This window comes from Myodes glareolus, chromosome 1, assembly GCF_982192425.1.
Source record: "Myodes glareolus chromosome 1, mMyoGla1.1, whole genome shotgun sequence".
NCBI classification, from domain to species: Eukaryota; Metazoa; Chordata; class Mammalia; order Rodentia; family Cricetidae; genus Myodes; species Myodes glareolus.
The window spans coordinates 74508987-74579829 of record NC_142026.1 but is presented as its reverse complement, the minus strand read 5'-3'; the positions used below and the strand labels follow the sequence as shown (position 1 = coordinate 74579829).

At 43.0% G+C, this 70843-nt stretch overlaps 4 protein-coding genes across 5 annotated transcripts; 3 read left to right on the top strand and 1 right to left on the bottom strand.

The window, feature by feature from the left end:
- The first annotated feature begins 10997 nt into the window (after nt 1-10997).
- Nucleotides 10998-17984, top strand: LOC146895919 (neutrophil immunoglobulin-like receptor 1). The gene is made up of 6 exons (XM_087909938.1): nt 10998-11295; nt 11891-12190; nt 13120-13404; nt 13529-14350; nt 15323-15383; nt 15548-17984. Exons 4-6 carry the CDS (start codon nt 13993-13995, stop codon nt 15600-15602), a joined length of 474 nt encoding a protein of 157 aa, XP_087766064.1. The 5' UTR covers nt 10998-11295; nt 11891-12190; nt 13120-13404; nt 13529-13992; the 3' UTR covers nt 15603-17984.
- A 4333-nt stretch (nt 17985-22317) lies between these two features.
- On the top strand, nt 22318-27537 carry LOC125398794 (paired immunoglobulin-like receptor B). Its single transcript, XM_087909935.1, has 10 exons — nt 22318-22398; nt 22561-22596; nt 22774-23058; nt 23193-23498; nt 24434-24487; nt 24842-25147; nt 25376-25672; nt 25915-26217; nt 26507-26554; nt 27238-27537. Exons 1-10 carry the CDS (start codon nt 22365-22367, stop codon nt 27366-27368), a joined length of 1800 nt encoding a protein of 599 aa, XP_087766061.1. The 5' UTR covers nt 22318-22364; the 3' UTR covers nt 27369-27537.
- A 6863-nt stretch (nt 27538-34400) lies between these two features.
- LOC146895920 (paired immunoglobulin-like receptor B) lies at nt 34401-41992 on the top strand. Of its 2 annotated transcripts, XM_087909933.1 has the most exons (15): nt 34401-34504; nt 34668-34703; nt 34881-35165; nt 35300-35611; nt 36560-36844; nt 36971-37276; nt 37505-37801; nt 38034-38336; nt 38627-38677; nt 39559-39660; nt 39974-40049; nt 40128-40192; nt 40389-40441; nt 41187-41345; nt 41697-41992. In XM_087909933.1, exons 1-15 carry the CDS (start codon nt 34471-34473, stop codon nt 41874-41876), a joined length of 2544 nt encoding a protein of 847 aa, XP_087766059.1. In that variant the 5' UTR covers nt 34401-34470; the 3' UTR covers nt 41877-41992. The 2 variants fall into 2 exon arrangements, with proteins under 2 accessions (XP_087766059.1, XP_087766050.1); XM_087909924.1 differs by having other exon boundaries at nt 36560-37276.
- Nucleotides 41993-55577: 13585 nt separating this feature from the next.
- LOC148123478 (paired immunoglobulin-like receptor B) lies at nt 55578-69069 on the bottom strand. The gene is given in 11 exon segments (XM_087896520.1): nt 55578-55901; nt 58716-58763; nt 59043-59345; nt 59583-59879; nt 60111-60415; nt 60542-60827; nt 61788-62093; nt 62232-62331; nt 62333-62517; nt 62693-62769; nt 69029-69069. Coding segments are annotated over 11 exon segments (2088 nt in total). The 3' UTR covers nt 55578-55761.
- Between the last annotated feature and the right edge of the window lie 1774 nt (nt 69070-70843).

Genomic DNA, 70843 nt, shown 5'->3' with positions numbered 1-70843 from the left:
CCCCCACCCCCCCCATGTACCTGAGGTTACCTGGCACTCTTGTCTATTTCCAATCTCCAGGAGGATAGCTACATGATTTTCGTCAGTTTCAACCTTCTTATTCAGCTTCTCTAGGATCACAAATTCTAGACTCAAAGACCTTTAACTATGGCTAGAAACCACTTATGAGTGAGTACATACCATATTCCTCTTTTTGGGTCTGGGTTACCTCACTCAGTAAAGCGTTTTCTATTTCCATCCATTTGCATGCAAAATTCAAGATGTCATTGTTTTTTTACCACTGAGTAAAACTCTAATGTGTATATGTTCCACACCTTCTTTAGCCATTCTTCTATTGAGGGGCACCTAGGTTGTTTCCAGGTACTGGCTATTACAAATAATGCAGCTATGAACATAGTTGAACAAATACTTTTGTAGTATGATAGGGCATCTCTTGGGTATATTCCCAAGAGAGGAATTGCTGGGTCCTGAGGGAGGTTGACTCCCAGTTTCCTGAGAAACCACCACACTGATTTCCACAGTGGCTGCACAAGTTTGCATTCCCACCAACAATGGATGAGTGTTCCCCTCTCTCCACATCCTCTCCAGCATAGGCTATCATTGGTGTTTTTGAGTTTGGCTATTCTGACAGGTGTAAGGTGATATCTCAAAGTTGTTTTGATTTGCATTTCCCTGATCGCTAAGGAGGTTGAGCATGACCTTAAGTGCCTTTTGACCATTTGAGTTCATCTGTTGTGAATTCTCTGTTCAGTTCAGTACCCCATTTTTTAATTGGGTTAATTAGAGTTTTAGTGTCTAGTTTCTTGAGTTCCTTGTATATTTTGGAGATCAGACCTTTGTCTAATGAGGGGTTTGTGAAGATCTTCTCCCAGTCCGAAGGTAGCCTTTTGGTCTTACCGACAGTGTCCTTTGCTTTACAGAAGCTTCTTAGTTTCAGTAGGTTCCATTTATTCATTGCTTCTCTTATTGTCTGCGCTCCTGGGGTTCTACCTAGAAAGTGGTCTCCTGTGCCTATATCTTGTAGACTACTTCCCACTTTCTCTTCTATCAGGTTCAAATTGGACAGATTAAAGTTGATGTCTTTAATCCATTTGGACCTGAGTTTTGTGCATGGTGATAGATATGGATCTATTTTCATTCTTCTACAGGTTGACATCCAGTTGTGCCAGCACCATTTGTTAAAGATGCTTTCCTTCTTCCATTGTATACCTTTAGCTCCCTTGTCAAATATCAGGTGTTCATACGTTTGTGGGTTAAAACCCGGGTCTTCTATTCGATTCCATAGGTCGACTTCTCTGTTGTTATGCCAATACCAAGCTGTTTTCAATACTGTTGCTCTGTAATAGAGTTTGAAGTTAGGGATGGTAATGCCTCCAGAAGTTCCTTTATTGTATAAGATTGTTTTGGCTATCCTGGGTTTTTTGTTTTTCCATATAAACTTGATTATTGTTCTTTCAAGGTCTGTGAAAAAGTTTGATGGGATTTTGATGGTAATTGCATTGATTCTATAGATTGCTTTTGGTAGAATTGCCATTTTTACTATGTTGATTCTCCCAATCCAAGAGCAGGGGAGGTCTTTCCATTTTCTGGTATCCTCCTCAATTTCTTTCTTCAAGGACTTAAAGTTCTTGTCAAATAGGTCTTTTACTTCCTTGGTTAGAGTAACCCCAAGATATTTTATGCTATTTGTGGCTATCATGATAGGTGATGTTTCTCTGATTTCCCTCTCTACTTCTTTTTTTTTTTAGTAATTTTATTAAATTATAAAAGTTTCAATTTCCGCCCCACCTCCCAACACCCTCCCACTCTCCCCACTCCCCCTCCGCCTCCCTCTTCGTCCCTAAGGGCAGACAGGGTTTCCTGCCCTGTGGGAAGTTCAAGCTTATCCCCCTCCCTCCAGGTCCAGGAAGGTGAGAATCCAAACAGACTGGATCCCCAAACTCCAGTATATGCAGAGGTTCAACTTTGGTATATGGTACTTATCTAAAAAGATGTCCATTTCTTTAACATTTTCCAACTTTGTGGCATATAAACTTTCGTAGTAAGATCTAATGATTCTCTGAATTTCCTCTGTGTCTGTGGTTATGTCCCTCTTTTCATTTCTGATCTTATTAATTTGCATGTTCTCTCTCTGCCGTTTGATTTATTTGGTTAGGGGTTTGTCAGTCTTGTTGATTTTCTCCAAGAACCAGCTTTTTGATTCATTGATTCTTTGGATTGTTTTCTGTGTTTCTATTTTGTTGATTTCAGCCCTCAGTTTGATTATTTCCAGTCTTCTAGACCTCCTGGGTGAATCAGCTTCTTTTTTTTCTAGAGCTTTCAAGTGTGCTGTTAAGTCTCCAATGTGTGCTTTCTCCGTTTTCTTTAAATGGGCACTTAGTGCCATGAACTTTCCTCTTAGCACTGCTTTCATAGTGTCCCATAGGTTTGAGTATGTTGTGTCTTTATTTTCATTAAATTCAAGGAAGACTTTAATTTCTTTCTTTATTTCTTCCTTGACCCAGGGGTGATTCAGTAGTTGACTGTTCAGCTTCCATGTGTTTGTTGGCTTCCTGGGGGTAGCACTGTTGTTGAATTCTACCTTTAATCCATGGTGGTCTGACAAGACACAGGTGGTTACTAATATTTTTTTGTATCTGTGTAAGTTTGCTTTGTTACCGAGTATGTGGTCAATTTTCGAGAATGTTCCATGAGCTGCAGAGAAGAAGGTATATTCTTTCCTATTTGGGTGGAATGTTCTATAGATGTCTGTTAAGTCCATTTGATTCAACACCTCCAATAATTCTCTTATTTCTCTGTTAGGTTTCTGTCTGATTGACCTGTCCATTGGTGAGAGAGGAGTGTTGAAGTCTCCTACTATTATTGTGTGTGGTTTGATGACTGCCTTGAATTCTAGAAGTGTTTCTTTTACATAAGTGGGTGCCTTTATATTAGGGGCATAGATATTCAGGATTGAGACTTCCTCCTGATGAATTGTTCCTGTTATACATATAAAATGTCTGTCTCCATCTCTTCTGACTGATTTTAGTTTGAAATCAATTTTGTTGGAAATTAGAATTGTCACACCGGCTTGTTTCTTAGGTCCATTTGCTTGAAAAACCTTTTTCCAACCCTTAACTCTGGGTAGATGTCTGTCTTTGTGGTTGAGGAGTGTTTCTTGTAAACAGCAGAATGTTGGATCCTGTTTTCGTATCCAATCTCTTAGTCTGTGCCTTTTTATAGGTGAATTGAGTCCATTAATATTAAGTGATATTAATGATCAGTGGTTTTGACTCTGGTTATTATTATTTTTTGTTTGTTTGTTTAATAGAGTTTGTATGTTTCCCTTCTTTGAATTAAGCTCGTGAAGGGTCACTAGATGTCTGAGTTATTGTAGGTAATGTTGGCAATGTTGGATTCTTTGGGTTGCGATTTTCCTTCTATTACTTTCATTAAGGCTGGGTTTGTGGCTACGAATTGTTTAAATTTGTTCTTATCTTGGAATATTTTGTTTTCTCCATTGATAGTGAATGATAGCTTGGCTGGGTATAGTAGTCTGGGTTTGCATCCATGGTCTCTTAGTTTCTGCAGTACCTCTATCCAGGACCTTCTGGCTTTGATGGTTTCCATAGAGAAGTCCGGTGTAAGTCTTATAGGTTTACCTTTATAAGTTACTTGCCCTTTTTCCTTTGCAGCTCTTAATATTCTTTCTTTAATCTGTATGTTTTGTGTTTTGATTATTATATGGCGAGGGGATGTTTTCTTTTGATCAAGTCTATTCGGTGTTCTGTATGCTTCTTGAACTTTCATAGGAACATTATTCTTTAGGTTGGGAAAGTTTTCTTTTTTTTTCCTCAAAGTTTATTAAAATACAAAAAATACAAATGTCTCCAATTCTGCCCCTCCTCCCAGAACCCTCCCACTCCCCCCACTCCCTCCCCTCCTCCCTCTCCATCCCCAAGAGCAGTCAGGTTCTCCTGCCCTGTGGGTAGTTCAAACTCCTCCCCCCTCCCTCCAGGTCCAGGAAGGTGAGCATCCAAACAGAGTGGATCCCAAAAATCCAGTATATGCAGAGGAAAGAAGTCCCAGTGTCATTTCAGAAAAACTCCGGGCCAGCCCTATTCAGAGAAACCGGCCTCATTCAGAGGATCTGGCTGGATCACGTGCTCACTCATTCCCAGACAACTGGCCTTGGTGAACTCTCATTAGATCAGTCCCCTTGTATCAGTGGGTGGTTGCATCCCTCGCAGTCCTGATTTCCTTTTTCATTTTCTTCCTGCTTGTGCTCCTCATTTGGACCTTTGGGGACTCATTCCGGTGCTCCAGTGTGGGTCTCCGTCTGTATTGCCATCCATTGTCGGATGAAGGTTCGCTCTGATCTTGCCTTCCTTGCTCACGTTCTCTTTCCTTCTGCTTCTCGTTTGGACCTAGGGAGTTAAGTCCAGTGTTACAAAGTGGGTCTCTGTCTCCATCTCCATCCATTGCCAGATGAAGGATCTATTGTGATATGCAAAATATTCATCAGTATGGTTATGGGCCAAGGCCAGTTCAGGCACCCTCTCCTCTGTCCAGAGAACATTCTGGGGATCTCTCCTTGGACCTGGGATCCCATTTATAATCAAGTCTCTAGTAAACTCTAAACTGACTCCCTTAGTTGAGATATATTCTTACCTGATCCCATATCTATCCTTCCTCCCTCCCTCTCTCCCAGTCCCCCAGCATTCCCCATTCCTCCCCTGCTCCCTTCTCTCTAACCCCCTCCCCTTCCCACGACCCTCCCACCCCCCAATGCATCCGAGGTTACCTGGGACTCTTGTCTATTTCCAATCTCCAGGAGGAAAACTACCTGAATTTACTTCAGGTTCACCCTCCTATCCAGCCTCTCTAAGATCACGAAAAATAGGCTCAAAGACCTTTAATTATGGCTAGAATCCACTTATGAGTGAATACATACCAAATTCCTCTCTTTGGGTATGGTTTACCTGACTCAGTAAAACGTTTTCTTTTTATTATTTTTATTATTATTTGCTATTATTTTTTAATTTTTAAATTTTTTTTAATTTTTTAAAAAATTTTTACTGGGAACCCCTCCAGAATCAAGTCTCTTGCAACCCCTAAAATGGCCCCGTTAGCTGAGATATACACCTCCCTGCTCCCACAACCATCCTTCCTCCCTCCCCCCATCCCATTCCCCCAAGCCATCCCCAATCCTCCCCCTCTCCCCTCTCCCTGACCATCTTTCCTTACTTCCAGCCCCCCACCCCCCATGCACCCGAGTTTGCCTGGCAATCTTGCCTAGTTCCACTATCCAGGAGGATAACTATATGATTTTCTTCAGGTTCACCTTCTTATTTAGCTTCTCTAGGATCACAAATTATAGACTCAAAGACCTTTAATTATGGTTAGAATCCACTTATGAGTGAATACATACCATATTCCTCTTTTTGGGTCTGGTTTATCTCACTCAGTAAAGCGTTTTCTATGTCCATCCATTTGCATGCAAAATTCAAGATGTCATTGTTTTTTACCGCAGAGTAAAACTCTAATGTTTATATGTTCCACACCTTCTTTAACCACTCTTCTATTGAGGGGCACCTAGGTTGTTTCCAGGTTCTGGCTATTACAAATAGTGCTGCTATGAACATAGTTGAATAAATGTTTTTGTAGTATGATAGGGCATTTCTTGGGTATATTCCCAAGAGAGGAATTGCTGGGTCCTGAGGGAGGTTGACTCCCAGTTTCTTGAGAAACAGTCACACTGATTTCCACAGTGGCTGCACAAGTTTGCATTCCCACCAACAATGGATGAGTGTTCCCCTCTCTCCACATCCTCTCCAGCATAGGCTATCATTGGTGTTTTTGAGTTTAGCTATTCAGACAGGTATAAGATGTTATCTCAAAGTTGTTTTGATTTGCATTTTCCTGATTGCTAAGGGGGTTGAGCATGACCTTAAGTGTCTTTTGGCCATTCGATATTCTTCTGTTGAGAATTCTCTGTTCAGTTTAGTACTCCATTTTTTAATTGGGTTAATTAGAGTTTTAGTGTCAAGTTTCTTGAGTTCTTTGTATACTTTGGAGATCAGACCTTTGTCTGATGAGGGGTTGGTGAAGATCTTCTTCCAGTCGGAAGGTAGCCTTTTTGTCTTAATGACAGTGTCCTTTGCTTTACAGAAACTTCTCAGTTTCAGGAGGTCCCATTTATTCATTGTTTCTCTTATTGTCTGTGCTACTAGGGTTCTACCTAGAAAGTGGTCTCCTGTGCCCATGTCTTGTAGACTACTTCTCACTTTCTCTTCTATCAGGTTCAATGTGTTCAGATTAATGTTGAGGTCTTTAATCCATTTGAACTTGAGTTTTGTGCATGGTGATAGATATGGATCTATTTTCATTCTTCTTCATGTTGACATCCAGTTGTGCCAGCATCATTTGTTAAAGATGCTTTCTTTCTTCCAGTGTATAATTTTAGCTCCTTTGTCAAAAAATCAGATGTTCATAGATTTCTGGATTAATATTCAGGTCTTCAATTCGATTCCATTGGTCAACATCTCTGTTTTCATGCCAATACCAAGCTGTTTCATTACTGTAACTCTGTAATAGAGGCTGAAGACAGGGATGGAAATGCCTCTGGAAGTACTTTTATTATATAGGATTGTTTTGGCTATCCTTGGTTTTTTGTTTTTCCATATAAAGTTGATTATTGTTCTCTCAAGATCTGTGAAGAATTTTGTTGGGAATTTGATGGGGATTGCATTGAATCTATAGATTGCCTTTGGTAGAATTGCCATTTTTACTATGTTGATCCTACCCATCCTAGAGCATGGGAGATCCTTCCATTTTCTGGTGTCCTCTTCAATTTTTTCTTCAATGCCTTAAAGTTGTTGTCAAGTAGATCTCTCACTTCCTTGATGAGAGTTACCCCAAGATACTTTATGCTATTTGTGGCCATCGTAAAAGGTGAAGCTTCTCTGAATTCCTTCTCTGAATCTCTATACTTTGTGTATAGGAGGGCTCCTGATTTTCTTTAGTTGATCTTGTAACCTGCCACATCACTGAAGCTATTTACCAGCTGTAGGAGTTCTTTCGTAGAGTTTTTTTTTTCTCGTAGAGTTTTTTGGGTCACTAATATACACTATCATACCATCTGCAAATAACAAAAGTTTAACTTCTTTCTTTCGGATTCGAATTCCTTGGATCTTCTTATGTTGTCTTATTGCTGTAGCTAGAACTTCAAGCACTATGTTTAAGAGATATGGTGAGAGTGGATAGCCTTGTCTTGTTCCTGATTTTAGTGGAATGGCTTTGAGTTTCTCTCCATTTAATTTGATATTAGCTGTTGGCTTCCTATATATTGCTTTTATTATATTTGGCTATGATCCTTGTATCCCTAACCTCTCCAAGACCTTTATTATAAAGGGGTGTTGAATTTTGTCAAATGCTTTTTACACATCTAATGAAAAGATCATATGGTTTTTTTCAGTTTATTTATATTATGGATTACATTGATAGATTTTCATATGTTGAACCAGCCCTGCATCTCTAGTATAAAGCCTACTTGACCATAATGGATATTTTTTTAATGTGTTCTTTGATTCTGTTTGCCAGAATTTATTGAGAATATTTGCAACTCAGCAAGTTAATTTCCACATACCCAAACCTTTTATCTGAATCTCCCCAAAAGAGACAAGTTCCAAAGCAAATCTTGTACCAGAATATCTCTGTTTTCTGATTTATGCATAGTTTTGCATTGGTTTGAATCTTTCAGGAAAAACTCAGATAAGATTTACACACTTCAAACAGAGGGATGTGAACACAAAAGGCAACAATCACAATAGTTCAGTCAAAGCCAAGGGTTAACACTGGGGTATACAAGCCAGCTGCAATGCTCTGCAGGAACACTGCACACAACCAGCAGAGAGCAGCACCTCTTCTCATTGTCAATGAGGCCTGTGGTTAAGGAGGTGTGAATGAGCTCTCAGCACTCAGTAAAACTCCTACTGGTTCAAATGGAATGACCCATCACTTAAATCAGGTCAGGAACAACAACTGCCAAAGAAATCAATAGGAAGGAGACAATGTAGCCATGTACTTGGCATGAGAACTCTCAAGGGGGGAATGAAAGCAGGGTCTGGGATGGAAATATCTCCTTGGAAATGGATGAGGTGAAATACTTGGTACATACACCCAATGTGGGAGCTTTACAGCAAATATATTTTCATTATTTATTGAAGGTTATTAGATGCATGAAATATGGTTGATCATGTTCATCACATACTCCACAGGAATTTTTCTTTCCTTTTATGAGATAAGACTTGACATAGTTCAGGCTGACCTGAAACTCATTGCATTATAAGAATTTCCTTAAAACCGTGGTACTCTTACCTCTACTTCCTGATTGCTGAAGTCCAAGACTTGAGTCCCAGCATCAAATGTATGCAGTACTGGGGATTAAACCCAGACATCTAAGAATGTCATACAAGGACTCTATGAACTGAACATTTTTCTGATTTAGCAAAGGACATACATAGAGAGACTTACAAGATGGTAATTATTCATATTAACATTTATACAAAGAAGAAATTAAAGGTGTCTTTTAGGCTCTGTAACTAAAAAGGAAAATACTCCGTGACCTTTATCTCATTCTCTATGTGACAACCAGGACTTTTGTGTGCCCTGGGCACAATCTTTGAAGTGATGAAAGGTAAAAGAATTGTCCCCATGTGACACATTCATGACACAGAATCTTTACTGAAGAGAATGTTGAAAGAATGTAAGAGGCAGAGGTGATAGATGATGTCAATAAACAGTTTTCTGGACACTGAAGAGTAGTGGATCATCTGAGTTCAGAGTGATTGTAAGGATATCTACAAGCCCAATGTAAGTTCAATGCACAATACATCCAGCATGGGGATGGGGGATAGGCACAAAGTCCTATCCATAGAATAAGAGATATTGGCATTGATGCCTACTGGGAGAGGGAAAGCCAGTTATCTTCAATGGTGTGGCCCCAGATACTATGTCCAAGATTATGAGAAGCACAAATTGAACTGCATGGGATGAAGAGAACAGAAAGTTTGGTAAGTAAGACAGGAAAGTGGATTTTCAACAATTACCAAGACCCAGAAGGAATACAAACAAAACAAGTCAGTGAGGAGGGATCCAATAAGAGAGGGTAAGGAGGAAGGGGAAGGGTAGAGGGTAAACTCATCCAAGACACAATGCATATTGATGTGACATTTTCAAACAAGCCATGAACTAAACCCATGGCCACATGTGGTGGCCCACATTTAATCTAAACAGAAAGCAGTGGTGGAGAATTTCTGTGAGTTCCCGACCATCCCCTCCTACATAACCAGCTCCAGGACAGCCAGGGTTCCACTGTGAGAACCTGTTTCTAATCAACATCAGTAATAATTAAACATATAAGCATAAGAAAAATTTAGCATGTGAAATAAATTTAAAGTAAGATCAGAAATTGAAAATTGCAGGAGAAAGTGGCTGTGATTCAAGGGTGGAGTATGGCTCAGGAGAAGTAGAATACTGGAGGCCCTGCCCTCAGTACCTAGAACCAAAAGTAAAGGGAAATAAACTATGTTTATTGAACTTTCTTTTTCAACTAGGTGGTGGAACAGACACCAAGATGGAGATCTTTGTCAATTTTGAAGTCTCTTGAATGGCAAGACCATCACCCTCGAGGGCCAACCCAGTGACTCCATGAATAGTGTCGATACTGAGAACCAAGATCACTCCTGATGATCGGTGGTTGGTATTTGCTGCCAGCAGATAGAGAGGGGCTGCACCCTGACCAACAGCAAAGTCGAGAATGTTTCCCACCCTTTACCTGGTGCTGTACATGGGTGATAATAGAGTCATTCCTTTGCCAGTTTCTCTAGAAGTAAAACTATGACAAGACCATGCACTGCCACCCACAAGTTGTGCCCAAACCTGCACCTCTGTCTGCATCAAATGACTCCAGACCAACAACATGCATGTCAAGAAAATCAAATAATAGTTGGACCTTGGTTGACCCAGGACACCCATTAACCTACACATTTTTCTTTCTCTTGAGCAGAAGGACAATGGAAAATGATGATGCTAAGACTGAGCTACTGTCAAGGATCAGTGTAGAAGTGCTACTGCCAACCTTAAATTCTGACTCGGGTCCACATTGCACAAGGAGAAAACTGCCTCTGTAGCTGTCCTCTGACCTCCAAGCAGTACTGTGGCAAATGTAAATATACATGCATGGAGAAAAAGTAAGTGTAATATATTATTATTAATTATGTGTAATTTAAAGAAACAAGTGTAAATAAATAAGTATAATTTAAAATTGTAAGAAAAAGTACACACATCATAAAAGATCACCCAGTACATGAATGTATTGGCTTTTGGTGACCCTAGTATAATTGGATGCAAAGCTTCCTAGGCCTGGTTGTAGTGGGGAGAGCCTTGGACTTAAGAAAGGGGGGAGGAGGAGGGTGAGTGGGGGAGCGGGAGGGGAATGGGAGCAGGGAAAGAAGTGTAAATTTTTGAATGGAAAAATAAATAAAAAAATTCTAAAAATAAAAGAACTTCCAAATAGGGATTCACATTTGTAACTCAACATTTGAGACTAGGATGAAGGGGATTATAAATTTTATTCCATGCAGATATACACAGCAAGATCCTTAACAGAAACCTTCAAACATGAAAAAGTATTTCATGTAAAAATGTGAAAAGGAATAATACAAACCCACATGTAAATTTGTATTTCTTGTATCTACTATCCCCATATGTCTGATAATTTGCCAGCTCCATCTGGAACTGGCAAAGATTAGTACAGATGAAACAGACACTGTCAGGATTATTGAAATGTTACCCATAAAAGAACTGATTGCAGAGTCTACTCCCTGACCTAGTCACAGCCTGGAGGAAGACAGAGTCTGGTGCCCAAAGAGGGCAGTTCCCCTTCCTGTGGGGCTGCACCAGTACAACCATGTCATGGAGAGTGCCTGCATAGGAGGCCACACCCTGTGTTTCCTGTATCTCTAGGCAGTCTCTGTACCTCTGCCTATAAAAACAGTAGCAGCTTCCAGGAGGAGATGCCATGACCTTCACGTTCACAGCCCTGCTGTGTGTGGGTGAGATGCGGAGACGGGGAGGGGATCCTGTGGTCTGGAATTGATGTTGCCCCTCATCCCAGCACTGGCCCATCAGGAAACAACACAGTCTCAGGAGGTCCTGCAGAGGGGAGGACCTGCTCAAGCTTCAGGGACAAACCTCTCGCAGGGAACTCTCTTCCAGGACTTACTCTGGGCATAGGGACCCCAGTGCTGGCAGGTGAGTGACTGCAGATGTCATGATCTTCACTTCCCATCATTCCCAGAAGCCATGCCTGGGCAGGTAGGCTGTAAAACAACAGATGTGTGCTGAACCTGGGGGCAGCTGGGCGGTTGATGTTGGGGCCCACAATCTGAGGATGGCTGTCCTTGGCCCTAGCTGCTCATTTCCATGCAGGATCCCTCCCTAAACCTATCCACAGAATACAGCCAGAAACCGTGGTCTCTGAGAATACTATAGTGACCATCATGTGTAATGGTATCATGGGAGCCAGAGTACAGTCTCCATAAAGAGGTAGACCAACGTTTACTGCGAACAAAGATTCCACACAACCCTAAGAACCAGGCTGAATTCTCAATCTCAAAAGTATGCCATCAACATGCAGGGTAATATCACTGTCGCTATAGGACCTATGATGGACAGTCCGAGTACAGTGACTCACTAGAGCTTGTGGTGACAGGTGAGAGGACACACAGGTTTCCGAGCCTCAGGCTTGACTATCAAGAAGTGGGTCTGTTCACAGGAATGCCCCCTTCTTGCCATAGAAGATAATGAGCCCTTGAGGAAATTTAACTGATTCTTCCTTCCCTCCTAGGAGTCTACAGTAAACCCAGCCTATCAGCCCTGCCCAGTCCTGTGGTGACTGAAGGAGGGAATATCATCCTTCAGTGTGCCTCAAGTCAGCAATATCACAGGTTACTTCTGACTAACAAAGGATCACAGAATCAGTCCTTCACTACATAGTATAACCACTCCACTGGACTGTTCCAGGCTGTTTTCTCTGTGGGTCCTGTGACCTCCAGTCAAAGATGGACATTCAGATGCCACAGCTATCACTGGTACAGCCAACAGGTGTGGTCAGAACCTAGTGAATCCCTGGAGCTACTGGTCTCAGGTGAGGAACCCCAACTTTTCCATTTATTGCTATTGAAATTATACAGGTGGTCAGGGAGGACTTGGTGTGTGTGAGCCCATTGACACAAAGCACATGAGATCGTACGGCACAAGATACAGAGTCCAAGGCAGAGAGTAGCAGAAGTTACAGGTCAGAAATGAATCTTCATGGAGCCTTCTGTTATTCTGGATCAGTTCAAGTAGCATCCACAAGAGCTCAGAAAAACCTAAGAAGACAGCAAGTAGGAGCCAAAGTACTCAGGGCACCAGAAGAACATGAACCACAGAATCAACTAAGGAAGAATCATAAGGACTCACAGAGACTGAGGCAACAAACTCAGAGGCTGCATTGGTCTGCCCTAGGCACTCTGCACACATGGAGTAGTTGTTTACCTTGGATTTTTTGTTTTGTTTTGTTTCATCTTTTAGAGGTTCGCTGTGTAGTTATGACTGTTCTGAACCTCACTCTGTAGGCCAGGTTTGCCTTGACCTCACAGAGATGGGCCTGCATCTACCTCCTAGTGCCAGGAATAAAGGCCTTCACCTCTACTGCCTGGCTAGCTTAGGGTTTTTGTTAGAACCATAATAGCTGGAGTGGGGAAGTCTTTGACTTTTTTTCATGCACTGGTATCTTTTTTCTTATACTGGGTAGCTTTGGACAGCCTTAATATGAGGGTCTGTGCGTAGTTATTAAATTGTTATGCCATATTCGGTTAATATCAGTGGAAAGCCTGCTTCTCTCTGAAGAGAAACAAAAGTGCAGTGAATCTCCAGGTAGGGTAGAGAAAGGGATATGGGGAGGCTGCTATCGGGATGTATTGTATGACAGAAGAATAAATGTAAAGGAAAACAAAATCCCATCTGCAAGCATGTCTTTTTCTGTGCCAACTTCCAGACAGGAACAACTCTTTTTCACCTACTCCCTTGCAGGGACCCTCCACAAATCCACAATCAAGGCTGAACCAGGATTCATTGTAACCTCAGGTATACTCATGAGCATCTGGTGTCAGGGGACCCTGGATGCAGAAATATATGTTCTCCATAAAGAGGGAAGCCAAAAACCCTTGGAGATGCAAACCTCAGAGAAGCCTGAGAACAAAACCAAGTTCTCCATCCATTCTGTGACACATCTACATACAGGGCAATATCAATGCTACTGTTACAGCTCAGCTGGCTGGTCAGAGCGCAGTGACACCCTGGAACTGGTGGTGACAGGTGAGTGGACAGCCAGGGTCTCAGACACTGGCTCTGCTCTCAGGAGTATTCCTCTCCAAGTCTCACCCTGGAAATCACTGAGGCTGTGTGAGCACATGTAACAGTCTGCCGCCTTCTGTTCTAGGAATCCAAACAGTAAACCCAGGCTGTCAACCCTGCCCAGCCCTGTGGTGACTTCAGGAGGGAATATGACTCTCCAGTGTGTCTCGGGGAAGAGATATGACAAGTTCATTCTCACCAAGGAAGATCAGAAGTTCCTCAGCTCCGTGGACTCACAGTAAATACGCCATATTATGCAGTACCAAGCCTTGTTCTCTATAGATCATGTAACACCAAACCTCACAGGAACATTCAGATGTTATGGTTACTACAAGCAGACCCCACAGCTGTGGTCAGTGCCAGTGACCCTCTGGAAATACACATCTCTTGAGTCACTCCCATCATTGACCAATCATATTTGACACCCTATACCCTTTGCCATGGAAGTGTCCCACTGTGTAGATTCAGATAAAGAGTGAAAAAGGAAGAACCTGGTTGATGATCCAGATCCCCACTCCTCGGGAGAAGCCGTGACTTGTGCAGGGCAGGATGGGAGGAGACAAGTGTTTGGTAACAACCATCTCCACAATCTCTAGTTTATCATCTTCTAGGCCTATCCAAGAAGCCATCCTTGCTGAGTCACCAAGGCCATATCTGCACCCTGGGAAAAACTTCACCCTGCAGTGTTGTTCTGACATCAGCTATGACAAATTTGCTTTGTACAAGGTGGTGGTAGCTGACTTCACCCAACACTATGGCCATAGGACACAAGCTGGTCTCTCCTTGGCCGGCTTCATACTGGGCTCTGTGAGCATCTCTACTGGAGGCCAGTACAGATGCTATGGTACACACAACCTCTTCTCTGAGTGGTCAGCCTCCAGTGACCCCCTGGACATCCTGATCTCAGGTGAGGAACTAAATAGATTCCCTTGGGTCCCTAACCTCTAATAGGGCTCTCTTTGGGAAATTAAGGAAGTGATGGCTGGGATGAGGGACAGGTATATTATTTGAGAATAGATTCAGATACAGGGGAGCAGGAGAGAGGCTCAGACAAAGAAAAGAAACAGAGTCCTAGGTGTTCATGGAAGATCTGGGCATTGTTTAGTTCAGAACATTGATGGCTGCCTCTCATCATCTTTCTTTTCTTTAGGATAGTTTCAGGTCCGTCTTTCCCTCTCAGTGAAGCCAAACTCCATGGTACACTCTGGATACAACATGACCCTGTTGTATAAGACAGCAAACACAGTGGACACTTTCATTCTGTCCAAGGAGTGAGCAGCAACCCACCCCAGCACCTAAAATGAAAGTCCAAATTTTGGAAGTTCCAGGCAGAATTCTCCATGAGTGCTGTGACCTCTGACTTCTCAGGCACCTACAGGTGCTATGTTTCTGAAGGCTCATCTCTCTATCTGTTGTCATATGCCAGTGCCCCTGTGGAGTTCACTGTCTCAGGTGAACTGTCATGGTGACTTACGATCCAAACCCTTGGAGAGACCTTGACTTGTGTGAGATCAAGGGGACAATAGAAAATGTTAGTCAGAAGACACTATCCCTGCCTGGGAAGTGGATGTTAGCCACAGTCCTTCAAGTAATATCCTGTCCATCCTCTATTGCAATCTGGGTTTTAGGTAAACAGCATGTGGGTGTTGGGGAGTTAACAGGGCAAGAGAAGGACAGTAAGCAGAGTCAGGATCCCTGGGTTAACATCTAATCCTCTCCCTCCACTGTTGGGGGAGACCACTCGTTTGTTTCCATTTACTTACACCCAAAATAATCACACATCAATTTTGTTACTTGCAATACTCGCTGACCAATAGCTTAAACGTATTTTTAGCTAGCTCTTATATCCTACTCCCATTAATCTGTGCATCACCTCAAGGTCGTGGCCTATTGGCAAAGTTTTGGTGGACTCCAGTTGATGCATCTGTCTCTGGCGGAGGGTAAGTGGATTCTCTCTTGCTCTACCTACTCTCTCTAAATATATCTCTGCCAGTCTGGCTATATTCTGTTAAGCCATTGGATGAAAGCAGCTTTTTTATTAACCAATAAAAGCAACACATACTGAGAAGGAGTTTCCACATCACTTCTCTGTTCTGTTTCCTAGGACCCATTGGAGTCTCAACCCCACCACCCTCAAGGCCTATGACAACAGATGGTGAGTTTCATGCATATCAGTGCAGGGAGTAAGCTCCATCCCCAGGCTGCCTCACTGCTCCTACTCCACTGAAGTCCTCATTTCTCTGTCACTTCAGCTTGTGAGATAAGGAGGCAAACAGATCCCAATAGAGACCCCAGGCACCCAAGACTTAGAGGTTGAGATAGAGAAAGTGGTGTTGAGAGATAGATGTTCTGAGTCAGTGTAGTGACTCTGGATCAATGCCTGTAATGTCAGGACAATTTTTTCTACTCTGAATTTTGTGTTTTCACTGGTGTTTTACAGTGGTGCTGAAGGAAATAATAAGAATAAGACTGGGAAGTCAGCTATGCCAAGGAAAAAAGATTCATTCCAGAACTTCATTGGTTTATAGAATGAGAATGATGGGTATTTAAATTGAATGAGCAAGCAGAACACAGAAAAAAAAATTCTCAGGTCATATGCCCACATCATACTCTTCTCCTGTTCACAAAATCATTGAAGACTATCAGCCCATCCTAGAACATGCCTAAACCCAGGACAGTTGAGTAAAGAGAATTCAAACTCAAAGCACTGAAAGCATAGGGGCCAAGTTTTGTCAAGGAAATGTAGGGATCAATGGTGGACATTCAGTTATCTGGGAGACAGTTAGTTATCTTGGGATTGTTTAGTTTTCTTGAGTTAAACTCTGAAACTTTAACTTTTAACTTTAAGAACTTTAACTTTTAGCTTGTATATATTTTTAACACACTGTAAAACATTTAGGGGTTTCCTTTGTCTTTGAATCTCTATTGTATATTTCTCTCTTTTTCTCTCTCTCTTTTTTTTTTACCACATGAGTCTAAATGGTGTTTATGAAAAGTTGAAGGCATGCTTTTCGGTCTTCAGCCATAGCAGGAAAAAAGCTGTGCAGGTGGTCTGACTGAGTGTGGTCTGTGAGCAGAATGCTGCAGCTTGCTTCCTGGCAAGGACCTTGAAACACCATAGAGTTGTGGAGATAAAACTTGGCTACAGTTGGTACCTCTGCCTTGAGGCTGGAAAGCTAAGGAATGGTCAAAGCCACAGCTCTCCATATTGCTTAGCAAATTAAAGACTCTTGTGGTCAAAAAAAGAGAAATATACAATAAAGAGAGATTCAAAGACAAAGGAAACCCCTAAATGTTTTATAGTGTATTAAAAATATATGCAGGCTAAAAGTTAAAGTTCTTAAAGTTAAAAAGAAAGAGAGTAGTTGGGTGTGGTGGTACACACCTTTAATCCCAATGCCTGGGAGGCAGAGGTATATTGACCTCTGTGACTTCAAGGGGCAGAGGTAGATTGACCTCTGTGACTTCAAGGTGTGGTAGCACACACCTTTAATCCCAATGCCTGGGAGGGGAGGCAGAGACAGACAGATCTCTGTGAGTTCAAGGTGTTGTAGCACACACCTTTAATCCTAGCACTGGGAAGGTCGAGACAGAGGGATCTCTGTGAGTTCAAGGACAGCCTGGTCTACAGAGTTATTCCAGGACAAAGATATACAGAGAACCTGTCTCAAATAGTAAAAGTAAAAATAAAAGAAATAGAGGTTAAAATAAAGCCACATAAAGATGGAAAATACACAGAGAATCTTGATACTGTATGCTATTATGCTCTCTTTGAATTGTTTGAATGCTGAGGAAGGAGCAACAGCTGCTAAAGGACTTTTGTTTATAAATACTGCTGAATTAACCCGAGATAGGTATTTTGAAAATACCTTGGCTTCAAAATTGAAGTCAATAGATATGTTACTTTGGAGAAGAGATTTTGCTTTTGTTTCCACAGAAAATGAGAGGCTGTGGATTTATTCTGAGCTAAGAAAAATCAGGTTCAATCAAGGAAGACCACCTGAGAAATCTCCCGTAGGAACAGATGGCCTGGATACAGAGTTCTACATCCAAAACAGATTCAGGACTGCTGACTGTGGTGATCAAGACTCACAGAATACCCAGTCAGGACTTGATGATAATTTTCTTTAGTTCCCCATAAGATTATCAGCGCCCCCAACCAGCAAGAAGTAGCCTGGAATACTATACCCACATTCCCAAAAAATGGACTATGAATATTTTCCTGGGGGAAATGGTGCGGGAGAATTGTCTGTAATATGTCAATTATATTTAAATAAATGCTGATTGACCAGGCAGGAAGTATAGGCTGGAAAGCCAAACAGGAAGTAGAGGTGATGCAATGAGAACAGGAGAATTCTGGGAAGCAGGAAGCTCCCTCTGCCATTCCTGCCCAGATCACCAAAGAAGCAACATGTGAACTGACAGCTGAAAAAGGTACCAAGCCATATGGCTAACACAGACAAGAATTATGGGTTACTGTAAGATGTAAGAATTAGTTAACAAGAAGCCAGAGCTAATGGGCCAATCAGTTTATAATCTTATGAAGTCCTGTGTGTGATTTTTTTTGGGGTTTGCCGGTTGTGGGGTACTGGGTGGGACAGATACCCCAACAAGTCGGCCTTCATGTTACATTCAAGCTTCAATTAAACATATAAATCTACAAACTCATTTTGTGTGTGTGTGTGTGTGTGTGTGTGTGTGTGTGTGTGTGTGTCTGTATGTGTACATATGTGGTGGGATATGGGTGTATATGCTTTATTCACAGGGAATAAATAATGGGAAATATGTTACCATGTTGATGAAGAAGAAACAGAGTTGGGCCAAAAGTCAGTAACCAAGATCTAGCCCTACTTGAAAAGATAGAAAATTACTCACTGCCACAAACAACAAAACACTAGATGTGATATCCGTGAAGCAGGAGTCATACAAACACAGAACCTGCACTCAAGATCCTGCCTCTTAGTGTCTGCCCAGTACTGAAGAAGATTCAAGGCAGAGATTCTTCTACATGGTGCCATGAGTTGTTTGTGAAAAGCAACAGGAACAGTACTCAGCTGGGCAAACTCTGAAGGGCACATAGGTTTAAAGGCAAAACCAAGAAGAGTCCATTTGACTATGTGGTCAGTAATCGTAGTGCATGTGGAGTGCTATGGAAAGAAGCCATGGGGCACTTCTGGAGAAGAACCATGATCCTATATCCTGGGGAGTTAATATCCACAAACAAATGTGATGCTTCTGATAGAACTCTACATCTAACCCATCAGTATCAGAGAGGATTGATGAGATGCTATGTGTGACTTTCAGTCATCTGAGGCAAGGTCATCATATGTAGCTCATCCAACCATGTCAGTCCTGCTGTTCAGTTTTTCTCTCTTCCTTGGAGAACCACGGTCACACTAGGATGAATTTTACTTTACTGTGAAATGGGAGTCTGGTGAACTGACTAGCTTTTGTTTCATAAAAGTTTTTTATTTTGGCTGGGTGGTGGTGACACAGAACTTTAATTCCAGCACTTGGGAGGCAGAGGCAGGCAGATCTCTGTGAGTTCGAGGCTTGCCTGGTCTACAAGAGCTACTCCTAGGAAAGGCTCCAAAACTCCAGAGAAACCTTGTCTCAAAAAGCAAAAAGAAAAAAAAAGTTATTTTTATTTTTTTAAATTTAAATTTTTTTTAAATTTTTAAACTGTGTGCACCTTAACAAGTTAATTTCCACATACCAAACATCTTATCCGAACATCCTCAAAAGAGACAATTGCCAAAGCATTCTTGTACCAAAATGCTTCTATTTTCTAATTTCTGCATTGTTTTGCATTGGTTTGAACCTTTCAGGAAAAACTCAGATAAGATTTACAGACTTCAAACAGAGTGTAGTGAACACAAAAGGTAACAATCACAAAAGGTAGATCAAAGCCAACGGGTTAACACTTGGGTATACAAGCCAGCTGCAATGCTCTGCAGGAACACTGCACACAACCAGAAGAGGGCAGCACTTCTTCTCACTGTCAATGAGGCCTGTGAGAAGGAGGTGTGAATGAGTTCACAGCACTCAGTAAAACCCCTACTGGTTCAAAAACCCCTATCACTTAAATCATGTCAGGAACAACAGCTGCCAAAGAAATCAATAGGAAGGAGACTGTATAACCATGTAACATGCTTGGCATGAGAACTCACAAGGGTGAAAAGAAGGCAGAGTCTGGGATGGGAATATCTCCTTAGAAAAGAATGAGATGAAATACTTGGTACATATACCCAATGTGAGGGCTTACAGGAAATATATTTTTATCACTTACTGAAGATATTACATGCATAAATATACTTGATCGTGTTCACTACATACTCCAGAAGAATTTTTCTTTCTTTTTATGAGATATTGCCTGATATAGTTCAGACTGACCTGAAACTCATTGCATAATTAAATTTTCCTGAAAATCTCAATACTTTTACATCTACCTCCTGAATGTTGAAGTCTAAGACTTGAGTCACAACATCAAATGTATGTAGTACTGTGAATTAAACCCATCAAATGTACGCAGTACTGTGAATTAAACCCAGACATCTAAGATTGTCACACAAGAACTCTATGAATTGAGCATTATTCTGATTTAACAAAGGACATGCAGAGACAGACGTGTAAGATGGTAATTATTCATATTAACATTTATGCAAAGAGGAAATTAAGGGTGTCTTTTAGGCTCTGTAACTAAAGGGGGAAATACTCAGTGACCTTTATCTCATTCTCCATGTGACAAGCAGGACTTGTGTGTGCTTGACACAATCTTTGAGGTGATGATAAGTAAAAGAATTGTCCTCATGTGACACATTCCTGACACAGAATCATTACTGAAGAGAATGTGGGAAAACTGTAAGATCCATAGGTGATGGATGCTGTCAATAAACACTTTTCTGGTCACTGAAGAATAGTGGATCATCTGAGTTGAGAGTGATTGTAAGATATCAACAAACCCAATGCATGTTCAATGAACAACACATCTAGCATGGGGATGGGAGATGGGCACAAAGTCCCATCCACAGATGAAGAGCTATTGGCATTGATGCCTACTGGGAGAGGGAAAGCCGGTTATCTTTAATGGTGTGTCCCCTGGAACTATGCCCAAGATTATGAGAAGCACAAATTGAACTGCATAGGAGGAAGAGAACAGAAACTTGGTTTTGTAAGACAGGGAAGTGGATTTTCAATAACTAGCAAGACCCAGAAGGAATAAAAGCAAAACAAGTCAGTGATGAGGGATCCAATCAGAAAGGGTGAGGAGGAAGGGGAAGGCTGGAGGGTGGACTCATCCAAGACACAATGCATGGTCATATGACAGTTTCAAACAAGTGAAAAACTAAACCCATGGCCACGTGTGGTGGCCCACATCTTTAATATAAATGCAAAGCAGGGGCAGAATTTCTTTGAGTTCCAGAGCAGCCTGTCCTACATAACCAGCTCAGGATAGCCAGAGCTCTACCAAGAGAACCTGTTTCTAATCAACATCAGTAATAATTAAACATGTAAGTATAAGAAAAATTTAGCATGTGAAATAAATTTAAAGTAAGATCAGAAATTGAAAATTGTGGCTCAGGGTGGAGTATGGCTTAGGAGAAGCAGAATACTGGAAGCCCCGCCATCTGTCCCTAGTACCAAAAGTAAAGGGGAATAAACTACTTTTATTGAACTCTCTTTTTCAACTAGGTGGTGGAACAGACACCAAGATGGAGATATTTGGAATTTGGAAAGCTCTTGAAGAGCAAGACCATCACCCTCGAGGTCAAACCCAGTGACTCTATGAATAGTGTCAATACTGAGATCCAATATCACTCCTGATGATCAGTGGTTGGTATTTGGTGCCAGCAGATAGAGAGGGGCTACACCCTGACCAACAGCAAAGTTGAGGATGATTCCCACCCTTCACATGGTGTTGCTCATTTTTTGATAATAGAGCCACCCCTTTGCTACTTTCTCTAGAAGTAAAACTATGACAAGACCATGCACTACTGCCAACAAGTTCTGCCCACACCTGCACCCTGTCTGCATCAAATGACTCTAGATCAACAACATGCATGTCAAGAAAATAAAAAAATGCTTGGAACTTGGTAGACTCAGGACACCCGGGTTGCCGCACATTTTACTTTTACCTGAGCAGAAGGACACAGGAAAATGATGATGCTAAGACTGAGCTACTGACAAGGTTCAGTGTAGAAGTGCTGCTTCCAAACTACAATCCTGACTCGAATCCACATTGCACAAGGAGAAAACTGCCTCTGTAGCTGTCCTCTGACGTCCAAGCAGTGGCACATGTAAATATACACACATGAAGAAAAAGTAAGTGTAATATATTATTATTAATTATGTGTAATTTAAAGAAACAAGTGTAAATAAATAAATATAATTTAAAACTATAACGAAAAGTACACACATCATAAAAGAACAGACAAATAGGGATGCACATTTGGAACCTAACACTTGAGATAGTGAGGAAGGGGATTATAAATTTTATTCCATGCAGATATACACAGCAAGATTCTTCACAGAAATCTTCAAACATTAAAAAATGTGAAAAGGAATAATGAAAACCCACATATAAATTTGTATTTCTTGTATGTAATATTCATATATGTCTGATAATTATCAGCTCCATCTGGAACTGGCAAAGATGAGGACAGATGAAACAGACACTGACAGGATTGTTGAAATGTCATCCATAAAAGAACTGATTGCAGATTCTACTCCCTGACCTAGTCATAGCCTTGAGGAAGACAGAGCCTGGTACCTGAAGAGGGGAGTTACCTTTCCTGTGGGGAATACAACCAAGTCATGCAGAGTGCCTGCCTCCAGAGGCCACACCCTGTGTTTCCTGTCTCTTCAGGCAGTCTCTCTAGCTCTGCACATGAACACAGTTGCAGCTTCCAGGAGAGGATGCCATGACCTTCACGTTCACAGCCCTGCTGTGTGTGGGTGAGATGTGGAGATGGAAAGGGGGTACTATGGTTTGGGATTGATGCTGTCCCACAGCTCAGCACTGGCCCATCAGGAAACAACACAGTCCCAGGAGGTCCTGCAGAGAGAAGGACCTGCTCAAGCTCAGGGACAAACCTCTCACAGGGAACTCTCTTCCAGGACTTACTCTGGGCATAGGGACCCCAGTGCTGGCAGGTGAGTAACTGCAGATGTCCCGACCTGCACTTCCCATCATTCCCAGAAGCCATGCCTGGGCAGGGTGGCTGGAAAACAACAGATGTGTGCTAAACCTGGGGGTGGCTGAATGGTTGGAGTTGGAGTTTGCAATCTGAGGATGGCTGTCCTTGGTTCTAGCTGCTCATTTCCATGCAGGATCCCTCCCTAAACCTATCCTCAGAGTACAGCCAGACTCCGTGGTCTCTGAGAAGACTACAGTGACCTTCCTGTGTGATGGAACTACGGGAGCCAAAAAGTACTGGCTCTATAAAGAGGTAGACCAAGGTCTACAGCTCACAGAGATTCCACAGAATCCTAAGGTCCAGGCTGAATTCTCAATCTCAAAAGTACACCGCCTGCATGCAGGGAGATATCGCTGTCACTATAGGACCCATGATGGATGGTCAGAGTACAGTGACTCTCTGGAGCTTGTGGTGACAGGTGAGAGGACACACAGGGTTCCTAGCTTCAGGCTTGACTGTCAAGAAGTGGGTCTGTTCACAGGAATGCCGCTTCACACCATAGAAGATATTGAGCCCTTGAGGAAATTTAACTGATTCTTCCTTCCCTCCTAGGAGTCTACAGTAAACCCAGCCTGTCAGCCCAGCCCAGTCCTGTGGTGACTGAAGGAGGGAATGTCATCCTTCAGTGTGCCTCAAGTCAGCAATATCACAGATTACTTCTGACTAACAAAGGATCACAGAATCAGTCCTTCACTAAAGACCCACAGTATAACCACTCCACTGGACTGTTCCAGGCTCAATTCTCTGTGGGTCCTGTGACCTCCAGTCAAAGATGGACTTTCAGATGCTACAGCTTTCACAGTTATAGCCCACAGGTGTGGTCAGAACCTAGTGAACCCCTGGAGCTCCTGGTCTCAGGTGAGGAACCCTACCTTTTCCATTTAACGATATTGAAATTATACAGGTGTTCAGGGAGGACATGGTGCGTGGTGTGTGTGAGGAGCCAGGCTCCTGAGCCCATTGACACAAAACACATGAGACAATGGGGTACAAGATACAGAGTCCAAGGCAGAGATTAGTAGGAGGTAAAGGCTAGAAATGCATCTTCATGGAGCCTTCTGTTATTCTGGATCAGTTCAAGTAGCATCCACAAGAGTTCAGGAAAACCTACAGAAGACTGAGAGGAAGGATTGTAGGAGCTGAAGTACTCAGGGCACCAGAAGAACATGAACCACAGAATCAACTAAGCAGAAGTCATACGGGCTCACAGAGACTGAGGCAACAAACTCAGAGCCGGCATTGCTCTGCTCTAGGCCCTCTGCACACATGCTGTGGTTGTTTACCTTGGGTTTTATTGTTTTGTTTTGTGTTTTGACTGTCCTGGACCTCACTCTGTAGACCAGGTTGTCCTTAACTCACAGATGGTCCTGCCTCTACCTCCTAGTGCCAGGAATAAAGGCATGCACCACCCTTCCCTGTCTAGCTTAGGGTATTTGTTAGAACTGTAATAATTGGAGTGGGAAAGTCTCTGACTCTTTCATGCATGTGGGATTTCTTTTTCTCCTACTGGTTTGCCTTGGTCAGCCTTAATATGAGGGTGTGTGCCTATTTATTGTATGTTGTCATGTCATATTTGGTTAATTTCACTGGGAAGCCTGCTCTTATCTTAAAAGAAAAAGAAGAGCTGTGAATCTGGGGGTGGGTGGAGAAGGGGATATGGGGAGGCTGCTATCAGGATGTATTGTATGACAGAAGAATAAATTTAAAAGAAAACAAAGTCCTATCTGCATGCATGTCTTTCTCAGTGCCAACTTCCAGACAGGAACAACTCATTCTCTCCTACTCCCTTGCAGGGACCCTCCACAAGCCCACCATCAAGGCTGAACCAGGATCCATTGTAATCTCAGGTAGACTCATGACCATCTGGTGTCAGGGGACCCTGGATGCAGAAATATATGTTCTCCATAAAGAGGGAAGTCAAAAACCCTTGGACATGCAAATCCCAGGGAAGCCTGAGAACAAAACCAAGTTCTCCATCCCTTCTGTGACACATCTACATGCAGGGAAATATCACTGTTACTGTTACAGCTCAGCTGGTTAGACAGATCGCAGTGACTCCCTGGAACTGGTGGTGATTAGTGAGGGGACAGTCAGGGTCTCAGACACTGGCTCTGCTCTCAGGAGTATTCCCCTCCAAGTCTCACCCTGGCACGCATTGTGTCTCTGTGAGCACATGTAACAGTCTGAGTCTTCTGTCCTAGGAATCCACATCAGTAAACCCAGGCTGTCAGCCCTGCCCAGCCCTGTGGTGACCTCAGGAGGGAACATGACTCTCCAGTGTGTCTCAGGGGAGAGATATGACAAGTTCATTCTCACCAAGGAAGATCAGAAGTTCCTCAGCTCCGTGGACTCACAGTATATACCCCATATTATGCAGTACCAAGCCTTGTTCTCTATAGATCATGTAACACCAAACCTCACAGGAACATTCAGATGTTATGGTTACTACAAGCAGACCCCACAGCTGTGGTCAGTACCCAGTGACCCTCTGGAAATACACATCTCTGGTGAGTCACTCCCATCATTGACCAATCATATTTGACACCCTATACCCTTTGCCATGGAAGCGTCCCACTGTGTAGCTGTAAATAAAAAGTGCAAAAGGAAGAACCTGGTTGATGAACCAGATTCCCACTCCTCAGGAGAAGCTGTGACATGCACAGGGAAGGATGGGAGGAGATAAGTGTTTGGTAACAACCATCTCCACAATCTCTAGTTTATCATCTTCCTTCTAGGCCAATCCAAGAAGCCATCCTTGCTGAGTCACCAAGGCCATATCCTAGACCCTGGAAAGAACCTAACCCTGCAGTGTTGCTCTGAAATCAACTATGACATATTTGTTCTGTACAAGGTGGGGGTAGCTGACTTCACCCAACACTATGGCTATAGAACCCAGGCTGGTCTCTCTTTGGCCAGCTTCACACTGGGCTCTGTGAGCAGCTCTGCTGGAGGCCGGTACAGATGCTATGGTGCTCACAACCTCACCGCTGAGTGGTCAGCCTCCAGTGACCCCCTGGATATCCTGATCACAGGTGAGGAACTAAATAGATTCCCTCGGGCACATAACCGCTACTTGGCTCTCTTTGGGGGATTAAGGAGGTGATGGCTGGGATGAGGGGCAGGGATTTTAATATGTAAAGATATAGCAACAGGGGAATGGGAGAGGAGCTCAAGCAACGAAAAGATACAGAATCCTAGGTGTTCATGGAAGACCCAGGTTATGTGTCAGCTCAGAATATTGATGGCAGCCTCTTATCATCTCTCTTCTCTTTAGGACAGTTTCAGGTCATTCCTTCCCTCTCAGTGAAGCCGAACTCCACGGTACACTCTGGAGACAACGTGACCCTGTTGTGTAAGACATCTGACACAGTGGACACTTTTTTTCTGTCCAAGGAGGGAGCAGCACACCCACCCCAGCGACTAAAATCAAAGTTTCAAGTTCAGGAGTCCCAGGCAGAATTCTCCATGAGTGCTGTGACCTCTAACCTCTCAGGCACCTACAGGTGCTATGTTTCTGCAGGCTCATCTGTCTACCTGTTGTCATATGCCAGTGCCCCTGTGGAGCTCACTGTCTCAGGTGAAGTGACCCTGAACTGTCATGGTGACTTAAGATCCAAATGCTAGGAGAGCCCTTGTCTTGAGTGAGATTAAGAGGACAATGGGAAAGAAGGCATTTCCTCTGCCAGAGAAGTCGATGCCAGCAGCAGTCCTTCATGTAACATCCACTCCATCCTCTATTGCAATCTAGGTTTGGAGTAAACAGCATGAGGATGTTGGGAGGTTACCAGAAAGATGTAGGGCAGTGAGCAAAGTCGGTCTCCCTGGGTTAGCATCCAACCCTCACCCTCCTCTGTTCTGTTTCCTAGGACCCATTGGAGCCTCAACTCCACCCTCAAGGCCCATGACAACAAATGGTGAGTATCAGGCACATTAGTGCAGGGAGCATACTCCATCCCGATTGTCTCACTCTCTTACTCCACTGACGTCTTCATTTCTCTATCACTACAGCTCGTTAAGGGAGGAGGTAAACAGATCCCAATAGACACCCCAGACACCAAAAGTTTGAGGTTGAGATACAGAATGTGGTGTCGAGTGATGAATGTTCTGACTCAGTGCAATCATGATCATTGTCTGTAACTTCAGGACAATTTATTCTTCTCTGAATTTTCTGTTTTTACTGGTATTTCACAGTGGTGCTGATGGAAACAAGAGAGGGAACCCAGCTATGCCAAGGAAAAAAGATTCATTCCAGAACTTCATTAGTTTATAGAATGAGAATGATGGGTATTTACATGAAATGAGGAAGAAGAACACAGATAAACCCTCAGGCCATATGCCCACATCATACTCTTCTTCTGTCCACAAGATCATTGAAAACTCTCAGTTCCTCCTAGAACATGCGCAAACTCAAGACAGTTGAATAAAGAAAATTCAAACTCAAAGCACTGAAAGCATAGGGGCCAAGTTCTGTCCAGGATATGCAGGGGTTCATGGCGGACATTCAGTTATCTGGGAGACATTTAGTTATCTTGGGATCATTTCCTTGTGGAAATTTTCACCATCACTAAACTCTGTAACTTCTTTGTCCACATCACAGCCTCAAAAAAACAAGATCACACAGTGGAAAATCTCATCAGGATGGGTTTTGCTGTCATGGTCCTCATAGTCCTTGGGATTCTGGCCTTTGAGATTTGGGGCAGCCAGAACCTGGCCTCACGGTGTCCTTAGGAGAGGCCAGGGCCCTACTCATTCCATCATGAAGATGGGTGGATAATCTCTTCCTGTCTAGGGAAAGAATAAAAATCCTGAACTAAGTTTTAGCAGGGAACACATCTTGGCATATGGATGGAATGATAGACATGATCAGCATGAGCATACGCCAGAATTCAAGGTTCAATTAAACATATAAATCATGTGTGCATGTGTGTGTACATATGTGGTGGGGTATGGGTATTTATTCTGCATTCACAGGGAATAAATGATGGGAAATGTTATTGAGAAGAAACAGAGTTGGATCAAAAGTCAGTAACCAAAATCGACACTTACTTGTAAAGATAGAAAATTACTCACTACCACAAATAGCAAAACACTAGATATGGTATGGGTGAAGCAGGAGTCATACAAACACAGAACCTGTACTCAAGATCCTGCCTCTTAGTGTCTGCCCAGTACTGAAGAAGATTCAAGGCAGAGATTCTTCTACATGGTGCTATAAGTTGTTTGTGAAAAGCAACAGGAGTCATCCTCCATTGGGCAAACTCTGAAGGACACATAGGTTTAAAGAACTAACCCAGAAGAGTCCAGTAATTGTAATGTGGTCAGTAATTGTAGTGCATGTAGGGTGCTAGGGATAGAAGCCATGGGGCACGGTTGGAGAAGAACCATAACCCTACACCCTGGGGAGTTCATATCCACCAGCATATGTGATGCCTCTGCTGGAACTCTACATCTAACCCATCTGTGTCAGAGAGGACTGATGAGATGCCTTGTGTGGCTGTCAGTCATCTGAGGCAAGGTCATCGTATGTAGCTCATCCAACCATGTCAAGTGCTGGTGTTCATTTTTTCCCTGTTCCTTGGAAGAACCAGGGTCACACTAGGATGAATTTTAACTTTTGTTATGGAAGGGGAGTCTGCTCCTGGTGAACTGTCTAGCTTTTGTTTCATAAAAGTTTTTTATTTTGCCCAGGCTGTGGTGGCACACCTTTAATTCCAGCACTTGGGAGGCAGAAGCAGGCAGATCTCCATGAGTTTGAAGCCTGCCTGGTCTATATGAGCTAGTTCAAAACAGAGAAACCCTATCTTAAGAAATCAAAAAGAAAAAAAAATTATTTTTATGTTTAATTTATTTTAATATTTATTCTGTTTAAACCTTAGCAAGTTACTTTCCACATAACAAAATCTTTTATCTGAATCTCCCCAAAAAAGACAAATGCCAAAGAAATTTTCATACTAGGATACGTCTATTTTTTGATTTATGCATAGTTTTGCATTGGTTTGAACCTTTCAGGAAAAACTCAGATAAGATTTGCACACTTCAAACAGAGGGATGTGAACACAAAAGGCAATAATCACAAAAGGTAGATCAAAGCCAAAAGATTAACACTGGGGTATATAAGCCAGCATGGTGCGGGAGAATTATCTGTATTCTGTCAATCATATTTTAATAAAACGCTGATTGGCCAGGCAGGCAGTATAGGCGGGAAAGCCAGACAGGAAGTAGGGGTGGAGCAAAGAGACTGGGAGTATTCTGGAAGCAGAAGCTCTCTCTCAGCCACTCCTGCGCAGATCACTGAAGAAGCAACATGTAAGCTGCCCCCGCTGGAAAAGGTACTGAGCCATTATGGCTAACATAGATAATGATAATGGATTAATATAAGTTACAAGGACTAATAAGAAGCCTGACCCAATGGGCCAATCAGTTTATAATCTTATGGAGTCTTGTGTGTGATTTTCTTTGTTGCTTGCCGGCTGTTGGGGTACCAGGAGGGACAGAAACCCCAACAAGCCGGCCCTCATACTACATATGGCGCCAACGTGTGGACAACTGTATCCACATAAAGCCTGAGACAGCTTGGCAAGTAATTCTAGAACAAAATGACAACATTGTGTGTGGTTTCTTGGTAGCAGCAATTTCTCGGGTCTGCTCTGCTTGCTAGAGGCAAGCAAGCACTCTCATCTAAGAGAGGCTTCCTGACTCAGCTTTAGCTGCAAAACCCTGCAGCTCTTTTAAGAGGTCCTGCCGCGAAGCACTTAAACGGTGTTGATGAAAAGCTGAATGCATTTCGGTTTTCAGCCGTAACAGGAAAAAAACTGCGCTGTTTTAAAATGCCGTCTTTCTGGGCCGTCCTGCCAGGGCAAACTCTGACTCTTTCAGGCAGGCGGTCCGACTGAGTGTGGTCTGTGAGCAGAATGCTCCAGCTTACTTGCTAGCAAGGACCTTGAAACGCCATAGAGTTGTGGCAACAAAAATGGCTACAGCCAGTACCTCCGCAGAGGCTGGAAAGCTAAGGATCTAGCCGTCAAAGACACGGCTTTCCGTATTGTTTTGTAAATTAAAGGCTCATGTGGTCAGAAAAAGAGAGATACACAGTAAAGAGAGATTCAAAGACGAAAAAAACCTCTAAGTGGTTTATAGTGTGTTAAAAATAAATTCAGGATAAAAGTTAAAGTTCTTAAAGTAAAAAGAGAGGAGTTGGGTGTGGTGTTACACACCTTTAATCCCAATGCCTGGGAAGCAGAGGTACGTTGACCTCGGAGACTTTAAGGGGCAGAGGTAGTTGACCTCTGTGACTTCAAGGTGTGGTAGCACACACCTTTAATCCCAATGCCTGGGAGGCAGAGACAGACAGATCTCTGAGTTCAAGGTGTGGTAGCAAACACCTTTAATCCCAGCACTGGGGAGGCAGAGACAGAGGATCTCTGTGAGTTCAAAGAAAGCCTGGTCTACAGTGTTATTCCAGGACAAAGATATACAAAGATCCTGTCTCAAAAAGTAAAAGTAAAAATAAAAGAAATAGAGGTTAAAATAAAGCCACATAAAGATGGAAAATGCACAGAGAATCTTCATACTGTATGCTTTTATGCTCTCTTTAAATTGTTTGATTGCTGAGGAAGGAGCAACAACTGCTAAAAGACTTTTGTTTATAAATGCTGCTGAACTAACCCAAGATAGGAATTTTGAAAATACCTTGGCTTCAAAACTGAAGTCAAAAGGTATGTTACTTTGGAGAAGAGATTTTGCTTTTGTTTCCACAGAAAACGAGAGACTCTGGATTTATTCAGAGTTAAGAATAATCACCTTTGACCAAGGGAGGCCACCTGAAAAATCTCCGATAGGAACAGATGGCCCAGATGACAGAGGTCTACATCCAGAACTGATCCAAGACTGCTGCCTGAGATGATCGAGACTCACAGGATACTCCAGTCATGACTTGATTATAACTCTAAATTTTCTTTAGGTCCCCTTAAGACTATCAGCGCCCCCAACCAGCAGGAAGTAGCCTGAAATACTACGCCCACATTCCCAACAAATGGATTATGGGTATTTTCCTTTGTTTAAAAAAAAAAAGAGGGAAATGGTGCGGGAGAATTATCTGTATTCTGTCAATCATATTTTAATAAAACGCTGATTGGCCAGGCAGGCAGTATAGGCGGGAAAGCCAGACAGGAAGTAGGGGTGGAGCAAAGAGACTGGGAGTATTCTGGAAGCAGAAGCTCTCTCTCAGCCACTCCTGCGCAGATCACTGAAGAAGCAACATGTAAGCTGCCCCCGCTGGAAAAGGTACTGAGCCATTATGGCTAACATAGATAATGATAATGGATTAATATAAGTTACAAGGACTAATAAGAAGCCTGACCCAATGGGCCAATCAGTTTATAATCTTATGGAGTCTTGTGTGTGATTTTCTTTGTTGCTTGCTGGCTGTTGGGGTACCAAGAGGGACAGAAACCCCAACAAGCCGGCCCTCATACTACACCAGCAGCATTGCCCTGCAGGAACTCTGTACACAACCAGCAGAGGGCAGCACTTCTTCTCACAGTGAATGAGGCCTGTGAGAGGGAGGTGTGAATGAATTCACAGCACTCAGTAAAACTCCTACTGGTTCAAATGGCATGACCCATCACTTAAATCTGGTCAAGAACAACAGCTGCCAAAGAAATCAATAAAAAGGAGACAGTATAGCCATGTAACATGCTTGGCATGAGATCTTACAAGGGTGGAAAAAAAGCAGAGTCTGGGATGGAAATATCTCCTTGGAAATGGATGAGATGAAATACTTGGTACATATACCCAATGTGGGAGCTTTACAGCAAATATATTTTCATTATTTATTGAAGGTTATTACATGCATAAAATATACTTGATCATGTTCACCACACACTCCAGAAGAATTTTTCTTTCCTTTTATGAGATATTGCCTGACCTGAAACTCATTGCATAATAAAAATTTCCTTAAAATCCAGATACTCTTACCTCTACCTCCTGTATGTTGAAGTCCAAGACTTGAGTCACAACATCAAATTGTGCAGTACTGTGAATTAAACCCAGACATCTAAGATTGTCACACAAGGACTCTATGAATTGAGCATTTTTCTGATTTAACAAAGGACATGCATAGACAGGCTTTTAAGATGGTAATTATTCATATTAACATTTATGCAAAGAGGAAATTAAGGGTGTCTTTTAGGCTCTGTAACTAAAGAGGGAAATAGTGAACTTTACCTTATTCTCCATGTGACAAACAGGACTTGTGCATGCCTGACACAATCTTTGAGGTGATAAGTAAAAGAATTGTCCTCATGTGACACATTCCTGACACAGAATCATTACTGAAGAGAATGTGGAAAAACTGTAAGATCCATAGATGGTGGATGCTGTCAATAAACACTTTTCTGGTCACTGAAGAATAGTGGATCATCTGAGTTGAGAGTGATTGTAAGATATCAACAAACCCAATGCATGTTCAATGAACAACACATCTAGCATGGGGATGGGAGATGGGCACAAAGTCCCATCCACAGATGAAGAGCTATTGGCATTGATGCCTACTGGGAGAGGGAAAGCCAGTTATCTTTAATGGTGTGTCCCCTGGAACTATGCCCAAGATTATGAGAAGCACAAATTGAACTGCATAGGAGGAAGAGAACAGAAAGTTGTGTGAGTAAGATAGGGAAGTGGATTTTCAACAATTAGCAAGACCCAAAAGGAATAAAAGCAAAACAAGTCAGTGATGAGGAATCCAATCAGAGAGGGTGAGGAGAAAGGGGAAGGCTGGAGGGTGGACTCATCCAAGACACAATGTATGCTCCTATGACATTTTCAAACAAGTGAAAAACTAAACCCATGGCCACGTGTGGTGGCCCACATCTTTAATCTAAACAGAAAGCAGGGGCAGTAGAATTTCTGTGAGTTCCAGACCAGCCTGTCTTACATAACCAGCTCAGGACAGCCAGGACTCCACTGAGAGAACCTGTTTCTAATCAACATCAACAATAATTAAACACATAAGTATGAGAAAAATTTAGCATGTGAAATAAATTTAAAGTAAGATAAGAAATTGAAAATTGCAGGAGAAAGTGGCTGTGGCTTAAGGGTGGAGTATGGTTCAGGAGAAGTAGATTACTGGAGGCCCCACCATCTGTCCCTAGTACCAAATTAAAGGGAAATAAACTATGTTTATTGAACTTTCTTTTTCAACTAGGTGGTGGAACAGACAACAAGATGGAGATTTTTGGCAAGTTGGCAAGCTCTTGAAGGGCAAGACTATGACTCTTGAGGTTCAACTCAGTGACTACATGAACAGTGTCAAGACTGAGAACCAAGATCACTCCTGATGATCGGTGGTTGGTATTTGCTGCCAGCAGATAGAGAGTGACTGTACCCTGACCAACAGCAAAGTCCAGAAAGATTCTCCCCTTTATCCTGGTGCTGTACACGTGTGATAATAGAGCTACCCGTTTGCTAGTTTCGCTAGAAGTAAAACTATGACAAGGCCATGCACTGCTGTGTAGAGGGAGGAGCTTCTTGTTCATCCAGGCAGCCCAGAACAGAAAAATTCACACAGTAATTGTATTAATTAAATCACTGCTTGTCCCATTAGCTCTAGCTTCTTATTGGGTAACTCTTACAACTTAATTTCACCCATTTCTATTAATATATATATCACCACAAGGTCGTGGCCTACCAGCAAGGTTCCAGCATGTCCACTCCGGCGGCAGATCCCTGGCATTCCCTGACTTCATCTTTCTATCTCCCAGTATTCACTCCAGTCCCTCCACCTACCTATGTTCTGCCCTAACAAAAGGCCTAGGCAGTTACTTTATTCATTAATGTTAATCACAGCACACAGAAGGGACTCCCACATCACTGCTGCCCACAAGGTCTGCCCATACCTGAACCCGTGTGCAGGCGAATGCCTCTAGACCAACAACAGGCACACCAAGATAATCAAAGAATGCTTGGACCTTTGTTGACCCAGGACACCCGCACCCAGCACCTTTTTTATTTTTTGCCTGAGCAGAAGGACACAGGAAAGTGATGATGCTACGACTGAGCCACTGACAAGGATCAGTGTATAAGTGCTGCTGCTAACCTTCAATCCTGACTCAGATCCACATTGCACAAGGAGAAAACTGCCTTTATAGCTGTCCTCTGACCTCCAAGCAGTACTGTGGCACATGTAAATATACATGCATGAAGAAAAAGTAAGTGTAATATATTATTGTTAATTATGTGTAATTTAAAAGGAATAAGTATAAATAAATAAATATGATTTAAAATTGTAACAAAAAGTACAGATATCATAAAAGAATATCCAAATAGAGATGCACATCTGGAACTCAACACTTGAGATCATGAGGAAGGGGATTATAAATTTTATTCCATGCAGATATACACAGCAAGATCCTTCAAAGAAATCTTCAAACATTAAAAAGTATTTCATGTAAAAATGTGAAAAAGAATAATACAAACCCACATGTAAATATGTATTTCTAATATGTACTATTCATATATGTCTGATCATTTTCCAGCTCCATCTGGAACTGGCAAAGATGAGGACAGATGAAACAGACACTGACAGGATTGTTGAAACGTCATCCATAAAAGAACTGATTGCAGAGTCTACTCCCTGACCTAGTCACAGCCTGGAGGAAGACAGAGCCTGGTACCTGAAGAGGGGAGTTACCTTTCCTGTGGGGCTGCATCAATACAACCAAGTCATGCAGAGTGCCTGCCTCCAGAGGCCACACCCTGTGTTTCCTGTCTCTCCAGGCAGTCTCCGTATTTCTGCCCATGAACACAGTAGCAGCTTCCAGGAGGAAATGCCATGACCTTCACGTTCACAGCCCTGCTATGTGTGGGTGAGATGTGGAGATGGGAAGGGGGTACTGTGGTCTGGGATTGATGCTGTCCCACAGCTCAGCACTGGCCCATCAGGAAACAACAAAATCTTAGGAGGGCCTGCAGAGGGGAGGACCTGCTCAAGCTTCAGGGACAAACCTCTCACAGGGAACTCTCTTCCAGGACTTACTCTGGGCATAGGGACCCCAGTGCTGGCAGGTGAGTGACTGCAGATGTCCTGACCTGCACTTCTCATCATTCCCAGAAGCCATGCCTAGGCAGGGAGGCTGGAAAACAGCAGATGTATGCTAAACCTGGGGGTGGCTGGACGGTTGGGGTTGGGGCTTGCAATCTGAGGATGGCTGTCCTTGGTTCTAGCTGCTCATTTCTATGCAGGATCCCTCCCTAACCCTATCCTCAGAGTACAGCCAGACTCCGTGGTCTCTGAGAAGACTACAGTGACCTTTCTGTGTAATGGGACTGCGGCAGCCAAAGATTATAGGCTCTATAAAGAGGTCTACCAGGATCTACTGCACACAGAGATTCCACAGAATCCTAAGAACCAGGGTGAATTCTCAATCTCAAAAGTACACCGTCAGCATGCAGGGCGATATCGCTGTCGCTATAGGACCTATAATGGATGGTCAGAGTACAGTGACTCTCTGGAGCTTATGGTGACAGGTGAGAGGACACACAGGGTTCCTAGCCTCATGATTGACTGTCAAGAAGTGGGTCTGTTCACAGGAATGTCCCTTCATGCTGTAGAAGATATTGAGCCCTTGAGGAAATTTAACTGATTCTTCCTTCCCTCCTAGGATTCTACAGTAAACCCAGCCTGTCAGCCCAGCCCAGTCCTGTGGTGACTGAAGGAGGGAATGTCATCCTTCAGTGTGCCTCAAGTCAGAAATTTCACAGGTTACTTCTGACTAACAAAGGATCACAGAATCAGTCCTTCACTAAATACTCACCGTATTTATATACTCACTCTAATAGACAGTTCCAGGCTCAATTCTTTGTTGGTCCTATCACCTCCAGTCAAAGATGGACATTCAGATGCTACAGCTATCACAGTTACAGCCCACAGGTGTGGTCAGAACCAAGTGAACCCCTGGAGCTCCTGGTCTCAGGTGAGGAAACCCAACTTTCCATTTAATGCTATTGAAATTATACAGGTGTTCAGGGAGGACATGGTGCGTGGTGTGTGTGAGGACACCACCTGAGCCCATTGACACAAATCACATGAGACAATGGGGTACAAGATACAGAGTCCTAGGCAGAGAGTAGTAGGAGGTAAAGGCTAGAAATGAATCTTCATGGAGCCTTCTGTTATTCTGGGTCAGTTCAAGTAGCATCCACAAGAGCTCAGGAAAACCTAAAGAAGACCGAGAGAAAGGATTGTAGGAGCTGAAGTACTTACAACACCAGAAGAACATGAACCACAGAACCATCTAAGCTGGAATCGTGGGCTCAAAGAGATGAGCAACAAACTCAGAGCGTGCATTGGTCTGCTCTAGGATCTCTGCACACATGCTGTGGTTGTTTACCTTGGGGTTTTTTTGTGTGTTTTTTAGAGGTCCGCTGTGTAGTTCTGACTGTCTTGGACCTCACTCTGTAAACCAGGTTGGCCTTAATTCACAGATGGGCCTGCCTCTACCTCCTGGTGCCGGGAATAAAGGCCTGCGCCACACTTCCCTGTCTAGCTTAGGGTATTTGTTAGAACTGTAATAATTGGAGTGGGAAAGTCTCTGACTCTTTCATGCATGTGGGATCTTTTTTCTTTTACTGGGTTGCTTTGGTAAGCCTTAATATGAGGGTTGTGCCTAACTATTGTAAGTTGTTATGCCATATTTGGTTAATATCACTGGAAAGCCTGCTCTTATCTTAAAAGAAAAAGAAGAGCAGTGGATCTGTGTGTGTGTGTGTGTGGGGGAAGGAGATATGGAGAGGCTGCTATTTGGATGTATTGTATGACAGAAGAATAAATTTAAAGGAAAACAAAGTCCTATCTGCATGCATGTCTTTCTCAGTGCCAACTTCCAGACAGGAACAACTCATTCTCTCCTACTCCCTTGCAGGGACCCTCCACAAGCCCACCATCAAGGCTGAACCAGGATCCATTGTAACCTCAGGTAGACTCATGACCATCTGGTGTCAGGGGACCCTGGATGCAGAAATATATGTTCTCCATAAAGAGGGAAGCCAAAAACCCTTGGACATGCAAATCCCAGGGAAGCCTGAGAACAAAACCAAGTTCTCCATCCCTTCTGTGACACATCTACATGCAGGGAAATATCACTGTTACTGTTACAGCTCAGCAGGCTGGTCAGAACGCAGTGACCCCCTGGAACTGGTGGTGACAGGTGAGTGGACAGCCAGGGTCTCAGACGCTGGCTCTGCTCTCAGGTGTTTTTTCCTCCCTCAGCCTAACCCTGGAAATTATTGTGGCTCTGTGAGCACATGTAACAGTCTGCCGTCTTCTGTTCTAGGAATCCACAACAGTAAACCCAGGCTGTCAGCCCTGCCCAGCCCTGTGGTGGCCTCAGGAGTGAACATGACTCTCCAGTGTATCTCAGGGGAGAGATATGACAAGTTCATTCTCACCAAGGAGGATCAGAAGTTCCTCAGCTCCGTGGACTCACAGTATATACCCCATATTATGCAGTACCAAGCCTTGTTCTCTATAGATCTTGTAACACCAATCCTCACAGGAACATTCAGATGTTATGGTTACTACAGGCAAATCCCACAGCTGTGGTCAGTACCCAGTGACCCTCTGGAAACACACATCTCTGGTGGGTCACTCCCATCATTGACCAATCATATTTGACACCCTATACCCTTTGTCGAGGAAGTGTCCCACTGTGTAGCTCCAGACAGAGAGTGAAAAAGGAAGAACCTGGATGATGAACCAGATCTCCACTTCTCAGGAGAAGCATTGACGTGTTCAGGGCAGGATGGGAGGAGATAAGTGTTTGGTAACAACCATCTCCACAATCACTAGTTTATCATTTTCTTTCTAGGCCTATCCAAGAAGCCATCCTTGCTGAGTCACCAAGGCCATATCCTAGACCCTGGAAAGAACCTCACCTTACAGTGTTGCTCTGACATCAACTATGACATATTTGTTCTGTACAAGGTGGGAGGAACTGACTTTACCCAACACTATGGCCATAGGGCCCAGGCTGGTCTCTCCTTTGCCAACTTCACACTGGGCTCTGTGAGCAGCTCTGCTGGAGGCCGGTACAGATGCTATGGTGCACACAATCTCTCCTCTGAGTGGTCAGCCTCCAGTGACCCCCTGGATATCCTGATCACAGGTGAGGAACTAAATAGATTCCCTCGGGCACATAACCGCTACTTGGCTCTCTTTGGGGGATTAAGGAGGTGATGGCTGGGATGAGGGGCAGGGATTTTAATATGTAAACAGGGGAATGGGAGAGGAGCTCAAGCAACGAAATGATACAGAATCCTAGGTGTTCATGGAAGACCCAGGTTATGTGTCAGCTCAGAATATTGATGGCAGCCTCTTATCATCTCTCTTCTCTTTAGGACAGTTTCAGGTCATTCCTTCCCTCTCAGTGAAGCCGAACTCCACGGTACACTCTGGAGACAACGTGACCCTGTTGTGTAAGACAGCTGACACAGTGGACACTTTCTTTCTGTCCAAGGAGGGAGCAGCACACCAACCCCAGAGACTAAAACCAAAGCTCCAAGTTTGGGAGTCCCAGGCAGAATTCTCCATGAGTGCTGTGACCTCTAACCTCTCAGGCACCTACAAGTGCTATGTTTCTGCAGGCTCATCTCTCTACCTGTTGTCATATGCCAGTGCCCCTGTGGAGCTCACTGTCTCAGGTGAAGTGACCCTGAACTGTCATGGTGACTTAAGATCCAAACCCTAGGAGAGCCCTTGTCTTGAGCGAGATTAAGAGGACAATGAGAAAGAAGGCATTTCCTCTGCCAGAGAAGTGGATGCCAGCAGCAGTCCTTCAAGTAATATCCCCTCCATCCTCTATTGCAATCTAGGTTTGGAGTAAACAGCATGAAGCTATTGGGGAGGTTACAGGGCAAATGTAGGACAGTAAGCAGAGTCAAGATCCCTGGGTTAGCATCTAACCATCCCCCTCTTCTCTTTTGTTTCATAGGACTTATTGGAGCCTCTAGCCCACCACCCTCAAGGCCCACGAGAACAGTTGGTGAGTATCAGGCTCGTCAGTGCAGGGAGTATGCTCCATCCCCAGGCTGTCTCACTGCTCCTACTTTACTGAAGTCCTCATTTCTCTGTCACTTCAGCTTGTGAGGCAAGGAGGAAGACAGATCCCAATACAAACCCCAGAAACCTAGGCCTTAGACTTTGAGGTACAGAATGTGCTGAACGTGGTGTTGAGAGATAGATTTTCTGACTCAGTCTGGTGGACAGAACAGGTGGGTGAGGTAGAGAGGAGGGATCCCAAACATTCACCTCCCCATCCTGTCTCTAAGGCCCTGAGAACAATCTTCTCACCTTCATGAATCAGGCCCCCAAAGGCTAATAAACACTCTATTGGAATGTGGGGTCCTGATGGAAATAGCTTGTTATGGGCTTGATACATGTGCTTGCTGAGATGTTAACTTGGACAAGCCCTTCCCATTCTGTGCTGGTTGCTGTTTCTTTGAATATAAAGGGGGAGAGGCCTGCACCACATGTGTAAGTTTTTTTTTCAATTCTGGCCTTGGATGGCAGCCATATTAATAAAGGAGGCTTCTAGAACCTGATTCTATAGTGGGTCTGTCCCACAGTGGTGGTGACATATGCAAGAGTGGGGCACAGAGCCATGGCAGGGCACTCAGGCTCCTTCCTTCCAGCTCATGGGGCTCAGCTTATGTGGAGAGAAGAGCTGAAAGTCAGAGTCCCTGGGTTCATCTCTCAGCTCTGTCACTTCCAGGCAGGTGCTCTGAGGCAGGTGAACTCTGTGGAGAGAAAAAGAGACAATTACTTGTTGTGTGATTGTGAGGATGGGAGATGATGATACACAGACCCAGCATGGGTCAGGCACACAGTACACAGTCCCCACTCATGATGTCACTTGTGCCTCAGGACTGACTCTCATTGGAGTGTCTGTGGCCTTCCTCCTGGTCTTCATCATCCTCATCTGCCTTCTTCTCAGACGAAAGTATCAGAGAAAATTCAGGAAGGAAGGTAAGAATGGTCTGGTTGGCCTGGGTCACATGTGGTGATAGATCCCCCTGTGAACATTCAAGCAGGGGATCAGGACCCCAACCCCAGGGAGACCTCAAACTGTGGCTGGATCATTTAGAAACACTTGCAGATCTCAGATATAAAAGAACATGATATTAGAACCTGTGCAACGTCAGGTATTCAGTGAGCTTTACCATGTTCTGTTACATTGGCTCACTCACCCATGTTGTAAAGGTCCCTTCCTTCCTTCCCTGTACGTGCCTGGGGGAGAGGCTTCCTCCTCTCGTAGGTGAGACTCTGCTCTCTCTTGCAGCCCATGAAGAGACAGAATTGCAGTTTCCTGCAGGAACTGCAGCACCAACAACCAGAGAGAGGGGCCCCCAGAAGAGGTAACTCATGGCCAGAGACCTAGAGCCTCACCTCCTAGACACACCTCACTGCCAACTGACATCTCCTTGTCTTTCCAGATCCAACCCAGCTGCTGCCACCCAGGAAGAAAAAGAAAGCCTCTGTGAGAGAAAGAGGGTCCTGGGTAGGGAGATGTCTGAGGTCTCAGCACTGCAGGGGTGGTGCCCAGGCTCTGGGGTCTTTTCTGTTTGTGTCTGAACTTCACACTATAAACCCAGGTGTATCTAAGCCCTGGTTCTCTGTCCCTACCTGGGCAAGGCAGGAAACTAGGGGCCCTACACTCTGGTTGGGAGACATTCTGTTTTTTTCTGCCATGACAGATGCTTCAGTGGAGGACATGAAACCTAAGGATGGTGTTGAGCTGGACAGTTTGGTGAGGTCCCTGTCCCCATCTGCAGTGCTAATAACTTAGGGTCCAGTTTAGTCCAGGGGGCCATCTTTGTTCTCCCTCTCTTGGCCCTCAACAACATCCAGAGCTGACTACTCTCTTCTGCAATCACCCGCCTCCTGTGTGCTGTGGCCTCACCCTCTCCTGGTTTTCCCAGCTTCATGTGTCTCATCACACCTGTCTGCTTTCTGTCTTCTTGGTATCTGTCTGGTTGTCTTCTGAGGGGACATCCAGAGAGAAAGGTCCAAAGATACATCTAACAACTGCAGGCAGGAACCAAAGGAGCTTGGGCAGAAACATGTGGGTGTTTTGTTTTGTGTGTGTGTGTGTGTGTGTGTGTGTGTGTGTGTGTGTATGTTTTACAAACATGAATGTCTCTGCATCACATATCTGCATGGGGCTCCCAGAGGCCAGAAGAAAGTGTGAGATACCCCGGAACTAGAGTTACAGATGAATGTAGGTCACCATGTGGTTTCTGGGAACCAAACCTGGATCCTCTGTAATATAGTCAGTGCTCATAATCACAAATATATCTACTGTCCTCCAGCCAAGACAGCAAGAGTTAGAGTGTCAAGATAAGAGGCCAGAACTATAGGAAGTCCCAGAATATTCCATCAGGGATGCTATCATCTAAATGGGTCACTCTGGCCATGTTGTGGAAAACTGACCAGAGAAGAGCCCTAGGGGAACAAGGTGACACTATCTGTACCTCACTACTTCCCTGCTACAGAGACCACCTGAGGAAGACCCTCAGGGAGAGACATACGCTCAGGTGAAACCCTCCATGCACAGGAGGGCAGAAGCTGGCCTACCTTCTGTCCTGTCAAGAGAAGTCTTGGAAACAAAAGATGGAAACAAAACAGAAAAGGGAAGAGAGATGGACACTCAGGTTAGTCCTGTCCTCCACAGGCCTTCAGCATCCCCAGGCCTTCAGTATCTCCCAGGCCTTCAGCATCCCCCAGGCCTTCAGCATCCCCAGACCTTCAGCATCCCCAGACCTTCAGCATCCCCAGGCCTTCAGCATCCCCAGACCTTCAGCATCCCCAGGCCTTCAGCATCCCCCAGGCCTTCAGCATCCCCCAGGCCTTCAGCATCCCCCAGGCCTTCAGCATCCCCCAGGCCTTCAGCATCCCCAGGCCTTCAGCATCCCCCAGGCCTTCAGCATCCCCAGGCCTTCAGCATCCCCCAGGCCTTCAGCATCCCTCCCATATGCCCTCCCCTCCTCTCTCTCCCACTCCAGGCTGCTGAATCTAAGGAGCCCCAAGATGTGGTCTATGCCCAGCTGTGTAGCAGGTTGCTCAGACAGGGGACAGCTGTACCTCCCCGCTCCCAGGCAGGAGAAGCCACAGAGGAGTCCAGTGTATATGCTGCCCTGGCAGTCACTCAACCAGGTTCTGTTCCCAATGACAAGGAGCAATGACCTTCGCCTGCCAAGAGTCCTAACAGAGACCTCCAGACATTCTGGGAACCCTTGCAAACCTGACTGTGCTATAACTAACATCATACATTCTGGAAATAAAATAGATTTCTTAATAATCAAGTGAAATGAGAAATGAAATAGAATGGAAGGGTTTACACTGACTATTAATTTTAATGACATTTCTCATCAAAGCTGTGCTATGAGAAAATGTACAGGCATGGTTGCCCAGATCCATAATCCCAATCCCTGGGAGGCTGAGGCAGGAGAATTGCCTTTGTTTTGTTGTCTTCTTGGGATACCTAGTGAATTTCATGCCAGCCTGGGCTACAGAGAGATGTTCAAACAACATTAACCACCAAAGGCCAGGGTGGAGGTACACACCTGAAATCCTAGCACTTTGGAGGCCTGAATAGGAGATTAAGAAGTCAAGATCATCTTCACCTACATAGTAGAGGAGTTAGCCTCCAGCCTGGAACACAGGTGGCACTGTTTTAAAATAAATAAATAGGCTAGGCGTGGTGGTGCACGCCTTCAATCTCAGCACTGAGGAGGTAGAAACAGGCAGGTTGCTTTGAGTACAAGGCCGACTGGTCTATAGTGAGTTCTGTGTAGCCAGGGCAATATACAGAAACCTTGTCTCAAAGAATAAACAATAAAATAGGGCCAGTGAGATGGTAAATTTATCCTGTTGTGGAAGTTATTGATTCACAAGGACAGAGGATGCGGCAATATAACCCTCTGGCCTTTAAGGACATTAAACAACTAAGAGAAGCTTTTATGGCCTGTGGAATTCATGTTCCCTTCACTGTGGCTTTAATAGACTCCATTGTGGAACTTAACCTTACATCCAGTGACTGGATGCAGCTTTGCAGGGCTTATCTTTCGGGGGGAGATTATTTGTTATGGAGAGATGAAATGCAGGAAAATTGCACAAATACCTCACTGCATAATACCACTGTGGGTTTCCCCCAATGTAACCTTGACAGGTTAACTGGTGCAGGATAGTATGCGGGCTTAGCAGCACAGATTACTTATGATCCTGCTGTTTGTGCTCAGATATCTGCCGTGGCTGTTAAAGCAGGGAAAGCTTTATTTACCTAATAAGGAGCAGGGAAACCACTGTCTAAGGTCCTTCAAGGACCCTCAGGACCTTATCCTGAGGTGACTGCCTGTTACAGCGGGGATGTCACATTTTTTGGGGATGTGGACATAACTATGCCTGCCATAAAACAATTGGCTTATGAAAATGCTAACAAATACTGTCAGGAGGCTATCTTTATAGAAATAGGAGTTAGGCAGGGACATTGATGGCACTCATGTGATGAAACAGGTAAGTGTTTCTGCCCTTAGGGGGACTCAAGTTGTAACGAGATCAAGTACTTGTTTTCAATGTGGGCAACGGGGACATTTCCAAAGGAATTGCCCTGTGGGTAAAGGGATGGTTTTTCATCCCAGGTAAAATCCAGGTGTTTGTTCAAAATGTCCAAAGGGGGCCCTTTGGGCTAATGACTGCTGCTCTAAAACTGACATTCAATGAAATCCCATTCCCATGTCAGGAAACGGGAGGAGGAGCCATGAGCGGACCAGTTGTTTCCATCAGATTTGTTCCTCAAATAGAAACCTCACTGTCCACGACCTTGTCTGGGGCACCTTAGGAAGTGCAGGACTGGACCTCTGTACCTCTGCCTGGGCAGTATTGACTCCACAAATGGATGTGCAGGCCTTGGGGACTGGAGCATATGGACCTATTCCAGAGGTTTCAGCGGTATAGTCTTAGATAGGAGTAGTTCAGCACTTCAAGGAGTTAAAATTTTACCAGGAATTATAGACTGTGATTATACTGGAGAAATTAAAGTTATGATTGAAGCTGGGGTGGGAGTCCTTGTCATCCCTCAAGGAACGAGAATAGCTCAAGTGTTGCTTTTATCCATGTTTTGCTTTACTAATCTATTCCTATAGCAAGAATGGGGGAATAAGGGGTTTGGCTCCATGGGACTCCCTAGAACTTTTTGGGTTTCTAGTTTAGGAAACCACCCCACACTTACGTTAACAATTAATGGCAAAAGTTCCAAGATCATCCAGATACAGGGGCTGATTCTTCTGCTAAAAAACATTGGCCCATGGCCTGGCCCCTACAACCAGCCTCTATGGCATTGCAAGAGGTAAGAATGGCCAGTTTTCCAGAGTGCAGTGCTCAATATTTAGGTTGGAAGGATGAGGAAGGTCATAAGGGGCATTTTTAGACCATTTGTCCTGGAACACCTTTCTCTCAATTTGTGGGGAAGAGATATTTTGCAAGCTATGGGAGCAGTTCTGATCACTAAACCTGTGCAGTGCATGTTAACAGACCAGGGCTTTGTCCATGGGCAGGGGTTGGGCAAGATCTGCAGGGAGACCCACAAATTTTAGCAGACAAGAAAATAATACAACAGTCACCTGGACAGCGTGCAGGGTTGGGGAAATTTTCTTAGGGGGGTCATTGCAGAGCAGCCAGAAAGCATTCCCATAAAATGGAAAACTTAAAAACCTGTATGGATAGAGCAATGGCCCCTGAATAAGGAAAAATCACAGGCTACTTATACCCTGGTCCAGGAACAGCTAGAGACAAGACACATAGTGATACCCACTTCTCCCTGGAATACCTTATAATCTCAAGAGCCAATTTGTAAATTGTACACCCCAGGTCTGTAAATAGCAGCATGAAGCATTTTCACTGTACCTGTTAAATTGTAACCTAGCAGTGGTCTTGAACCAAAACCAATCGCAAATTTAACTGCAGTACTTATTTTGAGTGACCAAGGCATTTGCAACCTGCCCTGATAAGGTATCTACTGTGCTAGCAGAAGCAACTGACTAACTAATGGCAACTCCAGCAGCAGTAGCTGCTTTGGCAGTCACAGCGATGGCTGCCATTATGGCTGCTATAAAGCCAAAATCTCTTCTTGCTTGATGCAGGATGAGTTGATCATCATGGGATGTTTTGACATGTAGAGGAACAATCTCCAGCACTTGGACCAGTACAGCCAGCTTCTCAGAACCCAAGCAGCAACTCCTCAGTTGACAAACATGCTTAGAACATTTTAAAACTCCAGAAATATTAGCAGGATAATAAAGTACTTTTTTTTTGCTGAATGGGAATTAGTTTTTCAAGACAGGGTTTCTCAGTAGGTATGGAGCCTGTCCTGGAACTTGCTCTGTAGACCAGGCTGACCTTGAACTCACAGAGATTCGCCTGCTTCTGCCTCCCAAGTGCTGCATTCCCCCTTTTAAAAACAAGAACCTTGAATCTAATTTCCCTTGTTTAGCTTTTTTTCTGACCGTTAGCCACAATAACTTGTAACTGACACATTAAACAAAAATAAACATCCACAATTCATTTTTTTGGGGGGGGGGAATGTAGGCATAGTTTTCTATTCTACTTTCTGCTGATTGAGGGCACTGATAATCTTATGGTGACCCAAAGAAAATTTAGGGTTATAGTCAAGTATATGAGGCTGTGTCATCTCATCTGGCAGTCTTGAAGCTGTTCTGGATGTAGAACTCAGAGGAAACTGCAGCAGATGCGCTCTGAAACATTGGAATGTCTGGGTCATCTGTTCCCATTGGAGATTTTTCAGGAGGTCCTCCTTGGTCAAACCTTATTTTTCTTTCTTTTTTATTATTACTTAAAATATACCAATCCAAATTTCCACTCCCTCCCCTCCTCTCAGTCCCCATCCTCTCCCTCCACAGACCTTCCCCCTACCCCTCCAACTCTAAGGGAGTGTAATGCACCCTGCCCTTGTAAAGTCCAAGGCCCTCCCTACTACATCTTGATTGAGCAAGGTTTACATCCAAAGAGAATAAGATCCCATTAAGCTTGTATATGCAGTAGAGACACATCCCAGTGTCACTGTCAGTGGCCCCTCAGTCTGCCCCAGCTGTCATCCCCCTTCAGAGGGGCTTGATTGTTCTCATGCTTATTCACTCCTAGTCTAGTTGGAGTTGGTGAGTTCCCATTATTCAAGCAAATTGTTTCAGTCTGAATACAGGGTGGGGTCAGTTCAGACAGCCTCTCCTCTATTGCTTAGGGTCTCAGGTGGGTTCATCTCTGTCAGTTCTTGGGCATTGTTCTAGAATCAGGTTTCTTGCTAACTCCATAATGGCTCCCCCAACCAAAAACTTTATTTTTCTTAACCCAGAATGAATCCACAGCCTCTCACTTTCTGTGGAAAGAAAAGCAAACCTCTTTTCCAAAGTAACATATCTTTTGACTTAATTTTGAAGTCAAGACATTTTCAAAAGTTGTAAATTGGATTAATCCAGCAACATTTATAATCAAAAGTCTTTTAGCAGCTGTTGCTTCTTCCTCTGCAGTCAAGTAATTCAAAGGCAACACAATAATATGCAGTATCATATAAAAGCAGATGTGTACTTTCCATCTTTACATGGAAGCTAAGCTGTGGCAAATGGAAGCTGGGAGTGCTAGTTTTTCTCCTGAACCAAGGTCGATAGGTTTGGGTTCCAATTCCTCGAGCTGGAATTCTAATTTCATCTCTGGCTTGGGCTGGTGGCTAGAAAGCCTCAGGCAAATGGCTTTTTCATAAATATGTGTCCTCAAAAGTTGGGCACCAAGTATAGAACTAATAATAAAAGCTCAGGGTCAGAATCCAAAAAGCAAAATAGTCAGCCACTGGCTCTAATCTTGACATCAGTCTGAAATGGTGATCCTGACTCCAGTAATCTCAGAATGAGACTATTTGTCTGAGAACTATCTTCCACCATTTTATATTCCTCTCTGGGGCTGGGATTAAAGGTGTGTACCACTAGCTTTAAAGGTGTGTCATTGTGGTTACTGGATTAAATGTATGTGCTATTGTGGCTACTGAGATTAAAGGTGTGTGCTACCATAACCTGTTCTGTAAGGCTGACCAGTGGGACTGTTTTACTCTCAGATCTTTAGGAAGTCTTTATTTATTAAAATACAATAGAAATGCGACTACAATGGAAGATGTTTCCCTTTTCTGATATCTTTTTAAATTTCTCTCTTGAAACCCTTAAAGTTATTGTCATTCAGGTCTTTCACTTGTGTGGTTAGAGTTACCCCAAAATATTTTATATTATCTGTGGCTATTGTAAAGAGGGATATTTCACTGATTTCTTTCTCAGCCTGTTCATCATTTGTATATAGGAGGGCTACTGATCTTTTTTGAGTTGATCTTGTAACCTGACACATTATGAAGATATTTATCAGCTGTAGGAGTTCCTTGGTAGAGTTTTTGGGTTCACTTATGTATACTATTATATAATCTGCAAATAGCGAAAGCGTGACTTGTTTCTTTCAAATATGAATCCAATTGATCTCCTTTTGTTGCCTTATTGCTCTAGCAAGTACTTCGAGAACTATGTTGACTATATAAGGAGATAGTGGACAGCCTTGTTGTGCTCCTGATTTTATTGCAATCACTTTGAGATTCTCTTCATTTAATTTGATGTTGGCTGTCAGCTTGCAGTATATTGCTTTTATTATTTTTATATATGTTCCTTGTATCTCTGATCGCTCCAAGACCTTTATCATGAAGTTGTATTGGATTTTGTCAAAGGGTTTTTTAACATCTAATGAGATGATCATGTGGTATTTTTCTTTCAGTTTGTTTATATGGTATATTACCTTGACAGATTTTTTTTATATCTTGAACTATCCCTGTACCTCTGGGATGAAGCCTGCTTGATAATGGTGTATGATTTTTTGATATGTTCTTGGGTTTGGTTTGCCAGTACTTAATTGAGTATTTTTGCATCAATGTTCATGAGGGGGATTGGCCCTGTAATTCTCTTTCTTAGTTTTGTGTTTGTGTGCTTTGTGTATCAGGGTAACTGTAGCCCCATAAAAGAATTCGGCATTGTTTCTTCTGATTCTATTGTTTGGAACAATTTGAGGATTGTTGATATTTGTTATTCTTTGAAATTATGGTAGAATTATTTTGTACTGAAAACATCTGGTCCTAGCCTTTTATTTGTTGGAAGACTTTTAATGACTGTTTCTATTTTTTTAGAGGTTATAGGGCTATTTAAGTTGTTTATCTGGTCTTGATTTTGATATGTGGTGTCTATCTAGAAAATTGTTCATTTCTTTTACATTTTCCAATTCTGTAGAGTACAGGTTTTTGAAGTATGACCTGATGATTTTCTGAATTTTCTCAGTTTCTGTTGTAATGTCTTCTTTTTCACTTCTGATTTTGTCAATTTGGATATTCTCTCTCTGCCTTTTGGGTATTTTGAATAGAGGTTTGCGTATATTGTTCCTCCTCCCAAATAACCAACTCTTTGCTTCCATTTTATTGATTCCAGCTCCAAGTTGGATTATTTATTGCTATCTACTCTTCCTGGGTGGGTTTATGTCTTTTATTCTAGATGTTTCAGGTGTGCTGTTAAGTCATTATTGTGAGAGTTCTCCAAATTCTTCATGTAGGCATGCAATTTACAACTTGTAGTTCCTCAGTCAGTCAGAGACATCAGGAGAGGAACTCAAGCCAGGAACCTGAAGACAGAAAGTGAAGCAGGGACCATGAAGGAATGCTACATACTGACTCTCTCCTTCTCACTTGTTCAGTCTTCTTTCTTATACAACTCAGAACCACCAGCCCAATGTTGGCACCACCCACTGCCAGCTGGGAGCAGTGCCCTCCCATGTCAGTCATCATTCAAACAATTACCTGACTGCCATTCCCACATGCCAATATGGTGTGGATATTTTCCTTAATTGATATTCCCTCTTCCCAAATGATTCTAACTTGTGTCAGGTTGACATAAAACTAACAACACAGGAAAGTAATGAATAAAGTGTTTATTCCATTTTTATGAAAGATCCAGGTAACACTGACCAGGTTCCTCCCACAACAGTTAAAATTCTACCTGGAGGGATATAATGAGAACATGATGGTTAGAGACTTGGCTTTATCAAAATGCAGACAAGAATCTGAATCTGGGAAGGCCTAATTAAGAAGAAGAAAAAGGGTTTACAATGTTCCTACAAAGGCTAAGGGATCATTAGTAAAGGGATGATTAAATTATTCTTTGCAACTAACAATGACCAGACATACTAAAAACATTTCAAAGCATTTAGTCACAAAGGGACAGGAATCTGAAAATACTGTTGAAAGAGGCTCAAAATATCTATGTAAGAAGAAACAAAGGAAAATAGAGGCAAAAGGCTAAATATTAATTTGGATAAACCATACTAATGGAAGTGGACAAGGATCTGGGAGATCAAGGTGCAAATGTACAGAAAACAAATACTATCAATTCAGGAAAAGAGTTTTCCCATCTTAATATTAGAGCAGAAATTGCATTCCTCATGGCTTTTGATGAAGATTAAGAGACAGTGAGTGATGTCTTTTGTCATCTAAAACTGCAATCACATGGTTAACTGTGGAGCTGTTTGACTCTACTTTCCTTCCTGTCTTTTTCCTTTGGTGTACAGTTCCCTCACATCACAATAATTTTGACAATGTTCCACGTGTCTTCTTACAAGTTTTTCTAACCACAGGGAGGGAAAAAAATAGAGATGTGACATTGCAAGTGGAAGAAAATGACTTCAGCCTTACTACAAAACAGGTTTGTTTTGGGAAGGGCCCTGGGAGTAAAGAGGGCTATTTGTCCTTACAGAAGGACTCAGATTAAACTCATAGGTCCTAAGTGGTGGTTCACAAGCATCCATACCTCCAGTTCCAGGAGATCTGCTTCCCTCTTCTGCATGTATGTACAAGCAGGCAGGTGTCTCACAAATAAAATACAATGAGTAAATTTAAGTCTGTGTGTATATTGTGGATTCCAATTTACTGTCTTTTTGGGATTTATGAGTGTTCAAATGAGTGGGCCTCTGATTCTTGTGCCTTCGTTTTGACTCCTTTCCTTCTCTTGGTTTTTCTATCTAATTTGATGTGGTAGTTATTCTTCTAATCAAATTGTATTTTGTTTAATTATATTTTGATATTATCTATTCAAATTCTATTCTTTTATAATGAGATAGAGAAAGGAAGTGGGAAGGGGAAGGATATAGGTTCTATGAGGAAATGAGGAGGAAACTGTAACTATGATATACTATATGTGAAAAAAGCTATTTTCAATAAAACACCTCTGTGTTTGATTCTAGATCATCATCTCTATATTACAGAAAATCCTCATGTTTGCCATTGGGTATGATCAATGTCTGTCTTTTCCCATGTTATGCCAGACACCTTCTTCTTCCTCCTTCATGATGTCTGAGCTATAATTGATAAATTCAGGATAAAGATCTTCTCCCCTTGACATCATGCCCCAGCCATCATGTCTCAAATCCTGGATGGTCACAGGGAATGTGGCACCAATGACTGGACAGTGGACTGTGATCTGGACTTCTTCATGGTAACGTAGACCACATCCTTGTATTCCTGTAATTTCCTGGTGAAAATCAGAGCTTGAAACAAACCTATGCAGGTTGGGCACAAACATCAAGAACTGAGTGTTTGTTTATTATGAGAGCAGGTGGCTGTAAAGTGTCCTTTAAAAGAAATAAATCTGATTGTGCTAATGTGTGAAGTGGAAATAAAGTGTCCCAAGGAAAGGAACTCAGTCAGTCTGTCTTGTTCTGAAGGAGGTGAAGGTGAAGGCAACTGCAGATGTGTTCACAACCAGAACCTGCTCCTTCCCTGAGACTCAAATATTCTCAATGTAGGAGGGTTGGTTGCTCTAACTTTCTGAGAACCTCTGAATGTGTCCTTCATTTTTTCAACCTGTCCACTTCAACAACACTAGGCTTCTTATGACAACTAGTCTTGAAGATGGTTTGGTGAAGGGCACAGGCTGAATCTTTCCAGGGCAACAGAGATTCACTGAACACATTACTACAGTTCATGCAGGGCCAAGCCCTTTCTTCCAGACCTGTGTTTAGTTTAAGAAGTTTTTCTTCTGTCTAATACCCATGCAGGGATGATTAATCACTAAGGATGCGTCATATGCACTTAGACATAGGCCAGAGAGTAGCTGGTGTCACCAACTCCTGGGGCTGAAGAGGGCATATTTACGAAGGTGCAAATTGTGAGTAAATTAGTGTTAACTTATTACAAATCGTGGAACTAAATAGAGGGGGAAGTTATGTGTCTTTTATGGTGGAAGTCAAGAGAGTCAAGGACTGAGGCTGTATTGAAGATGGGTGGGATCTAGTCCTGATCAGAAGGTAAGATACTCTTACGAATGCTTTCCCATCAAGGAAGATCATCATTCTTTCTGAAAAGTGAAGCTCTCACTAGGTGCTTTTACCTCTGTGCAACGTAGAGATCTGTGCTTTCATCTTTAAATAAGAAAAATATTTAGGCGAGAGAATATTTGACCTTGTTGCTGCTCTAGGGATTCAGTTGTTATTGAAAGTTGAGAGTAGAAGGAGTCTTTTTCACTAATTTGTAACATCTTCAGCAGTAATCTGAACTCAGGCAGTGTGTCCATCAATGTAGTAAATTGTGTGTGAGTTCCCAGTGTGTACCTAATAAAGGCCTAAGCTCGTTAGCATGTATCCATTGGGGGAGGTCATCATAAGCACATTTCTTTGCCATTGTCACTGTTCAGAGGGCATAGTGGTATTTTCTAGTTTCTTATTTTCCCAGAAAAGTAAACACGAGAGATACAGCCCATTCTCTCTCTCTCTCCCTCCTTCCTTCCCTCCCTCCCTCCCTCCCTCCCTCCCTCCCTCCCTCCCTCCCTCCCTCTCTCTCTCTCTCTCTCTCTCTCTCATTGTCTTCTCTATAATCCTTCTTACTCTCCATTTCTCTCTTTCTTTATCTCTCTCTTTCTCTGTATATAAGATGCAGTGTTGCTTGCACTTTTCTGTGAATTCCCACACCCGATTCAGGTGCGCGCCTCCCGAATCATGTCCACGAGAATGGATAAATATCCTAAGGGTTGAACAGACACACACAGAGAGATCAGGCTCATTTACCAAAGGAATAAGTGGCAGCTTTATTAAGCACAAGTTGGGTATATATATTAGGGGGCAGAAGGACAAAGCCCCCTTCCATCCGGAACAGGGAAAAAGGGTGTCAGGCGCCCAGAACCACCAGCCAGAGAGCAGTTGTGGTGGCAGACGTATTAGGCGCCATGGTGGGAACCTTGCTTGCAGGTGGAATTACCATAACAAAAGAGGGCCAAGTTCTCTCTAAGCTAATACCTTAGGTGAGCAGAGAAGCCAGGAAGTCAGAGGAAAAATGGCCCTGCATAGCACCTCGAGCAAAGGGGGAAAAACCCGGGTACTGACAATGCAGCTTGTGCTTTCTATTGAATTTTCAATGTGGGAAGAATGGGTTTGCTGGGGGAGAGAGTATCTCTGTTGACTGTGAACATCAGGAAGGGATTCTGTGATACTTCAGGAGGAAGAGCCCTTAGGAAGGATTCAGCATAGAGGAAGGCAGGGAACAGGGTGGAGTGATAGAAGAGGGACTGAAGTGTAGAGAAAATGATATAGTGGGGACAGGGGCCTGGAGTGCTGGAGAATGTAGACTGATCAGGAGTATTGACAATTGTTTGAGTCTTCACTGCACTTGGGCTGTGCAGTATCCTGGAGACAGTGACAAAACAGCTCAGTTTGGAAATGTTTAAGGTTAGTGTCAGAATGAAAATGGAAGGATAAAGAAACGGAAAAAGGTGCTTCACTCCCAAGATTGAAAGAAATATCATCCATGGTCATCAGAGGTAGTGACAGAGAAGTTTAGAAGCAGTTATGCAAGCCCTAGGTGACTCACTGGGGAAGCTGACTTTCCTGCTTGCCTGTGCTTGTGGTGTGTAACTAGTAATTTCCTTATTCCGGTAACTTCTTCATTTCTGTCACAGGTAGGCCTTCCTACTCCCTTCTCTGTTTTGAAACCTCCTCACTGTGTTTTTCCCTCTGTTCCTTAGTTTATTGACCACAGTTCCTGCAGTATCACACTGCAGAACCTGTCTCAATACCCTCAGTATTAACACTCAGTGTATCAAATTATCTGGCTGCTATGTGATGTACCACAATATCATTTGCCAACATTCAAACAGAAGATGGTAATAATCTCCCTCTGTCCTTCCTTGAGGTACAATGAGGGCAATGACCTCTCTTTCAGGATTAGTGTGTGAATCAACTAGTCCAGCAACATGGGAGCGTTCATACAGGGATTCTTATTTCTGAGAATATGTATTGTGGTGGGAGAGTGCATCGAATATTTTTTGTCCTTTAACATAGACTAAAATCACTTGGGAAACAGGGTACATCAACTGAGCATATGCTTTTATCAGATTAAACTGTAGTCATGTCTGTGGGTGTACTTAATGATGCTAAATGACATCAGAACCAAAGGCTATTCCTCTCAGAAGAACGTATATGGAAGCAAAGCTTGGGACTCCTGACAAGGTCATTTCCACCCCATGATCCCAGCATGTAGTTTTCTGACTTATGTATAGAAGAAGGGTCTATAATTTCAAAGGTATTGGAAATCTCTGCTGGATCGATTCAGCCCTTTCTCTTCTGGTTCACATTGGTGTTTTTCATTCTTCCCCACACAGCTTCATGCAGAAGCATCAGAAGTTTTAGAAACTTTTGGTAATAGTTGAAGTTAGGACAACCATTTCTTTTTCCTGAGGCAGAGACAATAGCTTCCACTAGCAACCTGTTCCCTTCACCATATATATGACTTCCTGTGAACTAGTATTGTGCACAGAGTGAAAAGGACATTAGAGCATCTGAACTGGGTGGTGTCGTGTGGCAACCCAGCTCTTTGTACCCCTTCCACTGACCTCAAATGTAGCAGTTATTAGAGTATCAATTTATATAGTTCACTCTAGACACAATGAATTCAGACCAGGACATATATCCCTTCATGAGCCTTCCAGAGTCAGATGAAAGTATGACAGGTCCAGGAAATATTTTCCATGAGGACAGAGTAAAGTGGTATACCAATGGTGTGGGCAAGTGTAGTCTCCCAAGGTCTGCTCATCTGCTAGCTGTGGTGTCACATCATTTTTAGTCCAGTCCTTCAGAGACTGGGGAAGCTGGATATCTGTGAGTTTCAGACCAACCATGTGTGCATCGTGAATTCTAGAACAGTCATGGCTCCTTATAGAGACCTTTTCTCAAAAAAACCCCCACAATAACAGCAACAACAACAAAAACCTAAGCAAAGGAAAACAAAAGAAAAGGATCAAGTAGAAGAAGAAATTGAGTTCAGCCTATCCAAATAATGAACACTCAGGTCTAGAGAACGGATCATATAACCTAAGTCATGTTGTAAGGGCAACATTACCTAAGTGTAAACCAAGACAAATAAACTAAATGAAACAAATTATAGGCTAAAACATTCGAAGAACAAAGATACAAAATGTACAAAAATGTAGTTCATGGGCCATCTAAATACTGTCCTGAAGAGCAAGTATTCTTTTTTTTTTGTTAAGAGCAAGTACTCTGTGATATCATATTCATGAGACTTTACTAAGTATTCTATGATGTTTCTGTGAAAAAAATTACTGAATGTGAATACTTCAGACTATACCATGTTACCCAAGAGAATGTACTATCAAATAGAAAAAATACCTCATGAAAGAGTAGAACTTTCCAGTCTTACAAATCCCATTAAAAATTCAACACTATATGGTGTTGATGATAGCAACAAGGAGAAAATTAAAGACACACAATGGAGATGGCTTTTAATGCAGAGCTTGCATTTGTCCGTGTACCACCACCACTTGTCATAGACATTCACAGGAAATTAGCAGCAGAGACCTCTAGAGTAAGAGTTATTTCATGTACCAAAACACCAAAGTTAGCATATTGGATGATGAGAAAGCAGAAACATGCATTAAATTCTGAAGAAGGTAACAGAATCTTCTCTCTTCACACATTCTCAGCTTTGTACTTGAAGTCCTAGCTAATAAATAAGCAAAAGTAAAGTAAAAGAGAATTTCATTAAAGCTAAAATGAGAGAGAGAGAGAGAGAGAGAGAGACTACTATCATTGTTTGAAGATAACATGGTTGTCTATGTAGAAATTCTGAATCATTGTATGATAAACCATCCTAACAAAGAGAATTCTGGGATGATTGATATGCTAGCTAGTTCCTTTTGCAGATATGAGAAAGAAACAGTGGGAAATGAAATGAAAAGCACATTCATTTAATGCATCATTTCACACCCTCACTCCTGTGATGTTACATTGCTGTTTTTGATGATGAGGTGTCTTTGATGAGAATATTTACAGTGATCAGGAAATGTCACAAATCAGGACTTTGTATTATAAAATGCCTTCAAAGTCCTGCCCACATTAATTTTCCATGTTATCCTTTCCCACCAGTTTGGTAAATTTGACTTCATATTTCAAAAGGAACTCCATGAAGAACATATGTTGAAGACTGAGAGGTTGGAGGGTCGTGGAGAGAGTTTTGGGCATCATAGGCAGAGTAACTTTGAATTTTGGTCTCTGACTTTACACATCATTTTTGCTATTGAGGTACCTTTCTTGTTTCTAGTCCAACAGACAGAGCCTCCTGTCATGGAGAATGTAGCAGTGTATGGAAAGGGAAAATGACACATGAGAGGGAGGGGAATAGAAATGTACAGAAATGAGAATTCAAGCCAAACACATGGAACAGCATATTCCCTCACTATATTTATTCAGAAAAAGTCAGTTCAGTCAGCAAATGCCTGCAGTATATGGAGGAATATACATTTATTTGCTGAGGAAGGGTCTTATCAAAACACTCAACTTCCTCTGCACCCAAAATATATTTGCTCCCTGGATAATCTCTCCCAACAGTTCCTCAAAGTAAGAAATGGATTTTTTTTCCAGAAAACTTGGATTATCAGATTTATTTCCCAGACTCTGGGACCTTGAAATATATACTTCTTTTTCTTTTGGTTACTTCCCAGCTGCACACTGGCTCTGTCTCTGGATGCACCAAGCCTCAAAGACCAGAATCCCAAGGACTATGAAGATCATGCCAGCAAATCCCATCCTTATCAGATTCTGCAAGGTGTAGTCCTGTTTCTCTGAGACTGTGGTTTTGGATAAAGAAGATATAGAGGTTAGTGATGGTCAAAATTCCTTTAAGATGACTAAAGGTCCCCAAGATAACTAAATGTTTCCAGATAACTGAATGCACACCCAGGGCCCCTACATTCCCTGTACAAAACTTGGGCCCTATGTTTTCAGTGCGTTGAGTTTGAAATCTATTCAATTGTCTTGCATTTGAGCATGTTAAGATGGGTTGTTAGTTTCAGCTAATCCTGAGAATATAAGAAGCATATAATGTGGGTGTGCTTAAGAGACCTGAGGGTTTCTTTTGTGTGCACTTTCTCATTTAATATAAATACCCATCATTTTCTTCCTATAAACTAATGAAGTTCTGGGATGAATATTTCACTTGATATAGATGGGCTCTCTTTATTATTCTTATTAGTTTCATCAACACCACTGTGAAGCACCAGTGAAAACAGAAAATTCACAGGAGAATACATTGTCAAGATATTACAGACATCAATTCTGAGTCACTGCTCTGAACAGCCACAGGACCATTCTGAATGTGGTGAACTCAGCAATGACTGTCCAGGCACACATCATCAGTCTGAGATGATTTACTAAATGTGTGGTTTTGTTTAATGTTTGTTTGATTGTCATTAGATACTCCCATCTCTCCTTTGATCCAAATATTACCCTGACCTCTTCTGAGTACCCAGGGATCAGTAGGGGGTAGGTGAGGTGAAACATTTTTTATAGTTTCTGAGATGAGATATAGTTTCTGCTAAGGTTGAGAACCTGTCTCTTGTTACAAAACTTACCCAGATGTTTCTTCCCACATCAGACCAACAAATTTCTCTATTCCCAGCTCATATAGAAGTACATTTTTCTGATATACATGGATCACTATATGTTTCTTCACATATTATATGAGTAATGCAGGACCAAGATGTAGAGAAGAGTCATGAAGAGTGTTTTGTAGTCCTGGCTTTCAAAAGATGTGGTAGTTGTGGTGGTGTGTGTTTGTGTGTGTGAGTGTGTGTGTGAACCATGAAAGAGTACATGATAGTCACTAGGCCTTAACATAACAGTGTTCCCATGGCATGGCTGTCTGACACTAAGCTTAGGTCCCAAGACTGACATATCTAATTCTTACTTTTGTCATGTTTTCAAATAGTCATTATTGAGACAAACGGGACAGGCTACAGTGTGAAGAGAGGGTGGTGCACATCTCCCACCACTTCAGGAGAGTTAAAGGTCCATGGTGGAGAGTTCCTGCAGGTCCTATCCCCAAAGCTTCTCTTGTTCAGATAGCACATTGAAGGCAGGCAGAAGACATTCTTAGCTGCCAGCTCACAAAGTAAGGTGAACCCACCCAGTCTCATTTTCTCTATTTCATTCTGAAGTGAAATGTCACAGACTTCACAAACAATAGAATTTGACTGAGACTGCTGGATTTTGTTTTTGCTTAATGTGATCATAGTTATGTTTAGAATCTCCTAAAGAATTCTGTCTTGTAGGATTGAGCTATGGATTTGGATCTGTTTTGAGTAGAAAGAGAGTATAGCAGGATTTTTACTTATTACAGCAAGGCTTCCTCCTCCCCTGGAGTCACTGTGGGCCATGGATGCTCATTGAGTATGGGTCTATAAATACTGGTAAGTGTAGGCTGATGAGCAGAGGTTATCACTGGGGCCTGGTTTCTGCTTAGTAGCGTATATCTGTCTGTGACTTCTCCAAGATGCTCTTTCAGACTTCCTGAATCCTTCTCAGTTCCTTTAGCAGGGTCTGTAGTGAGCATTCCTGGAAATATCTATGTTGGACTTTACCATCATAAGAGTCAATATCCATCTGGTTGCCTCTCTGCATCTTGTTACCCAATCCTACTAAATAATTGCTATAAATGGAGGATGCTTACATACCACTTCAGCTCTTAAGGATCTGATTGCCTCACCTGGGACCATGAGTTTCACAACGGTACTGTCATATAACAACAGATACATAGCTGAGGTGAGGTATCCATTCATTGATAGGAATCCCTGAGATTGGAGGTCACAGAATTCATTGGAGAATACCGAAACTATGCACTACAAGCTAGGAAGAATGAGCCCGAATGCTCTGCCATGGCCCTGTGCCTCATGCTTGCACATGCCACTTGCACTGTGGTACAGATCCACAGAGAACCAAGTTATAGAGGAGTATTTTGTCAGGAGAAGTCACAGCCATGACCAGCACTGAAAGTCACTTCAAGGTCTGGGCCACACTCTCCATTCTCATCACTTTTTAAACTCTATTTTACATATCAATCAGTTTCTCGTCCTACCTCTTCTCCTGTTCCCTCTCCAGTCTCTCTTCTGTTCTGCTCTCACACCCCCATCCACTGCTTCTCCATTTCCATTCATATGAGGTATGGACTCCCATGGAAACTGACAAAGCTTGGCATATCAAATTGAGGCAGGACCAAGCTCCTCCTACCCCAGCCATCTCTAAAAGCAGTTGTTTCAAACACATAACCAGCTATTTTGTATTAAAACATTACAATGGGGTCTTTACATACCCTTCTGGGGCTTGACTCCATACAGCTGAGAAAGGTGATCTCATGACTTAGTGACTGGAAGAGGAGATGAGTGTCTGGGTCTCCTGTTCTACTTATCTTTGTGAACTACAATGAGCCTAACCATCTCTCTGAATGCCACCTTCTGCAGCACAAACTAAACCCTGGGCTTCTGGTGCCTCTGTTATGATCTCTGTTTGCCTCTCAAACTCACAAGCTGAAGTGACAGAGAAGTGACTTTTTTTGAGCTAAGAGCTGTCAGATTACCTGGGGATGGAGCATACTCCTTGTATGTGTTCCACTGTTTGTGTGGGCCTTAGATGTGGCAGACTGGAGGCTCTAATGGGATCTAGGAAAAAGAACAGGAGGGCGGTGAGGTTTAGATGCTAACCCATAGATCTGCCTGTGCTCATTTTTCTACTTCTCCCTTGTAACCTCCCCAAGATCTTTATGCTGTCTATTCCAAACCCAAATTGCAACAGAAAATGGAATGGACATTATTCAAAGGACTGCTGCTGGCATCCACCTTCTGACTGACCCTTTCTGGTGTCCCCTTACTCCCACCCAAGACAAGGGCTTTCCTGGGGTTTGGTTTGAAAATCACCCTGAGAGTTCAGGGTCACCTCACCTTGGACAGTGAGCTCCACAGGGGCACTGGCATACGATAACACGTAGAGAGAAGAATCTTCAGAAGCATAACACCTGTAGGTGCCCGAGAGTTCAGAGGTCACAGTGCTCATGGAGAATTCTGCCTGGGACTCCCAAACTTGGAACTTTGCTTTTAGTTGCTGGGATTTGTGGGCTCCTCCCTCCTTGGACAGAATGAAAGTGTCTACTTTGTATGGTGATTGGCACAGCAGGGTCACATTGTCTCCGGAGTGTACTGTGGAGTTAGGCTTTGCTGAGAGGGAAGGCTTGACAGGAAACTGCCCTAAGGAGAAGGGAGTGGATGAGAGACTGCCTTCAGTGTTCTGAGCTGATACCTCACCTGGTCTGCCATGAACACCTTGGACTCTCTTCTCTGTCTGAGCCCCTCTCCTACTCCCTTGTCTCTGCATCTGTTCCTGAATAAGATTCCTGTCCTTCACCCCAGCCCTCACATCCTTAACTCCCCCATGAGAATTCATGTAGAGTTTAGGTACCTGAGGGAATCTGTTTAGTTCCTTACCTGTGATCAGGATGGCCAGAGGGTCACTGGAGGCTGACCACTCAGAGGAGAGGTTGTGTTTACCATAGCATCTGTATTGGCCTATGGTAGAGTTACTCACAAGGCCCAATGTGAAGTTGGCCAAGGAGAGACCAGCTTGGGTCCACTGGCCATCACACTGGATGAAGTCGGCTCCCCCCAATTTATTCAGAGCAAATCTGTCATAGTTGATGTCAGAGCAACACTGCAGGGTGAGGTGCTTTCCAGGGTCCAGGATATGGCCTTGATGAGTCAGCAGGGAGGGCTTCTTGGACAGCCCTAGAGGAAGATGACAGACTAGTGATGGAGGAGCTGTTTTTTTTTTTGTTTTTGTTTTTTTTTTTTACCAAGCGCTTATCCTCTCCCATCCTGCCCTGTACATATCACTACTTCTGCCCAGGAGCGGTGCTCTGGCTCAGCAACCAGGTTCTTCCTATTTCAGTTTGGACACTTCCAGGGCTAAGGTCTTAGCGTATCAAAAAATGATTGGTCAAGATGGGGATGACTCACCAGAGATGTGTATTTCCAGGGGATAACTGGGTACTGACCACAGCTGTGGGGTCTGCCTGTAGTAACCATAACATCTGAATGTCCCTTTGTGGTCTGGTGCTACATGATCTATAGAGAACAAAGCTTGGTATTGCCTAATATTGTGTATATATTGTGAGTCCAAGGAACTGAGGAACTTCTGATCTTCCTTGGTGAGAATGAACTTGTCATATCTCTCCCTTGAGACACACTGGAGAGTCATGTTCCCTCCAGAGTTCACCATAGGGCGGGGCAGGGCTGTCAGACGGGGTTTAATGTTGTAGATTTCTAGGACAGAAGGCGGCAGACTGTTACACGGTCTCACACAGTCACAATGTTCTGCATGGCTAGGCTGTGGGAGGGGAATACAGATAAGAGTAGAGCCTGGGGCTGAGACCCTGACTGTCCCCTCGGCTGTCACTACCAGTTCCAGAGTGTCACTGCGCTCTGACCAGTCTTCCAAGCTGTAAGAATAGCAGTGATACTGTCCCGCAAGTTGATATGTGACATTAGAAATGGAGAACTTGGCCTTGTTCTCAGGTTTCTGAGGTATTTGTGTGCCCCAGGGTTTTTGGCTTCCGTCTTTATGCAGAACATAGATTTCTGCATACAGGGTCCCCTGACACCAGATGTCCATGGGACTTCCTGAGGTGATCACAGATCCTGGCTCAGCCTTGATGGTGGGTTTGTGGAGGGTCCCTGTAAGGAAGTATGAAATAAGGAAGTGGTTCTGTCTGAGAATGACACAGAGAAAGGCACATTTGCAGATGACACTTTTTTCTTTTAAATTTATTCCTCTGTCATACAGTACACACTGACAGCAGCATCCCCACCTCTCCTCTCTCCTAGATCCATTGCTCTTCTGTTTTGCTTCAGAAAAGAGCAGACTTCCCAGTGATATTAACAAAAGAAGGAATAACAGCATGCAATAAGACTAGGCACACACTGCATATTAAGGTGGACAATGCAGCCCAGTAGGAGGAAAAAGATCCCATGTGCAAGCAAAAGAGTCAGAGACTTCCCCAGCCCAATTGTTTTGAGTTTAACAAATACCCTAAACTAGTCAGGCAGTGGTGGTGCACACCTTTAATCCCTTTAATCCCTGGAGGCAGTTACAGGTAGATCTCTGTGAGTTCAAGGCCAGCCTAGTCTAAGACAGACAAGGCTACCCAGTGACTCTCTAGAAAACAAAACAAAACAAAAGAGAACCCAAGGCAAACAGCTATGTCACGTGTGCAGAGGGCCTATAGCAGAGTCATGCACACTGTTTGGTTGTTGTTTCAACGTCTGTGAGCCCTCATGACCCCTGCTTAGTTGATTGTGTGGGCCATGTTCTCCTGGTGTCATGAGTGTTCTGGCTCCTACAACCCTTCCTTCCTCTCTTCTGTGGGCTTCTCTGACCTCTTGTAAACAGTATATAAACTGAACCAGAGTAACAGCAGGCACCATGAAGATTCTTCTCTGTCCTGGACCTCCTGGACTTTGCTGCCACTGCCTGCTTTGTCTGTCTTGGATTCTGTATCTTGTGTCCTGCTGCCTTCCATGCTCTGTGTCAATGGGCTCAGGATCCCTGCCTCCTCAATACACCACACATCAAGACATCCCTGAGAATCTATATAATTTCAACATCATCCTAGGGGAGAACCTGGGATCCCTTACCTGAAAACAGGAGCTCCAGGGGCTCACTGGGTTCTGACCACAGCAATGGGCTGTTCTTGTTAAAGTTGTAGCATCTGAATGTCCACCTTTGACTGGAGGTCACGGGGCCCACAGAGAACACTGCCTGGTACTGCTGAGTAGAGTAGTTATACTTTGAATCCAGCATCCAGGAGAGCTTCTGTGGTCCTTTCTTAGTCAGAACAAACCTGTCATATTGCTTCACTGAGAAACACTGGAAGGTGAGTAGGCTTCCTTCACTCACCACAGGACTGGGCTGGACTGACAGGCTGGGTTTTCCGTAGATTCCTAGGAGAGAAGGAGGAATCAGTTAAATGTCTTCAGACTTCAATCTCCTTTAGGACTGTGAGTGGGGGCTCATCCCTGTGCACGCAACCAGTTCTTGACAGTCAATCCTGAGTCTGGAGTCCATGAGTTTCCTCTCACCTGTCACCACCAGCTCCAAAGAATCACTGTACTCTGACCATCCACGATGGGTCCAGTATCAACAGCTGTATCTCCCTGCTTCTTGAGGGCCTATTTTTTGAGATTGAGAATTCTGTCTTGTCCCTGGGATTCTGTGGAATCTCTGTGGTCCTTAAGTATTGGTATCCATCTTTATACAGGTGGCACTCTTTGACTTCTGTTGTACCCTCACACAAGAAGGTCACTGTAGTCTGCTTGTAGACCACAGAGTCTGGCTGTATTCTGAGAATAGGCTTAGGAAAGGCCCCTGCAAGGAAATGAGCAAGTAACATCCAGAACATCCACCCTCAGATTTCAGCCTCCATCCCTAACCCTCAGCCATCCCCAGGACCAGGACGCGTGTGTTGTTTTTCATCCTCACTGTCAAGGCATGGTTCCAGGAATGATGAAAATTGAATACCACAACATCTGCAGACACTCACCTGCCAGCCCTGGGATCCTGAGGCCCAGAGTCAGTCCTGGAAAAGAGTTCCCTATGAGAGGTTTGTCCCAAGAAGAGCTTGGAGGAACAGGAGACACAGGGTGTGGATTCTGAAGATAAACACTCCTCCTGATATGGTTGTGTTTCAGCAGTCACACAGGAAGGGGAACTGTTCTCCTTAGGGAGCAGGCTCTGACTTCCCCAAGGTTGTGATTAGGTCAGGCTGTAGACTCACCTCATCAGGGTCTGTCTCATTTGTCCTCATCTTTTTCATGCATGATAACAGCCATGCATGATTATTACACATAAGAAATAGAAATTTTCATGTGAGTTTTCTTTATTCCTTTTCACATTTTATGTGAATTACTTCTTCATATTAAAAATATTTGAAGGCTTGTATGAAGGGTCTCACTGTGTATATTTGTATGACATAATATTTATAATCTCTGAGGCAGTGACCTCCACAGGAGAAGGTAAAGGGAGTGACTGCAAAGGGAACAGGCCAGAGCCAGCAACCACTGTCAGAGCAGGCCCTTGAAAGTGACCTCCATAGGAGTAGGTAAGAGGGAGAGACCCCCAGGGAAGCAGGCCTGAGCCAGAGACTTCTGCGGGAATGGGTCCAAACCAGAGACCTGAAACCTCTGCCAAAGCAGGCCCGACCCACAGTCATCTGTGGGAACAGGCCTGAGCCAGTAACCTCTGCTGGAGAATGACTGAGGCAGTGACCCCCATAGGATCTGGTACAAGGGAGCAGTTGCCAATGGAGCAGGCCTGAGTCAGAGACCTCTGTGGGACCAGGATTGGGCCAGGGACCTCCCCAAAACATACCTGAGCCAGTGACCTCCACCAGAGCAGGCCTGAGTCAGCAACCTCTACTGGAGTAGGCCTCCAATGAACTCTGCTGGAGCAGGCCCGAGCCAGTAACCTCAGTGAGAGAAGCCCTAAGCAAGTGGCATCCTTGGGAGCAGGCCTGATCGACCCCCAGTATTGCAGAGCTACTCCCGGGAGCACCAAGTAAACTCTGGGAATGCTCAATGACCTCTGGTGTGACAAACAATGACCCTGACTGCACCATGAGGAGTAACCATCTGAGCCTTGGATCTACTGGCCCCCGGAAGACTGATCACCAGAGACATAGCCCCAACTACATCAATCAGAGGAAAAGATGGGTAGACAAGGTAAGAACAAATTCAACACTACAAAGATCCACACGATGCCAACAAAAACTAGTGACTCTGCAACAGCAAGACTTGAACACTGCAATATAGATGAAGCAAAAAATATTACCTAAAAATAACTTTAAGAGAATGTTTGAGTCCCTTAAAGAGAGGATAAAAATTCCCTCAAAGAAATAAAGGAAAAGACAAACAAAAAATTGGAAGAAATCAACAAAACCCTTAAAAAAACAGATCAAACAGATTAAAGAAACAATTTAAGGCTTGAAAATTGAAATAGAGACAGTAAATAAACCCACAAACTGATGGAAATCTGGAAACAACTATTAAGAGGAAACAATCAGGAAACACAAATGCAAACACAAACAGCAGAATACAAGAAATGGAAGAGAGAATCTCAAGTGTTCAAGATACAATAGAGGAAATAGACTCATCAGTCAAAGAAACATTAAATCTAACAAAAACTTAGCACAAATTATCCAGGAAATATGGGACATCATAAAAAAAGACCAAACCTAAGAATAATAGAAATAGAAGAATGAGAAGAAGTTTAACTCTAATGCACAGAAAATGCATTTGACAAAATCTTGGAAGAAACTTTCCCAACCTAAAGAAAGATATACCTATGAAGATACCAGAAGCTTACAGAAAACCACATAAACTGTATCAAAAATTTCCCCTTGTCACATAATAATCAAAACACTAAACATACAGAATAAAGACGGAGTATTGAGAGCTGCAAAGGAAAAGGACCAAGTCACATATTGGATACGTTTGTCAAACAGAAAAATTACAGAGAAATAAGGAAACTAACAGATGTTATGACTCAATTGTATTTAACAGACATTTATAGAACATTCCATCCAAACATAAAAGAATATACCTTCTTCTTAGCACTTCCTGGCACCTTCTCAAAAATTGACCACATACTAGGTAACAAAGCCAGCTTCAACAGATACAAAGAAATTGGAATAACCTCTTGGTATTGGCATAAAAGCAAGCAGGAAGATCAATGGAATCAAATCAAATACCCAGATCTCAATACACACACCTTTAAATACCTTTTTTTGGACAAAGAAACAAAAGAATAAATGGAAAAAGGAAAGCAAATACAACAAATGGTGCTGCCATAACTGGATATCAACATGTAGAAGAATGAAAATAGATCCATATCCATCATCATGCACAAAACTCAAGTCCAAAGTATCAAATACCTCAAGATATAATCAACCACAAAAATTGTATCTGATAGAAGAGAAAGTAGGTACATTTGAATGCGTTGGCACAGGAGACCAGTTCCTAACTATAATCCCAGTAGCAGAGACACTGAAAGAAACAATTAATTAATGGTACCTCCTGAAACTAAAAAAAAAAAAAAACTTCTGTAAAGCAAAGGACACAGTCAACAAGACAAAATGACAGTCTACAGAATGGGAAAAGACCTTCATCAACCCCTTATTGAACAGAGGGCTGATCCCCCAATTATATGAAGAACTCAAGAAATTGGTCATCAAAAGAGCAAATAATGCAAAAAAAAAAAAAAACCCCTGAGTACAGACCTAAACAGAAAAATCTCAACAGAGAAATATAAAATGGTTGAAAGACATTTAAAGAAATGCTCAACACCCTTAACTATCTGAGAAATGCAAATCCAAACAACTCTGATATCCCATCTTACACCTATAAGAATGCCCAAGATCAAAACCACTGATGACAACTTATGCTGGAGAGGATGTGGAGTCAAGGGAATACTACTCCATTGCTGGTGGGAGTGTAAATTTGTACAACTGCTTTGGAAATCAGTATGGTTATTTTTCAGAAAATTAGGAAAGAACCTTCCTCAAGACCCAGCAATACTACTTTTTGGGTATATACCCAAAGGAATTGTACCACAAGTACATGTGCTCAACTATGTTCATAGGAGTATTGTTTGCTATAGTCAGAACCTGGAAACAACCTAAATTCTCCTCGACTTAAGAACGGATAAGAAAAATGTGGTATATATGCACAATGTAGTATTACACAGTGGAAAAAATAATTACATCTTGAAATTTGTGGGGAAATGGATGGATCTAGAAAACATCATTTTAAGTGAGGTAACCCCAAACCAGACAAATATGATGTGTACTCATTCATAAGTGACTTTTAGACATAAAGAAAAGAAAAGCCAGCCTGCAATTTACAATCCCATAGATCCTAGACAACAAAGAGGACTCTATTAGAGACATACATGTATGCAATCTACATGGGTAGAAGAAAAACATAAGATCTCCTGATTAAATTGGGAGCTTGGTTATCATGGGAAAGGGTAGAAGGAGAGGGGAGAGGAAGGGAGGTTAGTAGAGAAAAATGTATAGGTCTATAAAAGCAATTAAAAAAATAAGGATATCTGAGAGAAGTTTCAATGATGACCAAGTGTTGATAGTTTGCCAGAGGCCATGAACCAAGCTAATTACAATGAACATTCTCTGTTTCCAGATGATTGGACACAAGGGTATACTATGTGACACACCCCTACTTCTGATGCCACTAGGAGGAATAAAGACGTGTTGCAAAGATGGAGGATTGAGTTAGTTTTTTGGTTGTTTTGTTTTAATTAATTTGGGGAGTATATTTCAGGGATGAGGAGCAGATAAAGAGGGATGGGAAGGTGAGCAGGATTGCAGTACATAATGTGAAATTTCCAAAGTATCAATAAAATTATGTTAAAAAATAAAAACATAAAAATTAAAAGGAAACACAGATGCACCACTATTTGGTTGTTTTCTCTTTTGGTATGTATACTTTCTATTGCATTTACATTTCCAATTTTAAATTGCACTTATTTATTTATACTTATTTACTTAAATTTTAGTTTTTTAGTATTAATAAATTACACATACTTTTATATTTAAAAATTTCTTTTCATTTTACATACTAGATCCAGTCTTCCCTCCTACCCCTTCTCCCACATACCCTCACCTTTCTACCTGCAGATCTACTCTACAGAGTGGGTAAGGCCTCCCTTGGGGAGTCACCAAAGTCTGGTATATCAACTGGAGCAAGCTCTTTCCCCTGTTATCAAAAATGAGCGAAGTATCTCACCATAGGGAATGGGCCCTAAACAGTCAATTTGTGTACCCAGGATAAGTTCTGGTCCCACTCCCGGAGCCCCCACCAAAAGATCAAGACACCTACCTGTCACCCACATTCAAATGGTTTAGTTCAGTCCCATGCCATATCTTCAGCTGTCAGTCCAGAGTCTGTGAGCTCCCTCTAGCTAGGGTCAGCTGTCTCTGTGGTTTTCCCTGTCATACTCCTGCCCCCTCTTGTTCATATGGTCCCTCCTCCCTCTTTTCAACTAAGCTCCAGGAGTTCAGCCCAGGGCCTTAGGTGGATCACTGCTCCTGCTTCCATCAGTTACTAGATGTAGGTTCAATGATGACAACTAGGGTTGTTATTAATCTACTATTTTATGTGTGTATGTTCATGTCTGTCATAGAACATGCATGGAGCTTAGAGAACAAGTACAGAAGGCAGTTTTCTCCTTGCATAATATGGATCAGAGTCAGGGCTGAAAGTCACAGGATGCACTATACACTGAGGCATGTCACTAGCCCAGTGACACCACCACTTTCCTTAGTCCTGCTTCAGTAAAAAAGAATGCAGTTGGTCCTGGGTGTCCTGTGCCAAACAGTGGTCTGGCGTTATTTAATTTTCTTGGGATATAGGCTGTTGGTATGGTCATTCTTCTTGGTGCATTTATTACATAGCAGAGCACGTATGGGCAGCATTAGTGGGTGGCAATGCATTGCATTGTCATAATTGTACTTCTTTTTTTTTAAGGTTATAAACTGATTGGCCCATTAGCTCAGGATAATTGTACTTCTTTTTTCTGTTTTTATTTTATTTAAAAAAACCAGAAAACCATCTTTTTTTTTTTCATTTTACATACCAATCCCACTTCCTACTCCTTCCCCTTCTCCCATTTCCTCTCCTTTTCACCCACCCCACCCCCATCCACTCTTCAGAGATGGTAAGGCTTTGAGGAAGATCCAATGTTCTCCCTACTATATCTAGGCTGATATAGGCTCCAAAAAACCAGTACAAGCAGTAGGGATAAATCCTGGTGCCACTGCTAGTCATCCTGCAGTTTGTCCCAGCCATGCAACTGTCACCCCCATTTAGAGGGTCTAGTTTGGTCCTATGCTGGCTCCTTCCTTGTCCGGGTGGAGTTTGTGAGCTCCCATTAGCTCAGGTAAACTGTTTCAGCGAGTATTCCCATTAAAGTCTTGACCTCTTTGCTCATGTTCTCACTCCTCCCACTTTTCGACCAGATTTTGAGAGCTCATCCCAGTGCTCTGCAGTGTGTTTCTGCCTCTGTTTCCGTCAGTTACTGGATGAATGGTGACATTTAAAGTATTCATTAATCTGACTACAGGGCAAGGCCAGTTTTGGCACTCTCTCCACTTTTGCTTAGGGTCTTAGCTGGGATCATCCTTGTGGATTCATGGAAAGTTTTCTGGTGCCAAGTTTCTTGCTATTACCATAATGGCTCCCTCAATTGTGATACCTCTTTTCTTGCTCTCTATCTCTGTCCTTGCCCATCTTGACTATCCCTTTCCCTCAAGTTCTTCTTCCCCTCCCCTTTCCCCATTCTCGACCCTCTGTCCCCTTTTCTTCCCCCACCTCCAGTCTATTTCCCCTTCCCAGGGGAATCAATATATGCTACTGTTAGAATTCTCCAACATTCACTTATGAGAGAGTACATACCATGTTCATATTTCTTTGTCTGGATTACTTCATTCAGGATGTTTATTCTAGTTCCATGCATTTGCATGCAAATTTCAAGATGTCATTGGTTTTTTGTTTGTTTGTTTCATTTTTTAACCATTGAGTAGTACTCTAATGTGTAAATGTGCCACATTTTCTTGATCTATTCTTAGTTTGAGGGGCATTTAGTTTATTTTCACATATTTCATTATATCCATTTCTAAGGGAATATTCCTATCCCAACCCGTCTGTCTTTTGCACCCCTATGGATTATCAGGCCCAGACTAAAACATGCCTATAATGTTTCTTCCTTATTGATTTCTTTGTTTCTTACCTGAGAATAAGTGATGGGTCATGCCATTTGAACCAATCAGAGATACACTGAGTGATGTGAACTCATTCGCACCTACCTCCCATAGGACTCATTGTCAGTGAGAAGAGGTGCTGCCATCTCCTGCTTGTATAGTGGACTTTACTGAGGAATATTGCAGCTGCCTTGAATTCCAGAGTGTTAGCAGCTGGGCCTTGAGCTGCCTTTTGTGATTGTTACCCTTTGTGTTCACTACCCTCTGCTTGAAGTATGAAAATCTTGTCTGAGTTCTTCCTGAAAGGTTCAAGCCTATGCAAAAACTCATTTATAGGAGGATGCAGAAAACTGAGAGGTCCTGTGACTGAGAAGTGCTTTGACATTTGTCTCCTTTTGGGAGATTCTGATAAGAGGATTTTGGATGTGGAAATATGTTGACAGAAGTTTCTACTCCTCCAGGTCCCATAGCCATTCAGTCCCAAAGAAATGCACAGAGGTCTAAAATCATAAACTAATTGGTCTATTAGTTCAGACTTCTTATTAACTCTTACATCCCGCATTAACTCATATTTTTTGCCTTTGTCAGCCACACGGCTTGGTACATTTTATTAGCGGGGCATTTTTATCTTGCTTCTTCTGCATCTGAGTGATGACTTCAGATTGAGTTTTTCCTCTTCCTACAATTCTCCTGTTCCCATTACCCCGCCTATACTCCCTTCCTGGTTGCCACACTTACAGTTCCTGCCTGTCTATTGGCAAATCAGTGTTTTATTTTTTAAAATTTATTTATTTATTAAAAATTTCCACCTTCTCCCCACCACCCTTTTCCCTTCCCCTCTTCCCATCCCCTCCCTTGCCAGTCCTAAGAGCAGTCAGTGTTCCCTGCCCCTTGGAAGTCCAAGGTCCTCCCCCTTCCATCCAGATCTATAAAGGTGAGCATCCAAACAAACCAGGCTCCCACAAAACCAGTCCACACAGTAGATTCAAAACCCAGTGCCATTGTCCTTGGCTTCTCAGTCAGCCTTCATTGCTAGCCACATTCAGAGTGTCCATTTTGATCACATGCTCCATCAATCTCAGTCCAGCTGGTCTTGGTGAGCTCCCATTAGATCAGTCCCACTGTCTCAGTGGGTGGACACACCCTTCGTGGTCCCGACTTCCTTGCTCATGTTCTCCCCTCTTCTGCTCCTCATTTGGACCTTGGGAGCTAAGTCCAGTGCCCCAATGTGGGTCTCTGTCTCTGTCTCCATCCATCGCCAGATGAAGGTTCTATGGTGATGTGCAAGATATTCATCAGTGTGGGTATAGGACAAGGCCAGTTCAGGCACCCTCTCCTCTGCTGCCCAAGGAACAAACTGGGGACCTCTCCTTGGACCTGGGAACCTCTCAAGAGTTATGTCTCTTTTAAACCCTAAAATGGCTCCCTTAATTAAGATATTTACTTCCCTGCACCCATATTCACCATTCCTCTATCCCACATATCCCATTCACCAAAGCTCTCCCCAATCCTCCCCTTCTCTTTTCTCTCTACCCATCTCCTCTTACACCCACCCCACCCCCACCCCTGTGCACCCAATTTTTGCCTGGCAATCTTGTCTACTTCCAATATTCAGGAGGATAACTGTATGATTTTCTTTGGGATCACCTTCTTATTTAGCTTTTCTAGAATCACGAAAAATTATAGACTCAAAGACCTTTAACTATGGCTAGAATCCACTTATGAGTGAGTACATACCATATTCCTCTTTTTGGGTCTGGGTTATCTCACTCAGTAAAGTGTTTTCTATTTCCATCCATTTGCATACAAAATTCAAGATGTCATTGTTTTTTACCGCAGAGTAAAACTCTAAAGTGTATATGTTCCACATCTTATTTAACCATTCTTCTATTGAGGGGAATCTAGGTTGTTTCCAGGTTC

Bases quoted from the DNA above. Each gene is read 5' to 3' on its own strand.
- LOC146895920 (XM_087909924.1), top strand. From the start codon at position 34,471: ATGACCTTCACGTTCACAGCCCTGCTATGTGTGG. The intron at 35,612-36,559 runs GTGAGGAAACCC...ACTCCCTTGCAG, and splicing joins CCTGGAGCTCCTGGTCTCAG to GGACCCTCCACAAGCCCACC. The intron at 40,050-40,127 runs GTAACTCATGGC...TTGTCTTTCCAG, and splicing joins GAGAGGGGCCCCCAGAAGAG to ATCCAACCCAGCTGCTGCCA.
- LOC146895919 (XM_087909938.1), top strand. From the start codon at position 13,993: ATGGGAGGAGACAAGTGTTTGGTAACAACCATCTCCACAATCTCTAGT. The intron at 14,351-15,322 runs GTGAGGAACTAA...CATCACCTCAAG, and splicing joins CCTGGACATCCTGATCTCAG to GTCGTGGCCTATTGGCAAAG. The intron at 15,384-15,547 runs GTAAGTGGATTC...TCTGTTTCCTAG, and splicing joins GCATCTGTCTCTGGCGGAGG to GACCCATTGGAGTCTCAACC.
- LOC125398794 (XM_087909935.1), top strand. From the start codon at position 22,365: ATGACCTTCACGTTCACAGCCCTGCTGTGTGTGG. The intron at 22,597-22,773 runs GTGAGTAACTGC...ATTTCCATGCAG, and splicing joins AGGGACCCCAGTGCTGGCAG to GATCCCTCCCTAAACCTATC. The intron at 25,148-25,375 runs GTGAGTCACTCC...TCTTCCTTCTAG, and splicing joins TCTGGAAATACACATCTCTG to GCCAATCCAAGAAGCCATCC.